Source organism: Drosophila navojoa, chromosome 5, assembly GCF_054131105.1.
Source record: "Drosophila navojoa isolate 15081-1374.11 chromosome 5, UAZ_NAV_1.0, whole genome shotgun sequence".
Classification (NCBI taxonomy): Eukaryota; Metazoa; Arthropoda; class Insecta; order Diptera; family Drosophilidae; genus Drosophila; species Drosophila navojoa.
Window position 1 is genome coordinate 16742768 of NC_142893.1, and position 58717 is coordinate 16801484.

The window sequence follows — 58717 nt, forward strand, 5'->3', positions numbered from 1 at the left end:
TGTATTTTGGCCAACCGCCAATGGTTGCGGATGCGAGCTCGAGTGTGAATTGTGTTTAAATACTGGATATAGACGTAGATGTGTATGTGTATATGTATGTGTGCAGTATGTGTCTGAAGTTAATTAATTGAATATAAATTAGTTCGGCATGGCCAAAGCACGCCAAGTGCAGCTAGCTAGAGGAACAAGCCTTTGCTTATATTTAGAATTACTATTAACTTTGTGTTTATATATATTTCTATTGAAAGTATATTTCTATATACAATCAAGTTAGTTGTTGGACAGTTGCATAGAGTTTCTGTGCGCTTAAAACTGATAGTTATTATAAATAATAAATAAAAAATTAATAATAATAATAAAAAATAAATATAACAAAATAATAAATAATAATGATAATAAAAATAATAAATTATAATAAAAATAAATAAAATGTAAAATTTTAAATATAAAAAAAAATAAAACATATTTAAAACATAAATAATGAATAATTAGTAAATTAAACTTATAGCATAAATGTATAAATATTTAAAACAAATAAATAATAACAATAATTAATAATAATAAATAATTAAGCAAAAGAAATTAAATAAAAATAAGAAATTTATTTTGTTTTTTTTTTTAAATAAAAAATTAAATAGTAAATATAACAAAAATTAAACAATTAAAATAACTTGAATTAATAAAAAAATAATAATGATAACAATAATAATAATATATATGACACAAATAAAATAAATTGAATTAATAAAAAAAATTAATGTAATAATAATATTGTGAATAATAAGACATTTTTTAATAAATAAATAAGTTATATCAAAATGAAATTAGTGTATTATAGCTAAGTAAAGAATATTTATATATTAAATATATGTATAAACCTATATATAGTATAGTAATTAAATATTAATTAAATAAAATTAAATAATAATAGTAAAATACATAGCTCATTATTTTATTCATTATATTCTTCTACTAAAATACATAAAAAGTTTGGGTTCAATTCATCAAACAGAAACGTAGACAAGAACATATTGAGCCAACAAAAGGAATCACAGTCGATGCTGGGCGCTTATTAACTTGATATTTATATTAAAATAGGAATCTTTAGCCCTCTCACTCTCTCTTTCTCTCTCTCTCTCTCTTTCTCGCTCTGTACGTGTTTCACCTTTCCATAAAAAAGTAAAATTCAAATTAAATTCCTGCCAATGCATAAAAAATTCAATTTGAAAACTTTAAACCCATGCGGTGTTCGTCTAAGCCAAAAGCGAGCCACACTTGGGGCTGGTCAGAGTCCAGTTGGTGCAACAGCTGCTGTTGTGTTGTTGTTGTTGTTGCCGGTTAGCTGTTGTCGCAAAAAGCAAATTGCCAGACAGCAACAGCAGCAGCAAAAAAGATGCAAAAAGCGAGAGAAACAGAAAACAGTGAAACGTTTTGCAGGGCGCCAACGATAAGGAATTTAATTTTATGCGCTCTGGCGCCTTTGGCCAGTTGAACAGGAAGGCGAAATGCACACGCTGCAGATACAGATACAACTACAGATACAGATACAGATACAATTGCAATTGCAGTTGCGCATACATATCAGCGATGTCACAGCATTGTAAATATCTATAACATGCCATATCGGAGAGCAGTCTAAAAAGAAAATAAAAAAAAACAGACAAAAAAAGCTAAAACTAAATAGCAGACAGCTCAGACAGCGACCCCTTTGGCGCACTTGTTCAAGGGTATCGCAGTCGACAACAATGCAGCGAGGCAAACACTTTGAAGTATGTCAATGCTTTGCTTGCCACATGTGCCACATTTCGCCAGAAGCAGCCAACAGCCAACAGCCAGTGGCAGTGGCCCTGCCTGTCTGTGCCTGCTTAGCCAGCGATAATTTATGTGCCTCTGTGGCGGTGCATTGGCTTTGATCACAGCCCCCGCCCCTTGCAGAGCACAAATTCCCTTGCAGCAAGCATCTTAAAAGCGAAAGTGACATTTTACTAATTTAGCATTTTGAATGCGTCTCGTGTCGAGCAGCGAAAAGATTTATTCGCAAATCGCAATGCATTATGCGGCCTTAATTAAAGCATCTTCTACAAATTTATGCACTTGACTGCGCTTCGATTGATTGATGGCTGCGTGGCGTGCCTCAAGCCAGCCCAGGTAAGCTGCAACTGTTGCCCAGTCCAGTCCCAGGCAACAACTAAGCCGGCAACAGGTTGTTAGCGCTCCATAAAGATAGCCATCGCTGTTGCAGGAGGCGGGCAGCCAGCCGAACCTGAGCTACAAGCTAAGTTGCAGATTATATGATCTTTCTTATAAGATCAGAATAGCCTTATGCTGCTTTATAGTTATGTTTACATATTGCAGACCCCAATTAATTTGCTTATTAATATCAGTTATTTAGTTTGCCTCTGGGAGAATTCGCTGGCTTTTCGTTTGAGTAAGTATGGCCAGAATTGGACTTTGCCTTGGCTAACATCTATATTTATATTGTGCTGGTTAAATAACAGTTTGATAAATTCTACATACCTTGATGTGCTTGTCTGCATATACAAGCCATAGTTTACTAAATGAGAACAAACGTAATGGAGATGAAAACTAGTTAGGAGTATGCCTAGCTTAGTAGAATATTAAAGGAGAATCATCAAATGATACTAATATATTTTAAAGTAATAATTTTCATACTATAATTATGTCCATATCTGCTACATACTAACAGATATTTTGCTTAAAGTCTGCTCAAATTTGCTTTTATTTATCATTTATCATATTTTGTCTGTTTGCTGCACATATTGCTGATAATCTTTTCGTTCATCAATTTTCATAAAAACATCCAAGAAAATCAATAAAATAATTTTATATGTTTGTAATTTTTTTTTTTTCATGTAATGGAAAAGCAGAGTTTGCAATATTTAATTTTTCCCACATAGATAATACTATATTTTGCATATATTAATATTTTTCTCAAAGAATATTAATTTTGTGGCTTACAATAATTTTTAGATAAATCCAGTTTGTCAAATTGCGTGGGATATTCACAAATAAATCTGAGTAAGCTGGCGCATTTCTGCTAAAAATTTTTTAGCAAGCGATTTTTGTAAATGTATATTCAAAAGATTTATCAAAATAATTGCTTAAAAGTATATAGATTAAAGTTTCATTTGAATTTAAAAATAATACAGCAGAGTGCAATAGATATTAATATAGAATGTATTCAACTTTAATTATAAATAATTTAATTGAGAGGTAAATAAGAAAAGCGTTTCCTAATATACATTAAATATGAAATTTTAATACTTACCTCCCGGTTAAAATAATAATTCAATTCAATTTAAAATTACATTTAATAAATTATATAATAAATAAATTTAATTAATTAATAATTTTCTTATGTGATTTTAAAGCAGCATTCCCTAAAAAAAAATTGATTATGGTGACTTTATTTTGACAAGCATTTATATTTCGACTCTTTCTACCACGTGCATTGGTTCAACTAGTTTGTACTCGAAAGCGACCTTTATAGAGATATGCACAACAAATTCTTATAGTTTTGGGCTTTTTCAATGACCCAAATAGGCAGCAAGAACTGCAGCAGCAGCGAGCCATTGAGAAAGATGTATGACTGAGCATCATTCATTGGCAGGGCTCGGCAGCATCCATTTCGCATCTCGTTCAGTTCTATGGCCATTGACAAACAATACGACAAATTGGTTTTTGTGTTTCTGGCCCATATTCGGTTTGGCAATTTGTGCAAATTGTTTTACACAAAATGTTTGCACGGCTCTAGCCAGAAGTTCAGATAGCTGAATGGGTTTATAGTTTATATATGTATATAGTTTATATATGTATATGCATATTTCTGGCATTTATATCGGTCATTAATGTTGACTTTTTGTTGCACTTCAACTGCGTATACACTATAAATTATTGCATACAAATCATCTCTCTCCTTCTCTCTCCCTCTCTCTCTCTCTCTTCCAGTTTGCTCCTTTTTTTTTTTTGTGTGTCAGCAATTTTTGCGCATTTGAAAATATCGCCTCTCTCAATGGCTTTTCCATTCAGCAACGAAATTAATTGCGTAAATTGTATTAAATGTTTCGCCATGGGCAGCAAACAGTGCAAATTTTAATTGAATGCCTTTTGTTTGGCCAGCGCCAATGTTGTGTTTTTGTCGGCTCGCTGCGGCGCTCCACTTAAATGCAAATCGAGTCGAGCTCGAAAATAGAAAGCTGCACGGATTGCATTCCCAGCTTAAAAATGCAAAAAAAGCAAACCCAGCCCAACCAAACTCTCTCGGCAAAACATTTGCCTTTTGTTCCACTAATTGGCTTATGCTTGCATTATGTCAAAAACTGATATATCAAATTGGTTATCTCTTGCCTTGCTGTTATTTCAGCTCGCAGTTGAATGCAATTTAAATAACGCAAGTGCATAGCTGAGAGAAAAGGATTTAGCACACACAAAAAAAAAAGGCTCAAGCGTAAAAAACAAATTCTTTGAAATATTTGTGTAATCGATAGAAATTCCAATTAAATTCTTCAAAGTAAACTAAAATCGCTTTCATACAATTTTCAATATTTTTGCTTTATTAATTAAATAAAAGTTAGTGAAATCATCAATACAAATAGCTATTGATTGATTTGCTTAATATATTTACATATACCCTTGACATTAATGCATCAAGCACTGTCTGCCCCCGCTACGCAGAGCTCATTAGTAGCTATCGTCGCCGTTATCCGCCCATCTCATCGAGCCGGTGGTTTTTTCATTAGAGCTGGCAGAAGCGGAACGCGAGAGCGGCTGGCATTCAGTCATTCACAATGGTTGACCTGGTGCAGTTTGTGCTGCGCTGCAACTACTACTACGGCCGGCTGATTGGCGTGATCAACTTCGAGATCGACCTGGAGACGGGCGAGCCCCGGCTGACGAGGGGCGCGACTCTCTGGGCGCTCGCCATCAACCTGCTGACCTTCAGCCTGGTGCCGCTGCTGATCAGCAGTCGGGTGTGGCAAGTCTTCCTGGTGCACGCCAACAGCCTGCATCAGTATGTGTTCCTGCTGATGATCTTCTTTCGGGTCAGCTGTGTGATTGTGACTGTCCTGAGCCGCTGGTGGCAACGGCAGCGACTCGTGCGTCTGCTGCGCAGCTATCGCCGGCTGACACTGAAGCAGCCCCACGTGGTGCGACTGTGGCGCCGCGGCGTCATTGCCAAGGGGATTACCAGCTTTTTGGCGGAGAGCGTTCACATCATCTTGGGCCTGTATGGGATGCGAGATATGCTCACGCCCACCATAGCACTGAGCGTGTTTCTCATCTATCTGATCATTAGCTGGATGAATATTATCCTCGCCCAGTACTTTTTCAGTTTGCTCAACGTGCATGGACACTACCTGCTCATGAATGAGGAGCTGCGCCGGATAGTGGCCGAAACGCATTTGCTGGAGCTGCTGGATCATGGCAAAAGCCTGCGCCAGCTGAAGTACTGCGCCCTGGCCGATCGCCTGGACAGCGTGGCGCTGCTCCAGTCGCAGCTGCAGAGCCTGGTGCGGCGCTTGACCCAAATCTTTGGCCCGCAAACTCTCTGCATTTACATCACCTTCAATGCCACCCTAATCTCGGGCGCCTACTATGCCTTCTCGGCCATCAGGTACAGCGTTGACATCGACTGGACGAGCACTCAAACGATATTGACCCTATGCGGCGCCATCCTCTATATGACTGACTCGCACTTGACCTACTCCATTACGAGCTATGTAGAAATTGTCTACAAGGAGATGTCGAAGATCATTGCGCAATACCCGACGTTTGCCCAGGATGTGGACAGGCGTCTAATCACAGCTGTGAGTGGTATTCCATTGGGCAGTCTAATGTGTCTCTCATATCAATTCACTTTCAGTTTGAGAGCCTCAAAATGCAATTGGTAAGCAATCCACAAAAACTCTCTGTCATGGGCCTATATAATTTGGAACGCGCTACGGCCTTGGGCATTTTCAGCTCCCTAATATCGCATTCATTAATCCTCATACAATATGATATAAAACACTACAACGCGAGCTAAATATCATTGTTTAATATTATAAATATAAATAGAAATTGTTACCATAATTAATTCTATTCCATGTGATTAAAATATTTAATTATGTTTTTTGTAAGTATTTATTTTATTATATTTTAATAAAAAAAATATATTGTATATATATATTTTATTCTTCTATATTCCATATTTTTTATATATTATATTTCTAAAGAAAAATATAAATAGAATATATAAAAATTAATAATATTCCATAAATATTTAATACATATCATTATTTTAATATAATTATTTATTTTATTTCAATACATAAATATATTTTGTATATAATTTATTATATTATAATCAATTTTTTATATTTTACATTACATTTTATATTTTTACATTGCATTATTTTTATACTATATTATTTATATGTATTTTAATTAATTTTATTCCATAAGTGCTTTACATACATAAATATTTGTATGTAATTATTACTTATTTTGTTTATAATAAATAAATATATTTTATATATGTTTTATTATATTTTTATATTTGTATAAAAGAAGAAGAATTATGCTCGACTTTGCTACATACATATGTTTCAGGCTATCCCCTATCTCTTTATATCTCTATACCACTAGAACACTCATCTTCTACATAACAATCTCCTACAACATCTCAGATTTGCTTAGCTAACATGTTGAGACATGTTCAGACATAACTCAAACACCATCGGCCAGAGCACTCTAAGACTTGCTTGGTTAATTCGTTTCATCAAACTTTTGAATATATATTTCAATGATCCCAGCCAGACGGCGTATGCACAGTCTCAGACATGACTTAAAAACGTATTAAAAATCGCCTTGCAGCTTCAGCCACGCTTCCAAATGCCAATAACTCAAAAGTAAATAACTCATACGCCACATGAAACCGGAGACAGGCAAAACAAAGGCAAAGTCACGACTGCCAAACAAGAATGCGACGCCCAATTGTAAATATATTTTCATTTTTTGTTTCCACTGAGTTTTATTTGAAAAGTTGAGCTGCTAGGAGAGCGGTAAGAATGCCACCGCCTAATGAAAAGCAACCCCTGTGCGTACAGGTAAGGGCGGCAAATCGCCCTCACTTTTGGCCTGTTACACGCTCGTTACGTTCGATTTATAAAAGTTAACTTTTTCTGAACGAGCTTCAGAAGAAATTAATTGCCGTTGTTATGTTTGATAAATTGCGTATACGCCGCAGTACGAACAATAAACAATATAAATGTAAGTGAATTACATTTGTGTGTGTGTGTGTGTGTGTGTAGCTCTCGACTCGACTCTATCTGCATATCAACATTGATTAACGCCCCCAGCTGTAAAGGGGTTGCTTAGCTCTGGCATTCGCCGAAGTAATTTTGCACTTGAGGAAATATTTTAATGAGAAATTGCTGCTCTTAATTTATTACAATTGGCAGAGCTGAAAATTTTGCCATAAGCCATAACGAGAGTGTGGAAAATGTACATTATATATATGAGTATTTTTTTTTTCTCTTGTAATCCCACGTCTTACAGCTGCAAAGCTTTTCCCGTCTCACACCTGCTCAAAGAAATATTCTAGCAATATATTTAGCTAGCTGCCAAATGCGAAACTTCGACTGCGTTGCGCTTTAACATTCTTCTCTTAATTTGTTTTGTAATAATGTGGCTCGAATAGTCAAAGAAAAACAAAACATGAAAACAAATAATTCTTTTCAGTTTTCAGTTTCATTTTTGTGCAGATATTTCAGTTTACGGCGCGGACTGAGTGTAACTGTTGTCTTGGCTGGCCCTCGCCGCGCAACGGCGCCAACGGAAATGAAAACTTAACGCTTATTTGAACCTTCAACAGAGCACATAAATCAGCAGACTGACGCTACCCTTACCACCTAGGTGGTACGTACCACCTACTATCCACCCGAGCTCTGTCTGAGCTCTTAGCCAAAAGCAGCTTAAATGCCATTTTGTAGCAATTTTTTCGGTTATTTTTTTTTTTTAGCTGTTGTCTTTCTTTCCTTTTGAGCTGGGCTCTTGAAAGTCTTCTCTTGATGTCTTTGCCATTCATAATTCTGTCTCTAAATATTTGTGTTTTCGGTTGGGCATATGTGCGTGAAAATGTTTCTCTTTTGGGCTTCGCCATTGTCAGGCTATTTGGCGCTGCGCACTTCCGTTTCCGCTTGAGACCGGATGCGGCAGACGCCTGTGGCGAGCACTCTCACTGATTGCACTTGCCAAATATTCAAATATTCACACTTGTAGCTCATTTGCCATTTCAATTATTAACATTACGAGCAACGCCCCCTTACGCCTAGACACGCGACAGCCAACAACTGAAACTTTCAATAAAACAGTTAACAAAATGGCCTGACTGCTCGACTATAAAATACCCTCACCTTGTGCGTGCTCAAATAGATAAAGTTGTATCTATATTTATGCTTAAATGTATATATACAGGGAGAGAGAGAGAGATACAACAATCAGCCCCCCTCAGCTGGAGTAGAACAAATGCTTCCGACTGCATTTAAATGGCTCCAATTCGCCTTCGACCCTTCGTCCTGATTGCCCAGCCAAATGAGTTCGTGTCTGGCGCTCGCTGCGTTCGCGCACTCAAAACATTTTCAAGTAATCTGAAATTTTTGCTCATTTGATTCAATTACACCTTTGGGTGTTGTAATATCGGAGCTATCGTAAAAAAAATAGACGGAAGTAACAAAAACGCAAGAAAATGAATGGTTCGCAGCAGACGGATGGACGGAGGGAACGACGCGTCGTTTTATCTTGGGAGGGCTGTGAAATGTTGCAAAATAAATTAAAGACGAGACAACTGAATGCAACGAACAAATGTCTTAAGAATTTCACAACAACTTTAACAAATAACCTACACAGCATATACATGGATTTTAGGTCACTGCACTGAGAGAAATAATGAGTGACTTTATTGATATTTGCTTGTGGTGCTGAAATGTGGGAGAGTTGATTGCTGAGATAGCTGAGAGTTTAGCATAGAGCAGAGCTGAGCTTTAGAGAGTGAATAAATCAGAACTCAACTTGTTTGTTGCCTTATCGACGTATGAGCTCATATATGGGAGTGAGTGAGAGCGTGAGAGAGTGAGAGCCTTTCAATGCTCCTCTTGAATATGGCAGCTATTCCTATGGTGTCTGGTCTGTTGGTTATCTTAATTCTATATATAAAATAAACAAATAAAATATTAATATTTATTGAATATTTACACAAATCATTAATAAACATTCCTTCACTATCTGTACCCCACAATTTCTCTCAGTGTTCGCTAAACAGTTTCAGTGTTGTTTTGTTATTCTTTTGTTTCCTGTTTGCCAAAACAGAACAAAAATTCGCGCTTCTTCTTATTCAACATGGCTGCTAATTTGATGCAACAACATTGCAGAAGGCATGGCCCAACTCATACAACCCCACCCCCGCTCCCTCTTCTTCCCGCACACGCTTTAACAGCGCCCTCGTTCCGCCAGCAGCCCTTGAGCAGCCTGAAGAGGGCTGCAGTTTATTTGCAAGTCGCCTTTGGGGTTAGCTTTAATTTCATGCTTACTTTAATGCGAACAAGAGCCAATCCTCGCCAGCCCGCGCCATCGTTGACTTTGTGCTGTAGTTAACGGCTTTGGCTTTGGCGTTGGCGGTGGCGTTGGCTGTGGCCTTTTGGGGTGGCTGCTGGCCGCAGCCCGCGTGAGGTTAACTACTTTTCATGAGCTTAATTTTAAATTGAGGCTGCGACGGCGGCTTCATTTACTTTGTGCCTTCAACTTTGTTGCGCGCAACTTTTATGCGGACTATTTAGCAGAAAGTTGCCACAGCTGCCAGCCAGAGGGGGCCAACGGGGCCTGACGTGGTTCGACGTGCAGTCGCGGAAATTCTATTAGGCCAGGCAGCAATCAACGGTCAGGCGTCAAGGCGATGAGATATGCCAACCGGTTGCCATTGCCCATTGACTTATTAAGCCAAATAATTGCTTATTTGCACAGAGAGCTCGCGCTCAGCCCAATTGCAATTTGCACTGTAAGAAAAATTACTCGCACGCCCACTGTACGCTGCGATGGGCGTGGCTGTCTGATAAACCATCCAAACGTAGCAGGCAGCCTCCGTTGAGGCTATTTACACAGCAACGCCTATCGCACAATCAAATGCAGTTTCCCAGCCTGAATTGTAATTAAAAAGCTGCCCCCCTCACCCCTTCCTCGTGACTTTAATTAAAGTTTGCAGCGCAAGCGTTTCGCCTGGCCATGAAAAGTCCAGTGGAAACCGCCGATTGACCAAAGACTGGCTGATGACTCTATCAAGGTGAGTCTCTAGCCAGGCATCCACTCATCGAATTTAATGTTTGCAGTGCATTTATAATAACTTACTTAACATGATTTCATTTAGATTGCTCATGACGCTTAGCTAGATAAGTTGAGGCAATGAGATTTTCACAGGGATGTGATATAAACTTATCTTGTTGTGAAAATAGTAGAGCTAAATAAAAACTGATATAAATAAAAATATTTAACATCTCCATATAATTATTTTGTATAATACCAAAAATAATCCCTTACGCATAAGACTAAATAAAAGTCATTAATTTTCCGAATTTTTAAAAATATATATATTATTAAAATTTAAAAAAAAAAAATAGAAGAAATTTTGTATATTTAAATAAGTTAATAACAATAGTCTTATTTTAATAAACATTTGTTTTTGATGTGCCGTAAAAATAATAAAATATATTTATATATTTACTAAGAAAATTAATAATATTTATTGTTATTATTTTATTTGATATTTTTGGAAAAAACTGAAAATAATATATCATTATTATTTTTAAAAATATATAAAGTAAGCATTAAATTCATTTTAAAAATATTAAATAATTTAAATTAATAATATTAATTTTAATCTAATTATTTTGTATTTTATACGTTTAAATAAATAAATTTATGTATGACTACAATTTTTTAGAACACACTAAACACATAATAATATAATAAAATATATTTTACCAAATAATAATATTATTTTTTTTTTTTTTTTAAATATTGAATAAGTATTTAATTAAATATATTTTACTAATTCATGATCATAATAGTTTTATAAACATATTAAATAATAATATTTTTTTTTAATATTTAATAAATATTTAATCAAATATATTTTACTAATTTATGATCATAATAATTTTATAAACATATTTATTTTTTTTATATACATTTATATTTGTTTTTGTTATTTATTAATTTTTTATATCTAATCATATCATTTAATCTATATTCTATATTATTCTATTTAAGCTATGGATATTCCACACTCTGCCTAAAAATTAACTCTAACTATTCTCTCTAAAATTCAACAGCTCTTCACAAAATTTCCCATGGATTAGTGAATTTCACACAATTCCGGCCACATTCGCAAAACTCCATTGATGACCACAACTCCCAGGTCCACTTAGCACTTACTTTGAACAGCATTATCCGACCACAGAAATTTGGCAATTCTTTTGTCATATTTACACATTGGCAGCTATCTAAAAATGGGCAAAGACCAAAGTAATCTAATTTTACAGCAGGTTAAAACCATACTCTCCATCTATGGCTGTGCAATAAAAGTGCAAACTAAAGGCAGAGAGAAGCCGAAGAGAAGAACAAAACTCTATAAAATGCTAGGGCTGCCTGGGTTTAGGCTCATGTGCTGCAACCTATACGTAAAGACTGTGGGTTCAGGATTTTATTTCTTTCTCTGCTTTTCTTTTTTTTTTTTTTGGGTTGGCTCTCTAACTGCTGGCCTGATGCAATTTACGATGCTTTGTTAAACGCTTCAGCATAAAACTGCAAGCTCAAAAACTGCACAGAGAAACCAAACACACACACACACACACACATGCGCATTTGCAGTTAGCCAACGGATATACAACTTAAAGGCACATCCGTTTCAGTCCAACGAGCTGGTCATAAACAAACTCAACACCGATTTAGCAGCACTTTCTAGGGTACATTAGCTATGTCATGAGTTTGGGTTAACTGTTCATAATTTAATATTATTGTATAATGGTGTAGAAGTTTAGAAAAATAAGGGAAAAAGAAATTGAATTGTTAATAAATTTATAGATATTTGTATTTTAAAATATGAATGAACTGAAAATATGAAAAATATTGATATTTAATAATCACAAAAAGTAAATCTCTTAAAGGAACATTAAAGCTGTACTTTAATAAAAATCGCCAGCTCAGTGATTTGTTTTTCCAAATTATTTATTTATTCATGAACAACCATTTTGTTGTCTTCTAAGCATTACCCATAATATTTTATACGCCTTTTTATATGTACATATATGCTATATATTTAATATAATTTTTAAAAAATATTTTTGTACAGATTTTAGTACAATAAAATCTAAAAAAAAAAAAAAAAAAAAAAAAAAAAAAAAAAAAAAAAAAAAAAAAAAAAAAACAGTTTGTATATAACTCGTATCAATTTAAGATATTTTACAAACATTTATTAAGGCATTAAAAGGTTAATAAAAATTATTATTATTTATTTATAATTATTATTAAAATCAAATACAGTTTTGTATTAACAGCCCCAGCGTAGTTCATATCTAAGATATTATTATATTAAAGACATTTAAATTAAGAAAACTTTAATTTTAAATAAATTAAGAACTTACAGTTCATTAGAACTTTGTAGATTCATATATCAAATCATGAGCTGCACTCACTCAAAAGAGTATTCACAGTGCGTTGCCTGCTGCCCTCCTCTGCCCCTGGCCATTGTTGCTACCCTCGCACTGAGTGACCGTTGCCGGGTAGCTATAAAACTATTTCGTGTAGGGAGCTCCGAACTATGAACAAAAATAAAATGCTACTTTTTGAAGGCAGCTGGCCGAGCTTGCGGTTTGTCTTTCTATCCGCCTGCCGCGCTCTGCGTCCGTCTGCAGTTCGTCTTCGCTCGCACCAACACCTGGCTAATGTGAATGTGTGTGTGTGTGTGTGTGTAAGTTTGAATGCCTGGCTGTTGTTGTGGTGTTGCACATGTTACGGGCGTGTTGCATACTTTTGGGAATTTCTTGTTTTTTTTCTGGTTGCCTCGCTCGCAACGAACAAATTTCTGTGGCTCGTCTGAATTTCCCTTGTTTTTCGCAGCAGAATTTCATACATTTGCTGCTTTTTTCAAGTGCATAAGCTGCTGCAATATATCATAACGTTTCTGATATTCAATGCTGTAAAAAGCGTAGCATAGCTTGCAGTTGCCGAACCAGGCCGGGCCAGAGCCTTAAATCAATTCAAGTCTTTATGGAAGCAGCGTCCGTTGACTGGCACTAAGTTTTCTAATTAAAATAACAATAAAGCCCGGCCAAGGCTTTGTCGGCATTGTCCTCACCGGTTGCTTAGCACTCACTAAACCGCGAGAGTCTGTCGCACGTCCCGCATCCCTTTAGTTGCGTGCCCCATCCACACCCACACAATAAGGCAGATAATGGCCTCGTTATGTGGCATCAACTTCTTGCCTCATTAAAAAGGTGAACTGTCGCCTATTTAAACCGGAGGCGTGGTCGTCGTTGTGGTTGCGGTCAGCTCGCATCGAGCTCGTCGGTTAGATTCAGTTCAACAAAGTGGTTGATGGAGCAACTATTTAATAGCCGCCCTGTGAATTATGAAGCTTTAATTAAAGTGGGAGAGTGATACAGAAAGTCAAAGGCAAGACCCTTGATTCTAAAAGAAATATTAACTGGAATAACATGTTGATTTTACTGGAGTGCATCGATCAAATGGACAATCATGTGCTTCTCTACTTCCTCAATCTGCTGTATCTATCTACTTGTATTTTTCTCAGACTCTTCTGCTCCTCAATTTCCACCTCAATCTGCTTCCTTTTAACCGTCTTTCTTTGTTTACTTTGACCATCTGATCTATCCGGGTTCCCTTTATGTTTCTTTATTTCCCCTACCCCTTTGATCTTATATAGCTCCACTCTTTTATTTCTTCTACTCTTTGATTCGACGCCCTGTCCTGCTTTACACTCGTGTATCTCTTATATAATCAGCCTACTCTACCTTTTATACTCTGCATCTTCTACTTCCTTTTATTCCTTTAGCTTTACATATACCTCTATTTCTCAATATCTTCTACTCGTCAACTCTACGCGCTGTCTTCCTTTACCTTCTGCTCCTCTTATTCTCCTCTAAGACCTCTACTCTCTTATACTCATATACCTATTATATTCATCTACCTCTACCTCCTCTACTCGTGTACTTCGCGCACTTCTCTATTTTCTTTACTTCCTCTCTATTTATCTACCTCTATTATCTACCTCTTATACTGCTCTACTGCCTCTACTCGTGCACACCTTATACTTATACTCTATTCCCTCTCTTCCTTCCTTCTATGACCTGCCCGCCTTTACCACCTCCTCTACTCATCTACCTCTTACACTCCACTAGCTCTTCAACTCCTACCCCTCTACTCCTACATTCTTCTACTTTAGGCTATAAATGCTCTGTCATACGAGCGGCTTGTCATGTTCAGCGATTTCCAATCAGTGTCAGCTAACATGTTTGATATTTGGCCTGTTGCTCGGATCTTGTTAGACAACGAAAACTACAAATTTTCCAAGTGTTTGCACTAAAAAGCAATTAAAATTTTACACGAACACACTTTGCCCAAGACAATTATGCGAGTCCCCTGCCAAGGTCCAGATAATAAAACAACAGCCCCAGCCACTGCAGCACACAGTGCCAGGGCGCCCAGCCCAGCCACAGAGTTGGCCACACACTGCAGCTAGGACCGCCCGCTGAACACGTATCTGGAAGGCATAACACCCCACAATTTCCACACACCAGGTGGCGGCGGGGCACAGTTTTTAAGGCCACCGACCACTACAGTAAAAAAAGAGTCCAAAGAAAAGCGCCCGCTGCAAATTGAATTGTAACCAAAGTCGTGCCCACTAAAGAAAAAAAAAATGGAAAATGTAGAGACGAGGCAGGGGCAAAAAAAGGGGGCTTTATGTTATTGCTAAGCAAAGTCTGGACCGGGCCATTGGGCTGGGCCAGGCCTGGTTCAGTTGCTCGGCGAGCCCCCATTAGTTGAGGCCAAGTTATGACTCTATTAAAAAAGCTACGCCTCGCTGCACTTGGCAACTTTTTGGCTTGCCAATGCGAATTGCGAATTGCGACTGTCGCCTGCCGTCTAGAGGTAGCGAGCGGGTGAACCAAATCCTCTGTCGTAATTCTAATAAACATTGCCACTATTAAATGCCAGCCCCGAGGGCAGCGAGTCTGGGCTGCTACTGCTCCGCCGATCGCTGCCGCAGATAAATGGCTAATCTATTGTTGCTCAGCGCTCGCGGGCAAATTGAGATCTTCAGCTGAGAATGTGTGTGTAAATATTTTAATTTTAATTTATTGCGCAATGCTCGAGGCACTATTGAGCGGAAAATAACCCATGCCAGTTATGAGGAAACATTCTCCGCTTTCACAGCGTGTCAACGCACCGAACGCATGAGCAGCCTTTTCCTGTTATTTATGGTTAGAGCTGTTAATCTATTGTCATGCCTGATAGTTTCACTTGACTTCTTATCAGGCCATTCTATCAGCCCACGCCTCCTCACTCAGTTGCCGAGGACCAACTTTGCCAGGACCCATCCCAGTTCACAAAATCAGAGACAACTCATTAAAATACAAAGTAATTTTCCACACCATATCACTATGCATGGCACATATATCAAAAATGTATGGGCGAACCGCCGAAAAGTTTAAACAGCACAGAATAAAGGCAAATTAAATACATTTTTGATTATGATGATGGAGAGCAGGGTGTGGTAGAGGCAGCAGCAGGAGCCGAACATTGCGGAGCTGCCGTAAGTAACCCTAGTCAAAAAGCAAGTCAAGCTGAAAAACAGCTTCTCGACAACACTTGACACGAAAATGTTTTGTTTTCTTTGCCATATCTGCCTCTGCCTCTGCCTCTGCCTCCTCCTCTTCCTCTTGTTTGTATCTGGCTCTTGACATGTTTTTACAGCCGCATAGGCATAGGGCATATGCAAAATATGAGTGGGGCTCTCGCTTTTGGCACATGTGCCCAAATATTTGCCTTTCATAACTTCGGGCAAACCAATTCGCATCCCATTTCACTGGCGGCCCACATCATTTGATTTTTACTCTACGATTCCGGCATCCACTATTATTATGTCAAACGCTGCTCCTTAGATAGTCCTGCTCGACTATCTGCAGCTCCTGCCCTTAGATTTATTGGCGCCGACACTTGGGGGCGAGCAAGGAGCCAAATGTCATTTATGGTCACATTTTTTGACATTCATTGGCCCTCTTTTTATTTTTTATTTTTTTGGTTTTTTTTATGCTACTCAAAAGTTAAATCGAAATGAGCGCATGAAGCGTGAAATTAAATTTGATAAATTCTATTTACGTTAAACGATGGAAGATTTGTGTGTGCAATTTTGCTTTCATATCTTTCTCCTCTCTACACAGCTGAAGCATTTTTGTGCTGTGCCTAGGTCAAATTTTGAAGTGTATCGAATGACTTTTTTACGCTTCGCTCACTGGGGTTACCATTGGACTGGAGCTGGAGCTGCCGCTGGACAGAGATTCGCAATGGGCAGCACAGTGACAGTCATGTTTGGGGTCAGTTTTAAATTGCCATGGATTAGATGAATGCGAGCTGCTAGAGATGTTTGGGGGAGTATACCATATATACAACGGGGATATATAGTTTATTCCATATATTTATTATATGTATATATTAAACATATTTTTTTTTTACTTCATTTTCATTTTTTACTCCAATTCAAAGTTTTTGTTTTACTTCATTGTTTGAAATTATTGAACAAAACCCAAATAGCTTCGCTTCTCTTTAAGATATTCCAATCCAAATCTGTAAAGAAAGAATAAAGTAAAAATGGATTGAATATTTAAGAAATTTATTTAAGATATTTATGATATTTCAGTTTAGCTATAATGTTTTTTTTTTTTTATTCCTAACTAGCCTATTATTATAAAATAATAATGGCCTATAATTTGTTACCTTTGCCTGAAGGCCTTTGTCGTCGCTCTGGCTTAATGAAAAATTATTATTTAGAATTAATTCTTGGTAACAATAAATAAAAATAAATCATTTTCTATCCAGTTTTCTACATGTATATTGCTGCAACTGCTAGATTAAAAAATAATATAACCATATAACCATATAATATTCATCTTTTATATATATACGAATTTATAAATCATGAAATACTCATATATAACAAATTTTGATATTAACTCCAGTTCACTTTAGACAACACCATGTATATATAATAGATATAGATAAATATACATTTAAATATATTTTTATATACTTTTTTTGAATATATATATCTATATACATATAAGAATATATCATTATAACTTAAGTTCCCTAATCATTCTGCTAATTAAAAATTCGAATTCCATTTCACTTTCAGTTTTCCCTTATTATGATCTACATACCTCAATCTATATCACATCTTAAGATTCAATCAATGTTCTCTAAGCCAAAAAGGTTACATGTATAAAATATCTCCCTATTCCAACATTTTTCTCTAACTTTACTCTCCACTCTACCCATATAACTAGCACTTAGCAATATCTCTGCTATTCTCTTGCTATTCCCATTGATAGTTCAATTAAAGCTATGCTCTATGTCATGTTACAGGATAAACCCATATACAATGTCGTTGTATGATATTCCCAGTAAATTGATTTTGTTACGTTCACAATTTTTCCCACCTTGCACATGGCACATATTTAATCCATTTTAGTCATTAAAGTGCCGTACAAGTTTATAATCCGCAAAGGAACAACATCATCAACAACAACAACAACCCAATAACATCAACAATGACAACACCTCGAACACAAAATCAACGTCAAACTGTGCGCTAAGCGTTGCTCAACTGAAACTCCCATTGAGCTGTCCGCCAAATCTACACAGCCGCCACTTCACCCACTCATTTAACTGTCCAGTATGCAAAATAACAACAACAACAACAACAACAGCAACAATAGCTGCCTTTTGCTATTGTTGCCAAACTCCACTCTTAACAGCAACAACAACAATAACAACAGCTGGCTTACAATTTGCCAGCGCAGTGCGACAAGCAATCGACGAGCAACGCATAACCAGCACTCCAATAGCCCCACTGGCCCCACTTGCCACACTTGCCCGCCCCTTTTGCCCCACCGCAGCCACACATAGTGCACACCTATAAAGTTGCCCCTTGGGGTCAGCTCGCAGAAGCGCTACATTTTGCGCTTTATGCACATTGTTTATGAATTTTCGCGCACAAAAGTTGGCCCAAACGATGTTGCCCGCCTTGATGGTGGTGGTGGAGGCGGTTGCTGGTGGCGGCGGTGCTGCTGCTGCTGTTGCTGTTGAATGGTTTTACGATTATTAACCCATAAAGTATTCATTGAAGTGAGCTGAGTGCTGTTTGCAAAAGGCAAAGGGAATGGCATGGGCTCGCCACACTCTGGACTTGGCCACGCAAAAGTGCAACAACAACAACAGCAGCAACAACAACAATCTTAACAACAACAGTCTGCTACAAAGGCGCCACAAGTTGCAGTCAATCTTTTCGTTTCCGTTCATCCTTTTTGCATTGTGGCCGCTCGCCCTGTGAGTCACTTTTTGGCCTCTTCAGTTGAGTGCCTTTCATTGGTTTCGCTGTTATGCCAGGCCCTTTTATCTGCTGCTGCTGCTGCTCCTCCTGCTCCTGCTCCTGCGGTTGCCCTTCTCCTGCTGTTGTTTCGCTTTTGCATTTTCTAGCCACCCACACGAACACCCACATCCACAGCCACACCGACAACTTCTCATTTATTCAGCTACAAGAGTGAATATTAAAAGTGTTTTCAATTTCTGTACCTTTTTCGACAGACCTTCCATTCTTTTTTTTGTTATTCACCTATCTTTATTTATGGTGATTCTTGAGGTTCGCTTCTGTTGCGGTCAGCCTCTGCCTGCTTTGGATTGTGAGCGCATTCTTAATGAGCAGCGCAGCTTGAGTGCTCGAGCCTCGAGAGCAGCAATGCAACCACTTTGACTGACAATTAGTGCTGTGAAGTGCGGTTGAGCAATGGCAACAGTGTTGCAAAGTCAATAATAATAAACGAAGCTTACCATATGATGAGCAACATAGATCAATAAAGAACAACGTAGTAGTATTGCATAAATTAATTGCTATAATAGGCACTTCCAACTGCTCGATTCTTTGTCTTTACTTTTAAAAGGAGGTTTAATTCATGGCAATTTCCAATTTCAACAAATCGAACCGATCTAGATGTTTCTGTGCATCCACTTATCTCAAGAGATCAATAAGTTCTGCCTATATATTCTCGCATACAAGTTTACCTACATACATAAGCAATTTGTTTGCAGAGTACGCAGAGTTCTGCGAGCAAGTGTAGATATCTGCTCAATTGGTTTACCTCATAGCTCGCAAATAACTGTTGACACTTTTTCGTTGCTGCAAATAAGTGTCTTTCGCTCACACAATAAAAAAAGACTCAGACTCACACTCTGAGCGAGACAGTTATTTCTTCTGCTTTCGTTTCGCTCAAGTCAAGCACTGATCGTTGCTTGAGTTAAATGAAGCAAATTGTCCTTTGCGTATGTATGAGTAACGAAAACAGAAATAACTGCCTCGCTTAGAGCGTGAGCGAGCTTACTTGCAGACAGCGAAAAAGTGTCAACAGTTATGTATTTGCGAGCTATGCGCGACGTTCATTTGAGAGCGACACACGAATGAGTCAATGCAAAGCGCTTAACAGAAACCGATTCAAAACAAAACGAAGAGAGCCGCTCAGAGCGAGATCGTGTCTGCACAATCTCTTCGGTTATGTTAGGAAGCAGAGCATATACAGTGGCTCACAGCTTATTTCGTACAGCGGTATATTAATTAATTAACAGCTCTGTATCCAGTGCTCTATCCCATAAATTAATTTTAATTTCATATTATCTCCAAGCTCTACATAAATTAAATTTCTATAGTCAGTCCATATTTAAATTTGCTCACTTGCATTTGACTGCCTTCGATATACATATTAATCGATAAATTATATTTTGATAACAACATATAAAATGCAATTCTTCTGCTTTTACTATATTAATAACATTTGGCCTTTATCTTAAGACTTCTAAATTATTTAAAGCATAATCTACTCTGGTCAGATTAAAAACTCGAAGCTGTTTCTTTAGCCAGTTTTCCATTTGCCAGCCAAGTTATAAAATGCACTCAAATTAAAATATACCAAAATGAGTTTTAAATATTTACAACGCGACCTCAAAGTGCCCTCGCACTACACAAATACATAGAAACACAGACACACGCATGTAAACTACACGACACACGCACACACACACACGCACACTTTACACACACACATTTAGCATATATGTATTCACAGCACTCGCATAAATTGTTGCTTTATTGCAAAAGGTTTAACAAATATTTTCATATGCAGCCTTTGCCTTGGGCGTACATCCAACACCCGGCACACACACCTACACACTCACACACACACACACACACACACACACAGAGGGAAAGTGCGAAACCCTTTGAGACGCGCTAGACATACGCAAAACAACAAGTTGGAACGTTGGCATTCGGTTGATTCCGACTGAAGCATACTCTGTTTTGAGGCATTCCTAATAATGAGAGAAGCTTCTAAAGAGATTAAATACTACATATTGTTATATTTGTGTTGGTGTGAGGCTGAGAGCTTGAAGGTATTATGCGATTCAGTTTTTGTATTGCCTTGTTCTTGTACTTTCAATATCTAATCTCTTTCCTAAGAGAGAAAGAACGTAGTTCCAGATGTTGCGTAGTGTGAGTGAGTTGAAGAGAAGATTACTGGAAATAAGGGATTCGGAGAGAGTTCGTATTTGAAGACGACAGTACACTACGAGTCATCTTAAAGTCAGGCATAGAAAAGAACAGATTATCTATAGGAAAAGAGAAATTAGTGTCAGATAATTGTGATTAAAGTTGTATAGGAAGCAAAAACAAGGCGCGCCTTTGAAGAGCCCAAAAAGTCCTCTATGAATTTATAATTACTGTTCACCAAGATCTGCAGTCGGCGAGTCTGTCCTGCTCCGTTCATACAACCAATTTTCTATCTATAAGGACCTATAAAAACTAGGTACTTGCATTAAAATAATAATTAAAATAATATATTACTTATATTTTTCGCACCAAGGCCGACTAGTTCACCCTCATTTAATTCAAGAAAGAATATCTAGTAATCTTTCTTTCTCAATTCATTATGCTAAATAGTCGCATATACTCGTCTAGTAACTCTGCAAGGGTTATGTGTAAAAGGAAAGCAGAGTGGGAAAAGATAAAGAAGCGCAAAACAAAAATGTATGAAATTATTTTACAAGTGTTTGCATGTGACGGCAGAGGAAGTGTTGGGATAGTGGCGAGCATATAGAAAGGGTCTGCTGTCTGCCCCATGATATATAGACGCGCACACACACAAATGCATACATATATGCATATGTATGGAGGTACATTTTTAAACAAGCGTATATCCTTATATATACATACATACATACATATATGTATGTTTGCCTGAAGAAGTCGAGTTCGTATGCCGCTTGAATTAAAATGAGTTTAAGTGGTTTCGCTTCTGGCCAAAGTTTTTTTCATAGTTAAGGCAGGCCACACAATGGTTAATTGTGCCGTTAGCCCTGGCTGCTTAAATACATATTAAGCATAAATATATGTAAATGTCTGCAAAGTTACATCGCCTCTTTTAATTAAAGCCAATGGCAAAAGCGTGTAACCGACTTTAATAAAAAATAATTATTAAAAAATTAAATGGATGAGACGAGAACATTGTGAAAATGTTAATAAAAAATAAAGAAGGTATTATAATACAGAAACAATTGCCTTGAATAAAGGCATATTATTTTATATTGTAATACAAGAGAGATATATGTACATACATATGTAGTTTGATAGATACGATAAAGTCTTTCATGAACAAGCTGATTTTTATGAAGAATAAACGTACTCAGACTTACCCTGTATATTTTATAAACGCATCTGAATAGTTGTTTAATAGTAAATTACTAAACGATATTTATAGATCACACCAGATATATGAGATGTGGGAGAGCTGTAAAGGAAACCAAGAATGATTAAAAGTTTTGTGTTTTATACACATATACATACACATGGACATTTAAATAAATATAAGTCTGAACTTGCTCAGGACGTTCATTTTCCGTATCCATAGTATAGCCGCGCTCTTTAATGAATTCCTTGGGTTGCAGTGCTTCCGCAATAAACTCGCTCTTTTCTTAAATAGATCTCGTAAATTTGCAGCTTCCTCTCAATTGTTTTGCCAACAGACAATCGACAAACACAATGATTTTTTGACAATAGGCCTACTGCCATCTCACTCTCTCTCTCTCTCTCAGCAACGGCCGGCACGTTATTTATCAAAAGCTCTCTCTATTTGTCTCACTCTCGCAGAGTGCCAATTTGAGTAAACTAAGACGAATGCTGCCAACTCGAGCAATAACTCCAACACAACTCAAATAATGCGACGTTATTTTGGCAGAAGAGCACAAATCAGAATATCAAATTAATTTATATTCGTGACACGATAATATAAAATAAAATATAATAAATAAATTTATAATAATTTTACCAAATATAATATATATAATCATCAACAAAATAAATGTAAGGCAGTCAGAAAACTTTCTTAAGCTAAAAACCTTTTATGCTAATCTCTTGTCTATTCAAATAAATGTCGATATTTCACATTTAATAAATTCACAAATTCTGCTTATCTGGCATTTTGCATCAGACAAGATTTGGCAGGCTTTTTCGACATGAAATCAAATTACTCAACGAGAAAGTCATGCAAATAAAACCCCAGAGTTGACCAACACAAAAACCTTTTAACATCAATTAGTGCAATTTCTTGGGCCAGAGCTGAGCACGGATAGCTCCGCCGTGGCCGTGATGACAACACCTACGCCGGATAGATAGATATACGTACATAAACATAACGTTAAATTGCTTGGCTTGAATGGTAAGGAAAATATGCGAAGCAAAAACAAACTCAATTGTCTGCACAGTTTTATTTACTCGGACGACTCACATCCTTGGCATGTCCTTGCAGCCTGCAGTCGACAGCGGGCAGTCTGCTGGTAATTACGCACACTGCACTCCAGTTCCACTTAACGAACATGCTCCAAGTCTGGGCAAACAATAGGCCTGGGCTTGGGCCTGGGCCGGACAACATGCACGGATCGTTGCCCGAACAGGGATAAGTTGGACCTGGTTCTTGTTTAGTGTCGAGCACAATAAAACTGTACGAGTCGAAAGGTGCTCTGTGGCATGCACTGTGGCATGCTTGGCCAGGCAGCGCGAACAACTCTGTGGCATGTTGTAGGTGTTGTTATCATATTTGCATGTTCCCACACTCAGCCACCTCTATCTCTGGCTCTGGCTATGTCCTCCCCCCACACCCGCCTGCCTTTGCCAATAACTCAATCAGTGGCGCATTGCAGCTGCATCGTAGAGCATCATTCATCATGTCCAGACCGTAGTCCGGTAGCCGGCAGACAGCTCACAAAATATGAATCGCACTTGCCCCAAGTCAGTTCAGGAATCATCGCGATTATGTCACAGCATCAGCAGGAGCTAGAGCTGGAGCTGGAGCTGGAGCTGGAGCAGGAGCGGAGCAGCGCAGCTTACAATTTATAATTGTCAAACGGAAACTTGCCAGACAAATGGATAGATAGTGCCAGCATTGTGAGCATAACAAGAGTCTATATACCCTTACATACATATACATATACGTAGTATGGATCGGCTTCAGGAATGCAGCTGCTTCCTGCGCACTCCACACAAATTGAAGCAACCAACTGGTTCGTGTTGATTTATGGACATGGGAAATTGACTTGTGATATATTGGCGGGACCTTGAAATCAAATATACACTGAGAGAAATATATATGTATAATATATGAGAGATTAAAATGTATATATAAATACTAGCAATATACATTATCTGGTATTTACATATTGAAATGCATTTAAAGGGTCGTACACTTAGAGAAATATATATATAAGAAAATAAAATTAGCAGATCTTTTATAATTCTATTAAATATATTCCAATTCAAGTTAATTCAATATATGTATGTGCACAGTTCTTTTTAAATTCATATATGTATGTATAAAATAAATCAAACCAAAAACTCTCATTATAATTTCGCCATGTGCATTTGCATTGAAGCTGAGGCGAACGCATGAAGCTCATTTAAAATTCCATTTCGAAGGTGGCATAAATTAAGTGCATTCATAATCACAATAATGCTATTAACTATCTGCCCTTTGTCCTCTGACCTCTGGCCAAAGCCACACAGAGCGGAGTCCTTAAACGCACAAGCGAATGCAAGCGGAACAATGAGAAAAGGACTTGCTGCTCGAAGGCTTAGCCGTGGCTTTGACATTTTAATTTGTGGCACGGATTTGCCAGTCTCTCAGTGGGTTACGAGCTAGTCCGCGAAATAATTGCGAGCTTTGCAAATAAATATTAAACGTTCATATTTAATATTTAAAGTTTGGCTTCATAAAGAATTAAATGTTTTTACTTATTTCTTTTGAAACCAACTGCAGGTTCAGTGTGACCAAAGCAATGATGTGTTAAATGTGCGCAAAGTGAACGTAAGGCGAAGATTTGTCATTAATGTCTTACACCAACAACAACGATTTCTAATAGCTTGCGACGCAGACACACAGACCCACACACAACATGGACAGATCAGCAAAGTATTCAAAAAGTCAAAGGACTTGACAACTTTGTCAAGTGAGAGAACAAAAGGACTTTGCCGCCTGTCACCAAATGCAGTTCATTCATCTTCGTCACGAAACTGGGGCCAAGTTTGCATTTAAATTGGTAATTAACGCAAATGAAAACGAAAGTCACGCAAAACAAAAACAAAATGCGAAAAAAGAAAACAAAACAGAAATGTGCACAAACACAAAAACAGATAGAGCATGAGGGGGACAGAGATAAAGAGAGTGTGAGCGAGAGTGCGGAAACAACTTATTACGCAAAACGGAAACAATCAACTACACAAAAGATAACAAACGTGCTGGGCATGAAGGATGCGAGTAAAAGCAAATGATAAAGCGCAGAGCAGAGCTTAGCTGAACGAACGCCAGGGCACCACACACATTGGCGACTGAGAACGTACCGTTACTGAGCGCCAAATTGATTGCCTGACTACAAAGACTGAAGAGAGCAACGGAGCGACGAAAGAGAATGAGAGAGTGAGAGAGGCAAAGCGAGCGACCACGTAGATGGCAAATGTCAGAAAAATGTCAGCCAGCGTAATGACAATAAAATTTATACTATTCCCTTTGTTATTGGTTCCGCTGCTGCTGCTCCTAGTGACGCTGCTGCTGCTGTCGTTGCTGCTGCTTCTCTCAGCTCTCTCTAATGTTGCTGCTGGTGTTGGTGACTCTGCTGTTGCTCCTTATCCTATTTCTAGTATTGGTGATGCTGCTGCTGCTGTTCCTTCTCTTTCTGCTGCCGCTGCCTCTGCAGACAGTGCAGTGCCACTGCCACCGTTATCATTTCATTAAATCGGAAGAGCGAATAATGAACAAAAGACAAAGCGCCAAAAATTCGTTGGGTTGAGCTCTTTGCGACCATCAGCAGTGAGTGCGCTGCCAATTGAATGTAAATCAAAAGTGGCTTCATACCAAATGAATATGAATGAAGGCAGCGCTGAGTAAGAGTGGGACAGACACAGATGCTTGTGTTAGATTGAGCGAGTGAGAGTGAGAGTGAATGCTGAAGCAGCTGCAATCAGACTTCTGTTGAGCAGGTTCCAATGAAAGTTTTAGGGCGTCGCAGAGGCCAAAGCCAAAAAATAAAATAAAAAGAAATAGATTGAAAGATGTTAATGAAGCAATCACAAAAATGACATGCAATTTAGCTGATGTCAATTTTACGGATCGAAAAGGAAATGGAATCTGTGAGTGAGAGTAATTATTGTTGAATTCAGAGGTCGAACTATTTTAAATTAAAATAAAGATATTTTATATATTTTGCATACACTTCAACATAAATAAATCTACTATGATAATTATGTATTATTACCATATCACATCAGAACAATTGTATACTCAAGTTTCGAAATCCGTTGCAAAATATTCAGAACTATTCAGACCCTAATAACACATAAGTGAACATAAATTGTAAATTGATACTTTAGCTGTCCAAACTGAACCTCAAAACAGTCAATATCAATTACAGTCGAAAACAACTTTCGGTTTTCAGGGGCCATTCGCTGTCAATCAATCAATCAAATCGCATACACACACACACACACACAAATTGCGGTGCATTAAACTGCACTACATAAACAACAAATGGGGCCATTCGGGTACATAAATAACTCACTTACAAAACTAATTACACTTAATACAATTTTATTGGCCCAACTGCAGCCCGATATTGATATTGATCTCAATTGTTGTTGCTGTTGTTGTTGTTCTTGTTGGCATGCAACAAAGTGCAGCGACATTTGCCACCGGCGCACAGCAAAATTGATAGAAAAGTTCACAATTAGCGCCGCTGCCAAAGGAAACCAAAGCAAAGCCACGCAAAACAGTCCCAGGCAGACCGAGCGGCACCCACGCAGACGACACACAGTGGGACAGTGGGGCAAATGTGAAGTTTTATTTGACAAAATGTCAGCTACTATAAAACTTATTTTCTGAATTGACCTGTCGCAGCTTATACAGCGCATTTAGTTTTATATACAAAAACTATGTTTACTTTTATAGAGGAATAATTTTATTAGGGATGTTAGATAGATGAGAGATAATTAATTAAAATTAGTATTGCCAAAGTGGGAATTTCTGTCTGTCAAGATGCAAGCAACTGAGCTCTTTTATATTAAATCTCATCTAGCAAAAGTTTGTCTTATGATAATACCTCACTTATCCTATCCCCAAGAACTCATCTCCTCCAGCCTTTTCAGTATTTTCCTGATTAACTTCCATTTCTCATTCATTTTAAATATTTCTTTCTTTAATTTTCTACCTCCACATTTATGTCACGTTTTTGTTTGATACTCCCCACTGTGCGACAAGTTGCCAGCTCGTGGCGCGTGGAGCAGCTTAGTGCCTAAGAACCACACAGCCAAAGACCTGTCATCAGCTCCAAGCTGCCAACTGCCAACGCATTTTAAGTGTTGCACGCGTTTAGTGTTGGAAAATACGGGAGTGGGCGTTAGAGAAAATACAATACAGTTTTGCAGTTAATTGCAGTGAAAGAGTCTTTTCAGCTGGGGCTCAAATAAATACAATAATTTAACAAGTTCATGGAAAATTTAATAGTAATTTTTAGCTTCTATGAAATAAATAAAAGGAAAATAAATAAAAAAAATATTAGAATAAATAATATAGAAAAAAAAAATAGAGTAAAATTAAATAAAATAGAATGAAATAACGTAAATTAAGGTAAAATAAAATAATAAAAGTAAGTATAATAAAAAATAAATAAAAAAAAACTATTTTTTAATGTTAATGTTCGGAAAATACAATGAAAAGTTTAATATTTAAGTAGAATGAAGTAACGTAAAGTAAGGTAAAATAAAATAATAAAAAAAATAAATATAATAACAAAAAAAAAATATTTTGTAATGTTAATGTTCGGCAAATACAATGAAAAGCTCTTTAAATAATAAAGTAAAACAGAATGAAGTAACGCAAAGTAAGGTACAATAAAATAATAAAATAAGTAAAGTATAATAAAAAATAAATAAAAAACTATTTGTTAATGTTCGGTAAATATAATGAAAAGTTCTTTAAATCAAAATAAAAACTATTTTAACATGTGTTCGGTAAATACAATGAAAAGTTCTTGAATATAATTATGTATATATTTTTAAGTAAATATATATATATATATATATATATATATATATTTCAAGTATATATTTTTACGTAAATTATTAATTTCAATTATTATTAAGTAATTAAATATCTAAGTAATTGTCAAATAACTAAGTAACCGGTAAAAATAAAGAAAACTTATATTATAACTTATTATATTATATTATATTTGGTATATTGTATTATATGTATTTTACCTAAAATATTTATTATTTAGAAATAATGGAAGTTCGGTGCTAGAATTCACTATAGGGTATACTTATGTAAATAGCACTGACCCGACATCAAATGCTCCTTGTCCAATAATTCTATTAGCCTATCAATTCAACAATTTCAGTTCTATGTAGCATCGACCAGGCCTAGACAGTTGGTCAACAGCCCGAACTACTCGTAATGTCGTCCATTTGATTTGTTGCCACTTGTGACGCTTGAGTGACAGCAATACAGGCAGAGGTGGTAAGGAATCTATAGGGTATATATGTATGTACATGTATACAGAAATCCTAAACTGGTTTTTCAATTCAACAAGAACAACATTTAGCGCTCGCTGCGCTGTCATTTAGTCAGAGGGGCTGCCCACACTAGAAGCTGTAATTAATTATTTGATAAAAGTACAAGCATTAAGTCAATTAAAACTAAATTTATGCCAAACGTTATCTGATGCTGACAAAAGGCGTGATTTACAAGGTGTATTTAAAACGTGTGGAGATTTTTCTAAATTCAGAGTTTTTAGTCTCTGTCTCTCTCTCTCTCTCTCTCAGTGGGCAGTTGCTTCTACAGCTACCTGGCTATAAATCCTCGGCCAGTTGAGTGGGTCGAACATTTAGCAAAAACCCAAAACACATAACTGAATAATCCAGTAGTTATTCGTAGCCTTTCCATTTAAGAGTCTCGTCGTTCGTTCCTTTGCTTTCTTCGTAAACTCTTTGCCTAATCTAATCAACGTTAAAGCTTCTTTGGTAAATTCTCAAATTTAAACTCCGACTGCAATTAAGAGAGTTCACCACACAGCCATTCAAGTGCAGGCCAGCAGGAGTGGCCAAGTGGCTGAGTGGTTGGGTGATTGGGTGGTGCGATGGGGTTAGGATGGGCTTCTGCGTTTCTACTCTGTTTCGAGTGCAACTTTTCTAAATGTTTCTGCAAATTTGTTAACTGTAATTTTGTGGTCAAGAAACAAATACACACGCACACACGCACACATACACAAACGCACTCACACTCAGACAAAGGGACAAGCTACATTTTGTGCTTTCTCAATGGCATCCATTCATATGCACTGAGAGAAAATTAATAAAGATAGAATTTTTATTTATAGTTAGTTTGGTTTTTTGAATACTTATTAAACAAAATAATTGGAGCAAGCTTTCACTGTTAAAAATATAATACATTTTTAAATTATATTTACAAGCACTGCAAAAACTATTTTCTCTTAAAGTAATGATGATTTATTAAATAATCAAATTAAATTAGTTAAATATAATTAAAAGACAAATCCTGATAATAGTTTTTAATTTTAAATAAAATTTGTATATATTTAAAACATGAAAAATACAAATATAAATTTTGTTTTTAATATATATATAAAAAAAAAAAAAACAAATTATATTTATTCAAAAAAAAAAAAGAACATTATTAAGAATTAAAATTGTAATTTAAGAATTAGCTCAATATACTAATATAGCAAATTATGCTATGCAATATATATTTTTTTTAGTTAGCGCATCATTTTTTAAAATTAATTATTTAATTTATTCAATATTAAAAATAATAATCACATCATATAATATTTTTTTTTTGTAACAAATTATTATTGAATGTTGTAGTTTAATAATTAGTTAGCAAATTAGAATAAAATAGAAAAATATACCATACAAAAACAATTTTTATTTAAATTAAAAATAACATATTTTTATTTAAATGCATTTATATAAAAAATAAAAATTAATTGTAATGATTAAAATTATAATTATTTAAATTTAACTAATGAGCTATAATTTGAATAAAAATTTACTTAAAATAAATATAATAAATATAATATTAATATAAATATAATATTTTAAGTAAATTTTTTTTTAATAAAAAAAATATTATAAATATAATTTTAATATAAATATAATATTTGGGTAAATTATTTTATAAATTGAATGCAAATTTACTTAAAATAAATATAATATTAATATAAATATAATATTTTGGGTAAATTATTTTATAAGTTGAATGCAAATTTACTTAAAATAAATATAATAATATTATATATAAATAAATGGTAAATTATTTTATAAGTTGAATGCAAATTTAATTAAAATAAATATAATATTAATATAAATATAATATTTTGGGTAAATTATTTTATAAGTTGACTGCAAATTTACTTAAAATAAATATAATAATAATATAAATAAATTTTTGGTAAATTATTTTATAAGTTGAATGCAAATTTAATTAAAATAAATATGATATAAATGTAAATATAATATTTTAAGTAAATTATTTTATAATTTGAATGAAAATTTATTTAAAATATTTATAATAAATATAATATTTATAATAAATATAATATTAATATAGATATAATATTTTAAGTAAATTATTTTTTAAACTATAACTGATTAGTTAAATTAAAATAATTATAACACACTTAATACAAAACTTATGGTTTTTTTTCAAGTGTATAAACTTGTTTTGCTCTTTGGGTCGCTTGTTGTGCGTAATTAAAACAATGTTTGTGTTGGCAGCTTTAAGAGACGCCGATGGAGTTGGAGTTATAGTTGGAGTTCGAGTGCGAGTGCGCGTTGTGTGACCGAAATTGAATCAAAAAAGTAAAATATTATATAGCATATTTCAAGGCGTTTACACGGCAGCCCAAGCGCAACGGCCGAGCGCGCAGAGCAGCCGAATGTTGATGATGATGAATGTCAGCGCCCTCACAAAAGAAGTAATTTTGTGTAAAAAGTAAGCAGCCCCCCTCTCCTAGCTGCCCCGCCCTCCGTTAGTAGGCGTGCCCGAAAGCCGTTACAACTGTTAATGACATTTACGAATGTTTGCGAGAGTCGCCGCACATAATGCCAAAATAATGACGATGGCTGGCTGGAGCCAGTCAACCAGCCCCCAAAATAGCACCCCCCAGCACCCCTCCCTCACCCCCACATGCAATAGAAAAATGACGCGGAAACTGTCAAAAATAAAAAAAAAATAAAAATGAAATAGAAATGCTGAAGGAGAATGGAAAAACCGCAGCCAGCGACAGCGTTTTGCGGTTTGCTTTACAAATGACCGTCGGCGTTGATAATGAAACTGTACCCTCCGTTAACCCACCCTCCCTTGCCCCTCGCCCTTGTTCAGTTCCCAGCCCCGCCCCGTCAAATTATATAATAACGGCGTCAACATTAGCAAATTGTTCGCTTCTCGCTGCATTCGGGCCCAAAGCCAAGCGGACTTTATTCAGGCTGTTCCGTTCCGTCTGGTTCTTGGCTTTAATGGAACTTGGCTCAAATGCGAATGCGATTGCCAGGCCTATGATTTGTATTCCTTGGCGGATACGGATTTCTGCTGCCATGACTATGCATAGTTTCAGGTGGATAGCCTGGTTAGTGGGGCAACTGTTAAGCATGGGATGAGGGTATGGAGAATACCCGTAAGGAGGACCCAGCATGAGTCTTACTATTTTCGACAACTATATATAACTATGTGTTGGCTATCGTTTAGGTTATTATTTATATGAAATATGTTAAAGATCTTATACACTTTTCTATATACATATTCTAAAATGTACACAGATATATATTAATATAACACAAGATAAAACATTATTGTGATAGTTTTACTAATTTGATAACTACTCTATAATGATAATTTATTTAATATGTATATATAAATATTTTTAATAATTAAACCTATTCTTTATTTATATGTATAAATTTATCAATATTTATTTCGACTTTTTAATAAATAAATATTAAATTAAATATTAAAATAATATAATAATAATGTGAAATTTGTAAAAATATTTAAAATCTTTAATTTAAAATATTATAATTCTTATGGTAATGATTCACTTGTATGCATTTATAAATATTTGTTTTGACTTTTTAATAAATAAATATTAAATAAAATATTAAAATAAAATAATAAAAATGTGAAATTAGTAAAAATATTTAAAATCTTTAATTTAAAATATTATAATTCTATATTCGTGATTTTTTTTTTTTATTAATTACAGAACAGCAATTAAATAATAAACAATATAGACATTCTTAAATTATAAAGTGCAAAAAGTAAAAATTTAACACTACAAAGCAAAAGAAATAAAAAGAAATGCAGTAGCCCCTATAATTCATTCAAGAGGTAAATTCATAATAATTTAAGACCATAGACAATTTTTAAATAACGCTTAAACATGTCTGTCTTCATTTAGTAAGCAATGGAAAATCTACCGAGTATATAAAGAATTTAAGTTTCTCATATTCGTGCTAGCGCCATCTGTGCACGAGTAGCGTAAAATGCTTCATGCTGAACTGCTTAAGAAAGCCGCTTGCAAGCAGTGCAGACAAGAGCAGCAGCAAATTTATTTCACAAATAACTGTTGACCATTTGTCGATGTCTTTTACTTTTACTACACTGTCAGCAAAACTTAGAGAACAACCGATTGCATCGGATCTTCATCAAGTCTGTGCGCTATTTATACACGAACATCGTTTAGGGAGCGACACTATTCACGATGGCTGCTGCTTACACAGACTCATTGCACGAACGTCAATCGTGTCTCGCCCTAAACGATGATCGTGAAAGAATAAAAGCAGGAAAGAAATGGGCAGAAAGTTAATACTTGCCCAGAAAAATATATAAATAAAATATATAAAATTAAATCAGCATTTAGCTCAATTAAAATAACATAATAATAATTTACCCATTGCCATACAATTTGCATTTCATATTAAAAATATAATCAAATAGTTGTTTTTTTTTCGTTTCCTTCAATTGAGAAACGATTATATTTTGTTTATTAGATTTAAGTAATTGCAATATATTTACATGGTACATGTATGTATGTAAAATTGTTATAACTAAATTTATATATCAGAGTTGTTAAATAATAAATTCTAAAGCCTAGAATATGTTCAATTTATATATCAATCATATAAGTCGTGTGTGTGTATATATATATATATAATTTGTATTACATCCTTTATATGGCTAGTCATATAATCTTGTCTTTGAAGTAAAATAAATGTTGAGTTGTTGTTTTTGTTTGTTTGTACTAAAATCAATTGAAAACGAGAAAAATGAAACGGGTGAAAATGTGAAATGAAGGACGACAGGTCGCTAACCTGTGAATATATGTACAGGAAAATAATTCGAGTTGAAATCCGATGAAAAACTAAAATACAATTACAATAAAATTAAAATAAAAACAAAAATCATCAAAAAATTTGCGGTGGGCAGAGCCAAATCAAAAATTGTGCCTTGAGCATTCGATGGAGCTTAGAAAATCTTGGGTATTATGTAGTATTTGACCAGGAGGCAGTAGCGCTGCCAGGAGGAGAAATAGCGTTCCTGATTGCGCGCATTGGCGCGCGTGGCCCGATGCACCAGAACTAGGATCAGCAGCAGCAGCGACAGCAGCGGCGGCCAAGCTGGACGCAGGATCATGGGCGCGCCCAGAGCGAAAAGCGCGATGATGTCACCCAGATAGTTGGGCTGGCGCAGATGGCCCCAGAGGCCGCTCAGCAGCAGCCGGTTGCCCTGGTAGGTGTGAATGGTCTCGATGTTGGCGAAGATGGGATGCTGCGAGTTCAAACGGTACTTGTACTTGTAGGCGCAGCTGTAGCGCTTGATGCCCAGTCCCAGCAGGAGCAGGCAGAGCACAGCGTACGGGGCATACCAGCAGCTGATGGGCACGCGCTGCTCGTAGAAGTACTTGCTGACCGAGCTGAGCAGATAGGGCGTGACGGCGTAGCGCAGCAGCAGCAGACAGCCGTAGCCCTCGTGCTGCAGCTCGAAGGAGCAGCTGAGATGATGCTCGAAGATGAGCGCATCCAGCACGTACAGCAAGAGCGAACTGGCCGCCAGCAGAGCGCCGGCATCGTAGTTGACATTCTGCCAATAGTAACGCACGAGATAGACGTAGCCGTCCTGGCTCTGGGGCCACTGGGGCCACTGGAGCGTCTGGTAGATGTAGCAGACGGCATAGAGCAGGGTGCTGACCAGGGAGAGGCGATAGTAGTATTGCTTCCAGTCGACACGTCCCAGCCACTTGGGATTCAGCTGCCGGCCCAGGGCAAAGTCGATCACGAAGTTGCCGCTGCGCCCGTAGTCATTGATCAGCGTCTGGCGGAGCACATTGTATTTGGTGGTGTCGACGCGCCAGTAGCTCCAGGCGGCGGCCACAAAGGCGCTGATCAGGCCATAGATGCAGAACCGGAGATAGTGACGGAGTATGAAGCTGACCACGGGATACTTCAGATACTCAGCGATGCCGCCCGCGAGCAGCAGGGTGAAGCTGACGCCCAATCCATTGAATTTGTACGTTTCACGTGTGAGATGGACACGTCGTCCGGGCAGCAACGCCACCAGCAGAAAGACCACAAACTGGTAGGCCGAGAAGACGCCAACGACGTGCGGCAGGAACACCTGACGCGTCAGATAGTTCCAGTCGAACAGAGCCATGGGATTGGGCCGCTTCAGTTGACAGCCGTTGCGCGCCGTACAGCTCCAGGTGAGATAGTAGACCAGAGCGGGCACATTCAACAGCAGGAGCAGTGCTCCAGGCCAGCCACCAAATTCCCGGGGCACCAGCCGCTTCCGGCAGGAGGTGTCCGGCGTCCTCAATTGCCGCGTAGCATTGAAGCTGCGGAACTGCTCCTCCTCATCCTCCAGCTGCTCCTCCTCCTCAATGATGTCCTCCTCGCCGGTGGAGTAGCTGCGCTTCGAGCTCTTGTCCTCGTCATCGTAAACGGAACGCGACACAGATCGGCTATAGCGACTGCCTCTGTCCGAGCTGTTCCTATTCGCGTCCGAATTCAAGCCCGCCACAGTCGAGATGGTCTTCGAGAGCGAGCGACGCAGTCGATCTGTGACCCGTTTGCGTATCGATTCCGTGTCCACCTCATCCCCGGTACCGCCCTCGCTGCGTATCTCAATGTGCTCTGTGGTGGTCGTGGTGCTGCTGTAGGTGCGACTGATGTTCGGACTGTTCACCGAGGACGTCAGCAGCGCCACGTTCGGCGCAAGGGACGATGTGTTCGTGGTCATGGTCATTGGAAAGCTGCTGTGGGTGCGCACGGGAGACGATACCTAAGAGAAGAGAGAAGAGAGGGATGAGAATCGTTGGAGGAGTCAAATTTTAAGGAATTATACGAAAGAGAAAGAGAAAGAGAAAGAGAAGAGAAAGAGAAATAGATAGAGAAGAGAAAGAGAGAGATAGAAAGAGAAGAGAAAGAGAAAGAGAAAGAGAAAGAGAAAGAGAAGAGAAAGATAAGGATGAAATAGAAATAGAAAGATAAGAGAAAAGAAATATAAATTAAATAGAAATAGGAAAGATAAAGAGAAATAGAAAGAGAAAGATGAAGAGAAATAGAAAATAATAGAAAGAGAAAGTATAACTATAAAGATAAATATAAAGATAACTCATAGAACTAGAAAATATAAATATAAATATCTAAATATAAATATAAATATAAATATAAATATAAATATAAATATATACATATATACAAATATAAATATAAATTAATATTTAAAATATTTATTGTAAATTTAAAAATTTATACAAGTAAAACAAAAATAAATGAGTAAATAAATAAAGTAAAATAAAAATAAAATTTAAAAAAGTAAAATTAATATATATACAAAACTAAATATACACAAAATTTAAATTAAAAAAAAAAATAAATAAATAAATAAATAAAATTATTTAAAAAAATTATATAAAATATGATAGATCATGAAATGATTGCTCCAAATATTCTTTTTGGTATTGCATAATTAAATATTTTATATATTATATACTATTTCATATACAATATAATAAGTTCCATTTTATGACAAGGTCAGTTCTAAGAGACTAATACTAAACTAAAAGGCATAGATCTTTTATACGATATATTTAATGAAAGAGCACTTTAAAGCGCCGACTAATCACATTTCACTAAATAGGCATATAAAATCTTTAATTATATAAAAGCTCATCCTACACATACGCCTTCAAACAGCTCTACGAGATAAGACCTCTCAACGCTGATTGTATTGGACCAAGTCAAGATAACAGAGTTGAAAAAACTCAACAGGCAAACCGGTTAAAATAAACACAAACACAACCACACACACATATCTACTACATATATCTAGTTTATCTATTTATAAATAGCCAAGTTTATCCCTCCCATATATATATATAAACAAATAGAATATAAAAACCTGCACCAACCTCATTGACTTCCTTGATTGGCGTTGGCGCTTTGGCCGTAGACCGCGTGGCGGTTGTGCGGGGCGCTGCGACCGGCTGTCCGGCAGCGGAGCGCGGCCGACTGGAGCGACGGGCGCGCAGACCGACATCGGCGACGGGCGGCTCGGCGGGCGGCACCTTGTTGCGTGAGGGCGAAGCACGTGTGCGAATTCCAGCGTTGCCGCGTCGAGTCTGTGTGGCGGCAGCGGCAGCGGCGGCGGCCGACTGTGTTGTGGGTGGGGCGGCAGCAGCGGCGGGTGCAAAATCCTCTGTGCGACGCGAACGTAATGAGCGTCGATCCATTGCGTTTGCTCAATTTAAATATTCACGATCTGTAATAAATACAGAAACAGTATGTATTTATATAATAGATAGAAAAGCGCGCTATATTTTATTTATAGCCATTTGTGTTTACACTTTCCCGCCCTGTCTGGTCACTCAAACTATTTACTGCTACAACAACAACAGCAACACTTTTCAGCTGGCACGAAAAAAACGGCGCGTACTGTACCCGGCGACGTCGCCGTCAACGTCAACGTCAGCGTCGTCGTCGTCGTCGTCGCCAACAGCGACAGCGACTGCAACAAATATTGTTATCTACTCGCAATGCACTTACAATTAAACGGTAGCCAATATGATTCGAGTGTGTTTCCAGCTCTGCAAAATTAATTAATATTTTTACACCAATTTTTGTCTCTTAAAATTTCCAATCTTTCTGGCATGCAAAAAGGACGCTTGTCAATCCGTCCGAATGCGGCAGAAATTATATTGTAAATGAGCGCGGCAAAGCGTTGCTGTGTGCGTTTCTTGTTCTCGCTTCGTGGTGAATGGCTGTGCATTGAAGAGTTGCCAATACGCAGCACAACACAAAATGCAGCTGTCATATTTAATAAGAAATGAAAATGTAACAAAATTAGAGTAAATCTGATTTATGAGCATTTATATTGTGTATCCATTTATATAGTATTGTATTTATGTTTTAAATGGCATAGTTTCATAATTTTTTGCACTGCTTGCATATTCAAATCAAACGCTTTTGCGGTCTTATTTAGTACATTCTTTTGCTGCCTTTTTACACACACACATATTTCTACAACAAAAGGCAAAAGGCGAGCGATAAAGACAAGAAAAGAATAAAATAAAAAGAAACTTAAAATTTACACGGCACATACGAGTCTATACGGAAGCATTTCTGTCAGTTCGAAAAATGTAAGTAACACAAAATTAACAAAATCTCCACGACACTATAAAATAGCAAACATGTTGTGCAATCTGAACTTAAATTACCAGTGATTTATAACTGTTATGAAAACGTCTCCTCTCCCAAACGCCTAACGCCTAACAAAATCCCTGGCCGTGGCCCAATAGCAGTGTCCCGCAGCAGTCGTAGCAGTCGCAGCCGCCCCCCATCCCAGTAGGACGAGGGCAAATAAATACGAGAGAGGAGCCAAAGTCCAGAGACGAAATGGTCACACCACAATCGCCCGTTCCCATGTTCAACGGGCTGGACGATGATTTGTTCAATGATGCGAAATATGCGCACGAGATCAACGACAAGATGCGCGTGCCGAAACGGATAAAGGCCACCGGCGAGTACTCCGACGAGGATCTGTTGCTGTCGAATCAGAATGGAATGATTAGTTCGTGGAATTATCATGACAAGATCGACATGAATGTGCCAGATAGGATTGTGGTGCTGGGCCACAATCAGCATCTGGAGACACGTTCGGCACCGCGTGAAATCCAATTGGAGAACTCCATACTGCCCAAGAATCCGTCGGTGGGCTTTCTGCGTGTACAGACGCCGCCGCGCGTCATTACACTCACGGATCATCCCTTCCCATCGGCCTCGGAGCAAAACTCGCCGCATCAACGACCCAACGGGAATTTCTATGGCAACGATCTGGACGGCGATGTGGACGACGACGAGGAGGCACAACGTGCCACACAATATGTGCGCTCCAATGGCAACGTGCGCATGGGATTTCAGAACAGCAACGACGCCAACTCCGTGGAATCCGACTCGCAGGTGAGCAAATGCAGTATAGGATTTCTCTCTGTCTATCTATATCCTTTATATAAGTCAGATCTGTCTGCGAAAGTTTCTAATCTAATGTCTTCTTCGATTTCGTGACGTGCCTGGCACATTGCACGGCCGTAATTCGATACGATTTCGATCCCTTATCAGCCCATGTGCCGTTGCCGCTCATGACGAAAGTCGCCCCCGCCCCGAACCACATTTCAATTGTTTGTTTTGAGATTAGCGAACTGCTGACTGACTGCGAAATGCATTGATGTTATTTATATTATTTAATCCGTGTGGTTAGCCACCTTATGGGAGAGCTCTGAGCAGAGATTTAATGGGAATATTCTGAGAGCGATAGAATAAGTTATCTTTAACTGGAGGCGTGTAGATCAGAGAAGATTATAGAATATATTTATACATATCTTTGACTTATATTTATAGGTCTCTCTAGGCTGAATACTAGCTTTTTCTATTAGTTTCCTATATCATTTATAAGGCTATTATTAATGAAGATCTAATCTTTGTCAAGCTCAGCTCATCGATAATTCAAATGTACTTGATAATTAATATTAGGCTAGATCATACATATCATACACTCCTCTTATAGTATAGTTAATATCTGAAATACCTTAGCAAATCAGGAGCATTTTATATATCTACTATCTAAAGATCTTCTATATATAGTTTTTCCTACTATCAACTATCTAAAGATCTTCTTTATATAGTTTTTCCTACTATCTACTATCTAAAGATCTTCTATATATAGTTTTTCCTACTATCAACTATCTAAAGATCTTCTATATATAGTTTTTCCTACTATCTACTATCTAAAGATCTTCTATATATAGTTTTTCCTACTATCTACTATCTAAAGATCTTCTATATATAGTTTTTCCTACTATCTACTATCTGAAGATCTTCTATATATAGTTTTTCCTTAATATTATTTCAAACTTGGTCTAAATTGCAGTCCCCCCTCTTCATCTGCTCCCATATCAACTCCTCTCGCCTCCATCTGTGTCTGTATCTAGTTTTTATATATTTGTAAAATTTCATCTCTAATACCACAATTTTCTTCGAGTCTGTTGCTTTTTGACCAGGAATGCTGCTGTCTTTTTGTGTACTTTCAATACGCCAAATTTGCTTTGCGGCCCACTATTCGCTCGAGTAGATGCTGGGCATGCCCGGGTGGGGGCGTTGATCGATGTCCTTGGGCGCTGTCGCTTGGTAGGCGGGATGCTCGGGCTGTTGGCGCAGCGGCTTGGCAAAGGCACGGCACTTCCACACGTCCACCTCGGTGGCCAGGCATTTGCGAAAATCGAAATCGCAGAGGCCCAGCGTATAGAGATGCTCGCACGGCTCGAAGTAGTGCAGGCCGCGTCCGATCTTGATGACAACGCCGGAGCTGAGCACGATCTTGCGGTCGTGCAGCGTCTCATCCAGCTGGAAGTTCATGTGAATGTTGCCCGTGGCCAGATCGGCGCGAATCTGCTGCAGGATGTGCAGCTGGTTCTTTGGCAACGCCAGATCCGGCCGCGTCGTCAGTCGTATGTACTTCAAGTAGCGACAGCTCTTGACCAGCACTTCCAGGAAGTTCACCAGATTCTTGAAATGATGCTGCTCGCAGAGCTGCGGCTCATTCAGATGCGCCTCCTTCACGCTGTCGTTGAAGTAAGCGCCAAGCAGACGCTGATAGCCTCGTCCCCTCGCATCCCGTTCGATGGTGATGTGCTCCAGCATCTTGCTGGAGTGCAGATGAGCCTTGACCTGATCGCGCAGCTGATTGGCCCGCGCCTCGTACATCTTCAGGTGCTTGAGATAGAGCTGCTGTTTCTTTGGATCCGAATTGGCCAGCTGATTGAGCTTGAAGATGCTCTCCTCATACAGCAGTATCGCCTCCATAATGTGGCCCGTCTGCTCGCACTTGACCGCATTGCTGATGGACTCCGGCTTGGGCAGCTCATCCTCCTCGGAATAGTGCGCTTGTGACATACTCTCAGCTTGACTTAATTTTATTGATTTTATTTATTTTATTTTTATTTGTTTTCTTAAATTTTGTTTACCAATCGGTGTGGAGAGGCGTACGATGTTCAGATGCTGACTGAAAAGTCGGGGAGTGCTACGATCCAAGTTTTCATAAATCTACAAATATTTATTTGCATTGCCAATTCTCGACTGAGCCAAGTCAACTTATTTGGCAATTACTGCTGCCTCTAGACGGTGTTTAGTCAGAGACTAACTGAAATTAGTTGTCATTGAAATTATCGTTTGTAGTTTGTCAAAATTTTCGAGAGCCAAGCAACAACTTTATGATAGATATTTTATATTTAGTATTTAAGCCATGGTCTATCAGAACTTTGACGTGAGTTGAGTGGCGCCTTTAAGCCAAGTTAACTAACCTCCTGTCTCTCTCTCTGTTTACAGCTTACAACGGGCAGCGGCAGCAAACGTTCGCAGCTGATGCAACAGCAACTGCAGCAGCAGCCAAACAGTTTGGATGCCTCCATGCTGGCCCAGCGCGATGGCACGCCCATGGGCGAACTGTCACCGCACGAGGAGATCCTCTATCTGCGCCGGCAGCTGGCCAAACTGAATCGACGCGTTCTGAACATTGAGATCAACAACGAGCAGCGGATGCAGCGCGAGAAGATTGTCTACTGTCTGGGCCTGGCCTACTTTGTGCTGAAGACCATCTTCTGGCTGAACCGCAACTAGAGGGCTCAGGATGCCACAGCCTGATGGTGCTTATCTCCGTTTGTTTGTTTGTCTTTTGTCCACTTGCTGCACACACACACACACATACACACACGCATGCACGCAACGGCCAGTCGGGGGGAAAAACTTGAGCAGATTTTTCTTTCCTTTATTTTTTTTTTTGTTTGCCGCCGGCTCTGGGAGAGATGTTGTTTTTCATTTTCTTTTTTTTTTTTTTGCCATATTTGTTATAAGTTCTGTCTTCAATTAAATAAGCACAACTAAGATATGTTTGTCCGTCGTGGATACCCAAAAAAAAAAAGAAAAAGAAAATCAACTTTTAATATGTGTTAATCTATTGAAATGTATTAACTCTTCTTCTATAAGCAGTTCATAGTATTTACATATATGTCTGAAGCAAACCAACCGAAGTAACTCCAATCAAGCTCTACGATCTGAAATGATTTTTTATATATATATATATATATACATATGTGTGTGTGTGCATCCCATCCGAACCAATCCAAAGCACGGAACTGAAAATTGTTTATATATATATATATATACATAGATCTGTGTATTATATATATATATATACATATATGTTGTGTATACCTAATGACTTAATCTTATAGCGCATAATTTTAACTATCGCACCTCAAAGTTGATCTGGATTCTTATTGTGCTTTTGTTAAATGTTAGTTTATAGGCTTAACATTGTTAAACATAATATCCCATGGAGTACTATACTTTGATCCCAACAAGAACGTGAATGAATTAATAGCCTAATGTAATGAACGGTATTTGTATGCATGAGGCAAACAACATAGCATTAAACATTAAACATTTTACATCTAATGAATCCCGAGAACAGCAGCAGCGACAGCAGCCGATGAAATCATTTAGCTTTAGTGATCTATTATTGAATATGAGATGATATTTAAAAAAAACAATAAATAAGAATAAAAACGTTTCAATTCGAGTTTGTTTTTCTCCTAGTGCTTTAAGCAAATCATATGGGAATATACTCTATATATAATAATCCACACAATCCATAGCCCTCTTCAAAAAAAAAATCCAAACATTTCTTTTTTAACGCATTTAAAAAATGTATTTTATTTTATTTAATTTTTTTGTTTTGTTTATTTTTTTCTCATATTGAAATTAAATTATATAGATATTAATTAAGACTACAGATTAAATGCAATATATATTTTGTTTCTGTTCTTTTACTTTTTTTATTTTGCAACATCTTTAGGGATTAACAAAGATGTTTATCTAGAGTTCAATAATTACGAAAAACCTGAGCGAAATTTCGTTCGTTTTTGAACGTCATTTGAAAAAGCTCTCTCAACGCCTTTTCCCTTTTGTTTTTTTTTTTTCTGCATTTTTGTACAATCTTTTTCATTAAATCTGTTATAACTTGTTTAACATTACGCACATAGAGCTATTGGTATATATCGATCTATATAATAGACGGTAAATGTGCCGTTCGTTTTGGCCGACCCTAGCAACGTTTCTCAATGTGTTTTTCTTGTTGTTGTGTGAGTAAATTCTACTCACGTACAGTATATAGTTTTTCAGAACAATTTTTATGTTTTGTATTTTTTATTTTTTTTTTTTCTTTTCTTTTCTTTTTGTTTATTTATAATGGAATTACGTTATCGTTTAATTTACAAAATTTTTATGCAAGATACACAAATCGATCAATTTCATTTGTTTTACCGCCGTCTTTCTTGAGTTTCGTTAATGCGGCGGGATCCAAAAATCCGGCACGCGTTGAGCTCGACGTTAAAAAAAAAAAAAACGGAAGTGTTTTGTCCTCTCGTGAAATGTGTATACTAAAAGACTCGCCTACTATAAACTTAAATTCTTAAGTATAAATACAATTTTGCATATGTTCATTTTGTTGTTGTTGCTGTTGCGTATTTCGGACAGCAACATTCCTGTTTCTTTTGATATTATTGGAGGTGGTCTCTTTGTTATGGGTTTTTTGTTTGTTTTTCTTTTCTTTTTTTTGGGTATGTGGTTTGTGTGCAGTGTGTGTGGGTTGGTGGTGTAGCTTAGACGAAATGCGATTGACTGAATCAGGAGGAGGACCACTACAGATGTTCTTGTGGTTTTCCTTAATTATGCCAACAAAGTAATATGTAATGCTTTATTCGCTCTCCTCATCATCGTCATCTTCGGATTCTTCCTTTTTGCTTTTTTTCGCTGGCTTTTTGGCAGGCTTTGCGCGTTTCTTGGCGTTTCCATTCGGCGCACCACCACCACCACCATTGGCCTCAAAGTCCTTCACGGCACGATCGTAATCGTCCTTAGCCTTGGCTGCCTTTGCCTCCCACTCCTGCAAAGCAATAAAGAAATTTAATTAGTCATCAAATTAATCATATATAAATTGATTTTTTTTTTTATCAACTCACCGACTTATCCTTCATTGCTCTCCATAATTCACCTCCACGCTTCGCCACCTCGGTGACTTTGATGCCAGGATTCTCACGTTTGATCCCCTCGCGTGCGCTGTTCAACCACAGCATATAAGCAGAGAGCGGACGTTTTGGTTTATCGGCCATTTTATTTTGTGTCTTTATGTGTGTAAGTAGTAAGTTACTAAATTAATTTGCTAAGCTTCGAGCTGTAATGAAATATCAATAAAAAAAAAAAAAAATATATTAGTATCAGTTGCAGAATAAGAAATGTGTACGCTGATGAAATGCCGCTCAAAAGAAGAGCAAAGAGAAGCCACCACCATACAGCAGGCATACACACACACAAGCAAGCAGGCACATATACATGCAGCAATGGCCGAACGCATCAAAAGAGATGGCAATACTGCTCACGTACACACACACACACAAACAAATACACTGGTGCTGGCGTCGAAGCTGACAATTCTGAAAAGCGCGCGCGCGCGTCTTTCTAACTAGAAACGACAGAGTGCGCGCAGCCTAAACAATATTCACATATCAATATTAATAAAAACAAAAAATCAGCATTTAAATGCCAAATTACAATATTATGAATATTAGCAGCCATTTTCTTTATGCTGCTCCCACAGCGCTGAGTGCAAACGACCGAAATGGCAACACTTTTTTCTGTATGTACTACTGCCGCCTCGGACTGGCTGCTTTGCTTGGGCCTGTGTGTGGTACAGCAGCGTCGTGTATGCGACGCGCTCTTTTGCACTGGCACAGCAAGCACAGGCCCAGGGCCAAGCGACGTTTTGTATGAAAAATGTACTGCAAAGAGCAAACTTGTATGGTGAAAAAATAAGCAGCAGGCGAAAATTAACTAAAAAGTCTGTTAAATATGCTTTTAAAATTGATGTTAAAACATCATTTTCACTATTTAATTATTATAATTGGCCTGTCATTCAACAAATTGCACATTGTAAAATTTTTAAATATAGTTCGCCTTCATTTTATGTAAACAATTATTATTTTATTTAATGAATCTTTTCAATAATTGAAATGAAAACTAAATTGTCACACTTTAAATTTAAGGTCTTGCACAAAATTAATTTAGTTTTTTATTTTTGGACTGCGTGCGTCTACCAACCTTTCACGTTTCTCTACTGACTTCAACTGTACTGAGTGAATCAAGCAAAAAGGCAAGGAAACGAAAAGCAGCAGCAAACGTTGTTCAGGCAGCGCGACAGCGACGTCGGCAGCAGATAAATTGCCGGCTGGCCAGTTTCTCTCCCTCTCAGAGAGTAAGAGAGCGAGAGCGAGTGAGAGAGCACAAATGAAGGGGCAAAGCAGAAACGCTGTTAAATGCCAAGTAAAAACAAATACAAATACGGAAACAAAGTAAAATATGTGAATAGGACAAAAACGCGCGCATTTTTAGTTTACTGGCCGTGCGTTATTAAAGAACAACAAATTATTGAAGATTGTAACGCATTTTTTACACATAATTATGCAAAATGAATTCAATAAATAGCCCAAGCAGCCATTTTGACTGAACGTCGCTCACGGCAATCAAAAAGTCAGAAAAGACATCGCTTTACTCTCTTCGTACAGCAACGTCGTACGTTGTGATGAGGCGATTTGAAGTGTGCTCACTGGGCACTGGGAAAGTATGAATGATAACTGAAAATTGTTAATTTCTTTCATGAACTAATTCACTTCACAATTTAAAATAAAATAAATTAATATAAAAGTCTTATATCCACTGTTTCAATTCACTCAACAAATTGTTCGCACTGCTGTATATTATATTAAACCGAATTTTTGTGACAGAACCAACCTTTCTCTTGAGCTGCTCAATATTAACTGTACGGACGCAGCGTTCAGTGTTATAACGAAAACAAGCAGCTGTTAAAAATGGTGATATCGTTGAAGTTGACATACATACATAAGCAGAAATGCTACCTAAGATGAGCGCGTGACGCAAAACGTCCCTCAACGAGGCACGGCCTAGCACGATTATTGAAAAATCATACGATTAATATTGATGATTGTTAGATATTCAAGATGATAGAGTATTTATATGTGATGGTCGTTTGTATGCATCAAACTACATAGTTTTACTTATTATAAATCGCAATAAATTGATATGTTTATATTTGCTTATTGAAATGTATTGCTACTCCCCTACGACACGTAACCATATCTAAAAGAGAGAGAGTATGCGAGAGAGCGAGTGAAAAGCCAGCCGGCTTATTATCTGAGACATACACGTTGAGATAAATCAGAAATATAGAACTAAAGCAGAAACGCCGATAAAAGCCGTGTAAAAACAAAAATAACGTCAATAAATATTCAGTTCGAAATGTAAATGCAATAAATGGCAGCCGCAAAGCGTATTTACAATAAAAACAATTTCAAATTAGCTAACTGAGAATTATGAACCATTTAAATAGTTCTTCATCTGCCCCACATATTTAGCTGTGAGTGTGTAGAGCAGTGGAGTGTCTTTTCATCGGACTCTTGCCAATGGCTCTCTCACTGTCACGTAGTAGTACATACAGAACGGGCTCTGAGACCTGACTTTAAAATGGCGCCAAAAATGACAATTTAATCCCAGGCAAAAACATATTTTACAAATTCACATGGACTAAATGCTTACATATGCACATAAATACATACATACAAATATACTAATATATTTACATACATATGCACATCAGTTTGTCTTTGCGCAATTTATACTAAATATTTAAATGGTAAATTGTTTACTATTATTATTGATCTTGAAGATGCAATCTCAATCTTCATGAGAAACGTGTCCTTAGCTGCATCTTCTGCTACTCCAGTAACCCAGTGCTCGCAAATACAACATCGAAGAGATATTCTCCCCCCACATGTTGACGCGCTTATAAGGCTCAAAAGAAGGGTGAGAAGAGAATACTCAAGAACTGGGGATTCTCGAGTCCACCAGATCTACACAAGGCTATCCAATCGGCTGCAAAAGGTCCTTGCAAAAGTCAAGCAGAAGAAAATTGATGGAATACTAGAAAGTGCGGGCCCCGATGCACCTTTCAATTACACACTCTGGAAACTTACAAGTCGGTTTAAAAGGGTCGCTATACCGAAAATGCCAATTAAAAATCCATTGGGTGGTTGGTGTTACTCCAGTCAACAGAAAGCCGAAGTCTTTGCAGACAGCTTAGAGGAAAGATTTAAGCCATTTAATCTCACTTCTGATAGGACCAGAAGAGACGTTGAGCTAAGTTTGGAGACGCCCTTTCAGATGTCACTGCCTGCAACTCCAGTCACTCTCCAAGAGATTGTGCAGCAAATCAAAAAACTGAAAACCAAAAAATCTCCTGGAGAGGACTTGCTGGATAATAGAACTTTAAAGCTACTGCCCAAAAAAGCGTTATTGTTTATTGTCCTAATACTCAACAGCATGCTTAGACTGAGATACTTCCCAACCTGCTGGAAAATGGCGTTGATCACGATGGTACCCAAACCTGGAAAAAACCACACGGAAGTTGAGGGATTCCGTCCAATCAGCTTACTTTCGGCGCTAGGGAAGATGGCAGAGAGAGTGATCCTGGATCGTATCATAAAGCTCGAGCCTGTAAAGCAAAAAATACCGAATTGGCAGTTCGGATTTAGACAAGGGCACGGCACGCCGGAACAACTTCATCGTGTAGTCAACTTCTCCCTCGACGCTATGGAACAAAAAATGTATGCGGCTGCTGTTTTTATGGACATCCGACAAGCTTTTGACAGAGTGTGGCACGATGGTCTCCGATTTAAACTGAAGAACATATTACCACCGCAGCTATTCCAGCTTGTCTCAAGCTTCCTCACGGACAGGTACTTTAGAGTCGTTGTGAGTGGAGAAAAGTCCTCGAAACGCTCAGTTTGCGCAGGTGTCCCACAGGGTAGCGTGCTTGGACCCACGCTATACAACCTATACACAGCTGACATGCCAACCACAAATGTAGTTACTGGACTAGATGAGGAACACGTCCTGATAACAACCTACGCAGATGACACTGCAGTTTTGACCAGAAGTCCTAGCATCAACATAGCCACGGAATCCTTGCAGCAGTATGTAAATAGCTTTGAAGGATGGACCAGAAAATGGAACATAGGCATCAACACCAGCAAGTGCGTAAATGTCACGTTTACCACACGAACTTTGTCTTGCAGCGGCATCACCATGCTTGGCTCCAGAATCCCACAAAAGAGCTCATACAAGTACCTTGGAGTTTTACTGGACAGGAAGCTAAACTTTAAGGCCCATACAACCATGGTACGGCAGTCAATAATGGCAAAATCCAGAAAAATGGCATGGCTTCTTGCTCCAAAAAACAAGCTGTCGCTTTATAGTAAAACTACGATATACAAAAGCATCCTAAGCCCGATCTGGAAATACGCCCTAGAAATATACGGCATTGCATCCAAATCAAACTTGGAAAAAATTAGAGTCGCCCAAGCAAAGATCCTGAGGCGAATCTGCGATGCCCCATGGTACATGAGGACTCGAGACATCGAAAAGGATCTAGAGGTTCCAAAGGTGGGAGATGTCCTACAATCACGTTCCGCAAGGTATATAGAACGCCTTGGCAGCCACAGCAACGTACTAGCCAGACGGCTAACTGCCAAGCCGAGGAAGAGACGACTCAAGAAGTGCCACCCAACGGACTTGCCCAAAAGAGTAATAACATAATTAAATTAATTAATATAATACTAATAGTAATGTTAAAGTAATATTAAAAATTAACACATAAATTTATAATCTAAGTCTAGATCTGTTTGTTATTATTTTTAATGTAGAACTAGATTAAGTTGCCATTATGGTAGCAGTAAGCTCGTTAATAAAATATAAAAATTTTTACAAAAAAAAAAAAAAAAAAAAAAAAAAAAAAAAAAAAAAAAAAAAAAAAAAAAAAAAAAAAAAAAAAAAAAAAAAACATGGACTAAATGCTTACATATGCAAATACATACAAATGTATAAATACATGCATATACATATGTATGTATATATACATATGCTTATGTATGCATCAGTTGGTCTTTGCGCAATTTATACTAAATATTTAAACGGTAAATTGTTTATTATTATTATTGCCAATATTTTACTGAGGTATGAAACAAAGCTCTACAAAATATGAGCCTTATGTAGAAATAAGTATTTAATTATTTCAGAAATTCAGTAATATCCACTAATTTTTCAGCAGCTTATTTAACCAACTCATATGTTTGTTTGACTTTGAAACAGAAAAAACAAACCCATTCGACTAGCATTGTCTTTGAATTATATAGCAGCAAGCTTTTTGTTGTGCACATTTGAGAAAACAAAAAAGGTTGAAATAACAAATGCTGACGTCACAAATGGACTGCTCGATGTCTTGGATATACATATGTATATATTTCATGTTCTATTTGCAATATGTCTCAGGCTAAAAACTTGAAAATTAAATAATTTAATTAATTTTACTAGCATTGTAAAGACTTTCTATGTTCCTATATACATATGTATATTCCTATATTAAATCCGGGAAAAATTTCAAAAATATGTTCAAGTGACCTCAAAACCTTTAAAAGCTTAAAAACTAAAATAAAACCTGATAATAAATTAAATGCAATATATTTACATATCAAAAGGAAATCTGCTATAGATCGTTATTGCAGCCTTTGTTACGAGAGATTTACTTAATGCAAAAAAGAGTACACAAATTACCAGGCGAACCCTCCACACTTCTCCCGTTGTAAGAAAAAATCTCAAGCAGGGCAATTTTTTTCATGGACAAACATACCTACATCCATTGTAACGGCCGCTTGTAACGGCTGCTGTCCTGTTTAGGGTTAAGTTACCCACCCAAACGCATAGCAGGAGAAAGAGGGAGAGCGAAAGGAAGAGACGGAGGCCGAGAGCAAGAGCGAGCGCGCCAGGCGCTCTATGGATCGTTTTCCCGCCATCATCTTATTGAATAGCTCTGTGAAATAAAAGCCGAAGGCCTAGAGGAAAACTCTCGCTGTAGTCGATGCTGTTTGAGGGTAAATTTCTAGCTGGGAGAGGAAAAGGCAATGGCAACGGCAACGGCAGCGGCAACGGCATCGCCGTTTATACAAAGGATAACGATGTCACGCGCTGTTTGCAATGCACAAAGGCAACAAGGACAACACGAATGGCAGGCAGTCGAAGGACTCTCTGTGAAATTCTCTGCGCGATTTCTTGCTAAGCTGCAGCATTGGGAAATTGCACACAAAATCTTTTTAAGACTTTTTGAGTTCTTTGAGTTCAAATGAATTGCATAGGATAGGTCATATTAGATACTTGAACAATGCCTTTACCTTCGATTTGTCTTTTTGCTCAATATGCTTTAGTTGAGATGAGATTCTATTTCATCCTCTAGGATACAGGAAACTTTTTTGTCTAAGTAATTTTATATTGAAGGATCAACACACATACATACATTATCGAAACAAGGCTTAAAAGTATGCATAATAAATAAAGAGCTAAGCTTTGAATTAATCGTGTATAGACTGCAAGTATAAACATGCTTCTGTTCCTAAGTCGTTATCTGACGTTCCTCTTTCTAAGAATAGGTCTACGACTTCAGCTGCTATTGATAGGTATATGACTGACTAATCAGCTTATCTCAGGCATGCAAATTAGCTCCAAAGCCTACATATGTACATATATAAAACATTTTTATCGGTAATCGATTATTAGCAGTATAGCCTCTGCCGTTCTTCTCTTACCTAAATAGACTAACTCACTAAAGCAAGACTAAACACAACTTTTATATGTATAAACACATACAAACATACATATGTATACAGATGTATGTGAAATCGCCAATTGCTTTCCCCAAGTTTAGGCGTTAATCGATTGCTATCAACTATCGATAGAGCGGCTCTACAAATCTACTCCACTTGCCCAGTCTTCCTCATCTCTCAATTGACTGAAAGAGAATTGTAAAGCACGATAACGTGTGAGCTGCGACATAGAACAAAAGCTAAAAGCAAAGCGAAAGCTTTGGCAAGCCAGCACGAGCAAAAGCAACAGCAAGAGCAAGAGCAAGAGCCGAACGCCAACAAAGCAAAAGGTGCTCAGAGCAAAGCAAAGCAACAATCGGCTGGCCGCAGTTCTCAGCGAGCATTGTGAACACGCGGTCGCCTAACGGTTTTTTTTTTGTTTCTGTTTTGTTTTGCTCTCCCATTTACTGCCATTGCCAAACACCCATTCACATGTCAAGCAATGGCGGTCTACCATTTCGCTTCACCGACGAGCGTCACATGAAGTTCGTGGAGCTTTACAGCCGTGAGCCGTGCCTCTGGAACCGTCAGCCCCAGCTCTGGGTTGCTCGCAATGCCGCCTACAAGCGCATCCAAATGGGCATTAATGCCGAGGTGGAACCCACTGAGAATCCGATTACCCTACAGGGTGTCAAGATGAAAATCAAAAATCTGCGCACGGGCTATCATCAGGAGCTGAAAAAGATCAGAGCAAATCCCAAGTATACGCCGAAAATTCCCTGGTTTGCACCACTGCACAAGCTTCTGGCACAGTTTCTGGACAAGGTAAAGCGAAATTTTGGCAATTTACATTGCTTATATGTATGAATGTATGTATTTCGTATATGCAGAAATCGGACGAAGATATAGTGCTGGTAAACACGCCACCCTTAAAGCGTTTGCAGATCAAGCTACCTCGCTTGAAGACCATCAAGCTGCTTCCATTGGAGTCCGAAGAGAAGCGCGAAATTAAAATGGAGCTCGAGCCCGATCAACAGGTGCTTATACCCACAACAGCTCTATCCGTAATGCCCAATCAAAGTCCGCCACCCCCGTTGCGGTTCATAACGCCACCAGCCCAACCCTCCTCCCCAGTCGAAGTCAACCCTACGCCGGTTGTAAGCTCTGCGTTGTTGGATCGAACTCGGACGCTACCATCGCTGGGCGACGATGAATTTATGTTCTTCGGACTCAGCGTTGCAGCCCAACTAAGGAGCATGCCTCTCTCGAATGCAATGATTATGCAATCCAAAATTCAGTATATGCTGTCAGTGGAGCGTCGCAAGATCAGCGGTGACACCACAGAGGTGAATCTATTTACTTAAAATTTTTACTATGTAAACTAGGAATGGTTTGACTTAAGGGGAATCGCAGGCCTAATTATACATTAGTACTTCGCAAAGCGCAACAATATTCATAAGTATTAATGAAACGAGTGATTAATTAGAAAATGTTCAAATAATATTAAAAATCAACGTTATTTTTATTTTCCTTAGTCAATGCAAGTGAAATGTTTATTACTTATCATTATATAAACCATTATCATTTCTATAAGATGTTAAAAATTAAAGTGAATAAATATTCATGCACCAACATCAAATGTTCCTTAATGTCGTGTCACGATTTATTGTACAGCACGCTGTCATCCCTAATTGCAATAATTTAGCCGACTGTTGAGCGAATTTTGTTTATTGGTTCATTCTAAACAAAGAATATGCGAATGTTCTCTAGCATCAAAAGCAAAGCATGAGACGCATAAACAGCAAATGTTAAAGCACAAGGCAAGTAATTTAAAAAGCAGAAGCAATAGCAATAGCAAAAGCAAAAGCAAAGCGAATCAGTAACACAAACAGCAATGAAAGCAAACCGTACTGTACCACAGTAACGAATAGCAAGCAAACGAGCGAACGAGCGAGCGAGCAACTGAGCCAAAGTGAAGAGAACATGAGAACATGAGAGCATGATAGCGCGAGAGTGTGAGAGCATCAGAGCAAGAGAGTTGTGACTGAGTGGTATATGAGTGTATGGTGTGAACGCGTGTTATTGTGTGGGTGAGTGTAGGCTGGGCCGAATCATCGTATTTTCGCGCTATAACATAAAATTGTGTCTGAAATTATGGTGCAAACTAGCTGTCTTTTGGCATACGCGACCAGCTCGGCTAGCATAAATCACAGACACCCTACACGTACGCACACATGCACTGCTTGGCGCTGACATTGGCGACAACAGCTATTATATGTAACATACAACATACATACATACATAATTAAATACATATGTATGTACATACATATGTATGCTTATAGATATTTATGTAAGTGCATGTGTGTATGTAGAAATCGTCGCTCAATTTCTCAGACTCAGAGAAAACTGCGAAAACCGGACGAAAACAACGACACCGACAACGGCGACGACAACGAACTGCTGACTGTGATTGTTGTTGCGGTTGTTATTTCTTTTTTGCTTACTTTTATGAGCAGCACATGCTTATCGTTGTCTCTCTGAAATTTTGCAACAACTAAAACAACAGCGAAATGCGTTACACTGTGTCACACAAGCACAAATCGCATGGAAATGACACCCAAAAGTTTTACAGTTCACTTTTATGGCATTTAGAGATCCATTTTGTCTCTTTCTATCTACCTCTCTCACCCTTGCTAATTCTTAAATTACAAAAATTACTGTAGTCAAAGGGATCGTGATAAGATGATGCGTCAAGAAAGAGGGAGAGAGAGAGAGATTATGTATGTATGTATGTATATACAGTGGTTCATAGCTTATTAAATCGAAACTAAAGCAGATATAAACAAATTAAATGCAAGTAAACAGTTGAACTTATTTACTCATCAAAAATTACTCTTATTTTGTTTAAAATATTTCATAATAATTAAAAACTAAAAAATCAATAAAATATGCAAAAATTCCATGGCTCATTTCAAAAACTTATTGAAACTAAATTTTGGTATGATCATACATATATATATACAGATGTATGTATGTATGTATGTACATATACATATGTGTACATACATACATACGTACATCTGCATTATCCTTGCTCTCTCAGTTTAAGCTAAATCATGTCAAGTTTAACCTTTGATCATCTTGTGTACCAATTAAATTCCCACCTGCCATAACGGGGATTCCACCCACCGGCTGTTGCGAAAATGAAGTTCAGAGCTTCACTTTCACAGCTCGCCGACGAAATTGGGTCACATGAAGGCGGCTGACTGCATGGCCCAGAATCACGGCAGACTTTCGCAGAGTTCGAGTCGAAGTTGGTGTTGGTCGGTGGCTAGGGACGTGGAGTGGGGAGCAGGGGGACTTGGGGGTGTGACTGCGAGTTCTGTTGTTGTTTCAAATCGCGCAACTGCAACGCCAGCCACACACACACACACTCGGTCAACACACAACAATAGGCAGCACATGAAATGTGTGTTCAAGATACTGAACTTGGCCTTTGAAAGACTCGGTGGGGGCTCTCTCTCGTATGGGACCAATCGGCCTGACCGCCTGTCTGCCCAGCTGTCTGGGCTGTTTTGGGGCCCCGAGCCACACACCCAGACACACACACACACGCACGCACTCACACATAGTCAAGCAGCCTCAGTAGTGCCAACGCCATCGTCATCGCCATCGCCATCGCCATCGCCCTCCAAATAACAAAAACCCATCCGCATATTTTGCGAGCACTCACTCTGCTCCCACTCGGTATTTATATGCATCATCAGCTGTTCGTGCGAACCGAGCGACCGTATAGAGAGGCCAGAGACAGCAACCGCAGCGGCGACCAGAGTCGGATTCTGAATCAGATTCAGTACCAGAGGCCGCCGGCAGCGCATTACGAGGCAAAAATACTTTAGACTCTAGCTGGAGCTTCAGGTGGTCGGCTATTACTACCTGTGCTTATGCACGCATACTCAGCGCAATCAGGGCTTAGTGTAATTACACTTGAAGCCATTAAACAGTTTGTATTTGCTGTTGTTGTTGTTTGTTGAGATCAAGTGGATCTTCGTTGATAAGAATTTTATATATTTTCTACAAACTGTTATCACTTGTATTATGTTTTTTAAAGATTAAAGATTACAGATTTTAGTTAAATTTTATAAAATATGAGCGGATGTTTTTCTTAAAGTATAAAAATATCATATTTATAAAATTATCAGATCTTTTCTTTTCAATTCTATCAATTGCTTAAACATTAAAGGTTTTATTTATATTGTATAAAGTATGATCAGAAGGCGAAGGAACCTAAATAAATTTGATAAGAAGAAGCTTAGATATCTGATTGAATCTCTGACCATTGTGAATGTCTTTTATGATCATCTAGCTCCTGATTAAACGAATAACAATATACAGTAAGCAAATAAAGTTTAGGTACACAATGATTTTTCAACTCTATTTATATTTGTATTTGAGACTTCTTTGAGGATCGTTAGATAAGTTTTAAGTAAGATAGAATTGGACTCATTTGACCTAAATAATAAATTAATTTTATTTACAAACATATGTAAATAGCAAATAATATCTCTCTTCAGGCATCTAGAAAATTCATATCAATTTCATTCCTTCCATTTCAAACAAAGGCCAATTAAAGCTCGAAACTTTTTTGCAAATATGCATTTGGCATGGAAAACAGCTTGGAAAAACTTTTGCATAATAACACACACACACACACACAACACACACAATTGTATTTGTATTTGTATTGTCCTGGATTGTGAATATGCGAATTACATGTGCATTGCGACAGCATAACGTAACGGTAAACGTAAGAGATACATTGCATCCATATGGCAAGCATATTGGCTCAAGTAGGCGACGACAGGAAGACGCCACTGGACCAAAAAGCAACAGCAACAACAACAACAAGAGCAACAGCAGCAAACAAACAAACAACAGCAACAACAACAATAACAACAACGACAACAAGTGCCTGGCACTCTGCTCTGACCATCATCTGTGCCTGGCCAAGCCATCCTGCTGTGTTAAGTATATTTATATATGTGAGTATGTATGTGTGTGTATGCGTGTGTGTATGGGTGTGTATGTGTGTGTGCAGGGAAACTGCAAGATTTTGCTCATACAGGCTGTCAGGCAGTTCTATAAAGGGACCAACGGCAACAATCACACACACACAGGCTCACACACACACACACACACACTCTGCCTCTGAGACATATGAGAAATCCAAGAATCATGCAGAACTGCAACTACGCTAGCAAACTATGCCCCGTCCTCAGAGCGTCAGCTCTTCAAGCTAAACAACATTGTAAGGCCAGCGACCACCCCGAATTGCGATTCTCTACCAGAATAACAGACCCAATGCGCTACTTGGCCAGAGAAGGAGCTTGAATGGCAAAGCTACCAAAAATTACCTAAAATTATATAAATATTTATAATAATATAACTTGGTTAATATTAAAATTTATTAATAAAGTATAATTACTGATTAAACTTAACCAAGTTTAAACTGCAACTTGTAGGAACTCTACTAAGTTAGGTAAGTAATCAAAAAATATATCAAATACGTTATGAAACATTTTATATGAATAAAAAGTAAAACTACATTTTTTATACATCTGAAATCTGTTGACCTATTTAAAAACTTTTATGTCAAATAAAATGATTCAATTTATTTGAATTTTTATTTTGAACTTCAGCTGAAATGAAAAAAATATTAGCTAAAATAATTTAATGATATTTGGATTAAATTTTTTTTAAATATATATGTAAAATTTTTGATTTAACAAATTTTTAAATTTTAATATTTTTACTTTAGCTTTATTTACTGCAATTTATTTTTTTGCTCCAGTTGTCTTTATATTCAAATAATTGACATGTTTTGTTTAAAGTTTTTTTTTTTTATCGTCATTTATTATTTTTTGATAAATATATATTTAATTAATATCCCAAACTTCCTATAACTCTAAAATAAATTATGAATATATCTTAAATTAATATAATTAGTAAGGATGTAATGCTTCTGTTGTTTTGCATTGGCAATTTAAAAAAAAAAAATAAAAAATTTGCATTAATATATACATGGTACATATATTTTTATATGTAATTTTTAAAATATAATTTATCCAAATAATTTGTATTGAATGGTGCCAACTGCAACAGCAGTCAATTTAAAAAAAACAAAAAAACAAAATATATGTATATATAGAAAAGATACTTTAAATTTCTATTAGTCAACTGCTCTAAATCGTCTCAGTAATTAACAATAATTAGCTACTAAAAAAGGTGGTTAAAAACATGATAATTATCACTAATCACTAATGCCATGACAAGACATGTCCCCCATGTCTATTGTCATTCTCGATTGATCTATATTAGCTATTATGTATAATCAGTAATTAGAATGTTCATCGCTCAATTGCAGTTGCCAACAGCTATTTATAAATTTTACATTGTTTATTTATTTATTTGTTGTCGTCCATTGTGAATAGGGTATATGCAGTTCGGGTTTGGCAATGTTTGCTGCTTGGCTCTTATTCAATGTGCCTACCAGTTTGCACTTTGTTCTATGCTCTGACACACACGCAGCATAGGAAAGGATACACACATACAAACACATACAGACGCATACTTGCACGCATACATGCACATACATATCTATATATATTCACATCCTGTCGAGTGTGCGTGTGTCGGTTCGTTAGTTCGCTCGCTCCTTCGTACGCTTCCATTGCTGCTGCTGCTGCTGCTGCTTCTGCTGCTGTTGCCTGGTTTGCATATATCCCGAGCATATATTCCCGTTCATACAGCCGACAATTGCCACCACCGAATCGACTGCAGCCAACAGGCGCGTCTCTCACCTCACAGCCAAAGCAACAGCAGGAGCAGCAGCAGCGACGGCAGCAGCAGCAGCAGCGCAGCAGGCTGAAACTACACCCCCAACCCACCCGATGTCAACGGCCCCGTTAGGTTTGATGCGGGACACGAACAGACGACCGACCGAAAGACCGAAGAGCCGAACGAACGAACGACGGCGAGCGAACGAAATTTCTCGCATTGAGGCGAGAAACAACCAGAATAATCGACATCGACCCACTGCACTGTGGGCTGAGCTCTGTGCGTCCAACTTCTGCCCAATCGCCAGCTTTTTGCATTTTCAGTACATACATATATTCAACAGATTATTGTGCTGCCCGCAGTTTACAGTGTCTCGACTTCCATTTTATTGTGGACAAAATCTATCCAATAAACGTTTCTCTACTTTATTTGGTTAACAAAATTTATATTTTAAAATATAGTTTTACAAATATCTTAAAGAACATTTCAATATTAAAAAAAAAAAAATAACGAATATATTAAAAAAATCAGAAAATGATTCTTTATATTATTTATCATTTTATTTTTAAAAATTTGTTACATTTTTTATTTGGATAACAAAAGAGTTCTTTATAGCTTTGCAAAAATCGTATACACTTGTGGCCAAAATAATGTGTACATGTTGACTAATATATGTATGTTTATTAGCATATATTTTAATTAAAGCTTGTAATTAAATTTGGAATTCATATAAATATACAATTTTAATTTTGAATTAATTTATTTTTTATATCATTTTAATTTTATTTATTTATTTTTTTTTTGTTAAGCTGCAAATTTGATTTGCAATATATTAATATATATATTATTTAACATAATTTAGATATAATCTTTGTATATATCTTTAATTAAAATATTTTTATTTATCATATAATATATATTAACCTTTTTTTTACATATACATATTTTATTTTTAGTTTATATCCAATTTATATTTTATTCACTTTATACTAAAACCGCATTCCATATATTTTGGCATAATGTGAAAACAATATAAAATTTTTTTTAAATAATAATATATTATATTAACCTATTTTAGCACAACTAAAAATAAAAAAAATTAAATTATAATAAAAAATAAATTAAATTAAAAAAAAAAAAATAATTTTGAAATAAAAAATACAAGTTTTTAAAATATCTATTTTAATTAATCTTTAAAAATTAAACTTGAGGCACACTAAATTAATTTACATACATTGGCTTTAAGCAACACTCAGTTTGCTCTTCTTAATCCGTTAGTCTCTCTGTTTATATTTGAATTCGCATTGATAGGTTGATTGAGTCAGATAAAGTGTTAAGTAGAGATGCAGTGTCTTAATGAATCTGTCAATAAATTAACAAAAGAGCCTGCTCTAAGCTCTAATTGAATTGCTCTAAGTAATTGCTCAGTCTGCTAGACCCGTTTTCTATTGCAGCCCAATTGTATATAGATGCATCCTTAATTGATAGATCTCGTTTGGACTCTCAATCACAGCATATTGCTCAACATATTGGCTGCACTCTCTGATATTCGCAT

The 58717-nt window shown here is 37.2% G+C and overlaps 6 protein-coding genes and 2 long non-coding RNA genes across 13 annotated transcripts; 3 read left to right on the forward strand and 5 right to left on the reverse strand.

The window, feature by feature from the left end:
• The first annotated feature begins 4684 nt into the window (after nt 1-4684).
• Nucleotides 4685-6046, forward strand: LOC115563922 (putative gustatory receptor 59d). Its single transcript, XM_030387645.2, has 2 exons — nt 4685-5828; nt 5885-6046. Exons 1-2 carry the CDS (start codon nt 4809-4811, stop codon nt 6044-6046), a joined length of 1182 nt encoding a protein of 393 aa, XP_030243505.1. The 5' UTR covers nt 4685-4808.
• Nucleotides 6047-12404: 6358 nt separating this feature from the next.
• Nucleotides 12405-48561, reverse strand: LOC149091116 (uncharacterized). Its single transcript, XR_016196991.1, has 2 exons — nt 48456-48561; nt 12405-12492 (listed from the first exon to the last, which is right to left on the reverse strand). It is a non-coding gene; the product is annotated as an uncharacterized LOC149091116 (long non-coding RNA).
• LOC149091117 (uncharacterized) lies at nt 16794-22618 on the reverse strand. Its single transcript, XR_016196921.1, has 3 exons — nt 22238-22618; nt 22087-22181; nt 16794-16914 (listed from the first exon to the last, which is right to left on the reverse strand). It is a non-coding gene; the product is annotated as an uncharacterized LOC149091117 (long non-coding RNA).
• Nucleotides 33237-37271, reverse strand: LBR (lamin B receptor). Its single transcript, XM_089261461.1, has 3 exons — nt 37055-37271; nt 36421-36770; nt 33237-35288 (listed from the first exon to the last, which is right to left on the reverse strand). Exons 2-3 carry the CDS (start codon nt 36739-36741, stop codon nt 33477-33479), a joined length of 2133 nt encoding a protein of 710 aa, XP_089117587.1. The 5' UTR covers nt 36742-36770; nt 37055-37271; the 3' UTR covers nt 33237-33476.
• On the forward strand, nt 37490-42131 carry Tango11 (transport and golgi organization 11). Of its 5 annotated transcripts, none has more exons than XM_030389197.2 (3): nt 37490-37647; nt 37807-38467; nt 40889-42131. In XM_030389197.2, exons 2-3 carry the CDS (start codon nt 37904-37906, stop codon nt 41177-41179), a joined length of 855 nt encoding a protein of 284 aa, XP_030245057.1. In that variant the 5' UTR covers nt 37490-37647; nt 37807-37903; the 3' UTR covers nt 41180-42131. The 5 variants fall into 5 exon arrangements, with proteins under 5 accessions (XP_030245057.1, XP_030245058.1, XP_030245056.1 ...); XM_030389198.2 differs by having other exon boundaries at nt 37496-37647; nt 37810-38467; XM_030389196.2 differs by having other exon boundaries at nt 37497-37647; nt 37729-38467.
• LOC115564637 (MIT domain-containing protein 1) lies at nt 39485-40819 on the reverse strand. The gene has a single exon (XM_030389199.2). The coding sequence runs from the start codon at nt 40454-40456 to the stop codon at nt 39620-39622; it is 837 nt and encodes a 278-aa protein (XP_030245059.1). The 5' UTR covers nt 40457-40819; the 3' UTR covers nt 39485-39619.
• Nucleotides 42748-45560, reverse strand: HmgD (High mobility group protein D). 2 transcript variants are annotated; one of them, XM_089261465.1, is made up of 3 exons: nt 45407-45560; nt 43582-43793; nt 42748-43505 (listed from the first exon to the last, which is right to left on the reverse strand). In XM_089261465.1, the coding sequence occupies exons 2-3, from the start codon at nt 43729-43731 to the stop codon at nt 43317-43319; spliced, it is 339 nt and encodes a 112-aa protein (XP_089117591.1). In that variant the 5' UTR covers nt 43732-43793; nt 45407-45560; the 3' UTR covers nt 42748-43316. The 2 variants fall into 2 exon arrangements, with proteins under 2 accessions (XP_089117591.1, XP_089117590.1); XM_089261464.1 differs by lacking the exon at nt 45407-45560 and adding an exon at nt 44717-44874.
• Nucleotides 48562-50484: 1923 nt separating the features above from the next.
• LOC115564634 (uncharacterized) lies at nt 50485-51873 on the forward strand. The gene is made up of 2 exons (XM_030389194.2): nt 50485-51147; nt 51213-51873. The coding sequence occupies exons 1-2, from the start codon at nt 50815-50817 to the stop codon at nt 51684-51686; spliced, it is 807 nt and encodes a 268-aa protein (XP_030245054.1). The 5' UTR covers nt 50485-50814; the 3' UTR covers nt 51687-51873.
• The last annotated feature ends 6844 nt before the right edge of the window (nt 51874-58717 follow it).

What these genes read in the sequence shown, in the direction of transcription:
- LOC115563922 (XM_030387645.2), top strand. Translation starts at nt 4,809, where the DNA reads ATGGTTGACCTGGTGCAGTTTGTGCTGCGCTGCAACTACTACTACGGC. An exon ending in ACAGGCGTCTAATCACAGCT is followed by an intron (nt 5,829 to 5,884) that starts GTGAGTGGTATT and finishes ATTCACTTTCAG; the next exon opens with TTTGAGAGCCTCAAAATGCA.
- LBR (XM_089261461.1), bottom strand. Translation starts at nt 36,741, where the DNA reads ATGGATCGACGCTCATTACGTTCGCGTCGCACAGAGGATTTTGCACCC. An exon ending in CAATCAAGGAAGTCAATGAG is followed by an intron (nt 35,289 to 36,420) that starts GTTGGTGCAGGT and finishes CTCTTCTCTTAG; the next exon opens with GTATCGTCTCCCGTGCGCAC.
- Tango11 (XM_030389197.2), top strand. Translation starts at nt 37,904, where the DNA reads ATGGTCACACCACAATCGCCCGTTCCCATGTTCAACGGGCTGGACGAT. An exon ending in CCGTGGAATCCGACTCGCAG is followed by an intron (nt 38,468 to 40,888) that starts GTGAGCAAATGC and finishes CTCTGTTTACAG; the next exon opens with CTTACAACGGGCAGCGGCAG.
- LOC115564637 (XM_030389199.2), bottom strand. Translation starts at nt 40,456, where the DNA reads ATGTCACAAGCGCACTATTCCGAGGAGGATGAGCTGCCCAAGCCGGAG.
- HmgD (XM_089261465.1), bottom strand. Translation starts at nt 43,731, where the DNA reads ATGGCCGATAAACCAAAACGTCCGCTCTCTGCTTATATGCTGTGGTTG. An exon ending in GAGCAATGAAGGATAAGTCG is followed by an intron (nt 43,506 to 43,581) that starts GTGAGTTGATAA and finishes ATTGCTTTGCAG; the next exon opens with GAGTGGGAGGCAAAGGCAGC.
- LOC115564634 (XM_030389194.2), top strand. Translation starts at nt 50,815, where the DNA reads ATGTCAAGCAATGGCGGTCTACCATTTCGCTTCACCGACGAGCGTCAC. An exon ending in TGGCACAGTTTCTGGACAAG is followed by an intron (nt 51,148 to 51,212) that starts GTAAAGCGAAAT and finishes TCGTATATGCAG; the next exon opens with AAATCGGACGAAGATATAGT.